A 72,089-nucleotide genomic window follows, 5' to 3' on the forward strand; every position below is an offset into this window, starting at 1 on the left:
ATTTAATGGCAAGGAATGAGAATGCGTCTATGCAGCAGCATTCCCATCTGTCAGCCCAAGAAAGGAATTTTACAATTGGGGAATAATGATGCATCACTGGCGGAGCAAAAAGTGATTTCACAGCAATTGGCCAATTTGAATGCCAAGCTGGACAAGATGCAGCTCTCAACATCCAAGGTTGATATATTTAACTGTGAGTATTGTAAGGAGCCGCATGATACTAATGAGTGCCCTACACTCAATAGAGCTGAACCATTCCAGGTCAATGGAATTTGGTATGATCCAAGGCCTCCACAGAATATTCAAGGTTACCAAAGGAATCAGAATGGCGGCCAAGGAAATAACTTTCAAAGGAGGGATCAAGGGAGCGGCTTGGATTATAAATCCAACAACTATCTGCAACCTCCTCCTCTGCCACAAAAAGAGCCATCTGAATTGGAGAAAGCGATGATACAACTTTCCAAAACCACTAATGATCACATAAATGAGACAAGAGCCTACCACAAGAACCAAGACGCTTCAATCAGAAACTTGGAAACTCAAATTGGCCAACTTTCAAGACAACTAGCTGAGAGGAGTCAAGAAAAGAGCGATAAGATGAAGAAGAAGCAAAGGAACAACCTCCTGCAGTTCAAAAGAAGTAATGGGATTTCTCACGTTTTGAGAAACTCCCATATCCAATGAGGCCAAAGCAAAATGAGCAAAGGAAGCAATTGTCTAAATTTTTAGATATTTTTAAGAAATTGCAGATTAATATTCCTTTTGCAGACACTCTGGAGCAAATGCCCTCATATGCCAAATTCTTGAAGGAAACATTATCTAAGAAGAGGAAGCTCACAGAGGATGAACCTGTCACATTAACAGAGGAGTGCAGTGTAATCCTACAGAAAAACATGCCTCCAAAGTTGAAGGATCCAGGAAGCTTCAGTATTTCATGCATCATTGGCAAGACAACTATAGAGAGAGTCTTATGTGATCTTGGTGCCAGCGTTAATGTGATGCCATTAACCCTGATGAAGAAGCTGGGAATTGATGAAGTCAAGCCAACTAGGATGAATGTTCAACTGGCCGACCGCTCAACAAAGCAAGCACATGGTATTGTGGAAGATGTGCTAGTCAAGGTAGACAAAATTCTAATTCCTGCTGATTTTGTTATCCTTGACATTGATGAAGATGCCAGTGTGCCTATGATCTTCGGGAGGCCATTCTTAGCAACCTCAGGAGCATTAATCGATGTACCTAAGGGTGAGTTGATAATGCGCGTGGATGGAGAGCAAGCAATATTCAAAGTACTTATAAATGAAGCTCATCCATTGCCTGCTCCTCAACCTAAGAATCAAGTCAATTACATTGCGGAGAAAAAGGTTGAGGAAAGGAATAAGAAGGAAATTCATCAGTGGCATGAAGGAAGCAAGCCAAAGGTTAAGATGGAAAAGCCCAAGGGTAAGGAAAAGCATGTGAGAACTAAGTTTAAAGTTTCTGAGAACCCTCATCCTTATCCACATGCATATGAGTATAACCATGGCGGGACACAAATTATGAGCAAGGGTATAGTGTCATCACTGAGCCCGAGTTACCAGCCACCATGATCACAAGGGGTACGTCAGGCTCGTGACGTTAAACAAGCGCTACTTGGGAGGCAACCCAATGAGTTTTTATTATTATTTTTTTATTTCCTTCCCCTTATCTGACTTTAATTTTTATTTTGATGTTTTATTTTCGTTGTCTTTGTTTGACCATCTAGGTTTATGTTAGGGTAATTTGAACCTCTTTGGTATTTTGAGTTATAATTCTCCAGTACATTGGTTATGTTATTTTCTGCCTGATATTTCACATGTGTGATGTTTATACTTGTGCAGCAATATTTTCTCCGACTACTTTAGTTATTGCTGAGGACAGCAATATTCTAAATCTGGGAATTGGGGCCGCATACACGGCAATCGAGGTATCACACACAGAAAAAGGTTCAGCAGATTCATAGCTACTTCAGGGGAGTTATTTTAACCTTTCTAGTTATTTTCATTTTTATTTTTTCATTTTGGTAGAAATTTTGTGTTTTTAGTTTCATTTCCTGCTATGTGAAAGCACAGTCCTGATTTAGATGTGCTACTCAGTCAATTCCTTGGTTGAATATGAGGAAGCATTGCATGATATGCAAGATTGTCATGACATTGCATAGAACATGAATAGAGATTATGATTGCTCGTTTGTTTGATTTCTATGATAATGATGCTTGAAATGAAATTAAGAAGAGTCTAGTTTGATACCACAGCTTGTGAGGTTTGTGCCTATACAGTTAATTTTTTTTTAGAGTCCTCACTGCAGTGGTACTCTAGAACTTGATCTAATTCTCTCCAATGCATGTGTTGATTGAAGTGATAGAGGCATTTTGTTCTATTAAGCTTATGGCCAAATAGCTACCTGAGAAATCATCCATTGTTAGCCATGTTGAGCCTGAGACCAATTTTTTTAATTACCTTATTAAACTGTTTAGACCACTTCCATCAGAACTTACCTTGATTGAGATTGAAATGTCAATAATCAAAAAGTTAGAAGAAATTGAGGTAAGCTCCACTAGAAGTTAAGCAGTTGAAAAGGAAAAGAAAAGAATAGTTCTCACATGAATATAAAGAGAAAGAAAAATAAATTGCAAAAATTGACAAGCAATGATGAAGGAAAAAGTGAGAAAAAGGAAGGAATCATGAATTCGAATAAAAAGTGGTGTTGAAACTTGAATTGAGAGATGATTGAGTATTAATGAAAATGGTGTTTCAATCTCAATAATTATTCAGCTACTTTCCAAAAGATTCTAACCTTAAGCCAAGCCAAGTTATAACCTTAAGAAGCCCTTTTGATCAATCAGGCATGTGTTGATGTTCCTCATCTTTAGGAACTTGAGAAAAAGATCAAGCTTATGGTAGTACAACAGCTGTGATGAAATGAGTGATGATGAATGACCCCAAACACTGAGTGATGAGTGAATATCATGTCTTGTGAGGGGTAATCAAGTTAGACTCTGACGTTTGAATGTAGTGTTAAGCATCATCTTAAGTTTGACTTGGAAATCATTCATGCTTAGTATAGTAATCTCTATGATTGTCTGTGCAATGTTATGCCTGATTAATTGAACCTTGCTTCCCATGCTTAAATTCAATTTATTGCTGAGAACAACAACATCTAAATCTGGGAATTGTTTGATGTGAGTCTAGCAGATGATGTTTTCTAACTTAAAAGAAGCAAGGAATTAATCATGAATGTGTGAAAATAGTCATTAAATGCAAGAAATATTGATTATTCCTTCTCAATCATGCTCTCACTCAAGTTATATGTTAAATAGCACGAAACGCCGCAAAAAGGAGCAAAAACGGAGAAACCAAATTTCCCGCTGGCGCACGACGCGCGGAGGTTGGCGCACAACGCGCCAAACTGGCGCACGGGGCTCGGTACTTGGCGCACGGGGCGCTTTATCGACGATTTGCTTCTATTTCGTCCGCGCACGGAGCGCTGGAGGTGGCGCACGACACTCCAACCTGGCGCCCAGCGCGCGAGAGTTGGCGCACGGCGCGCAGGACTGGCGCACGGCACTCCATAGTTGGCGCCCGGGGCGCCGTTGACAGATTCAGCTTCTGTTTCTCCCAAGTTTGGGGCGCCAGGCTTGGCGCCCCGTGCGAGGGCGATATATTTTTAAGTGCGAATCAGCTAAAATAAAGCCCAATGGGAGTGCAAAGGAAAATAGGTTTTCCCAAAACCTAATAAAAGGATCAGAAACATAAGGGAGAGAGACTTTTTGACAACAAGGGGAGTGGAATTTCTTGGAGCTTCGAGGAGATTCAAGGATTCGATCATCAAGACGGAAGAGCTTCATCTTCATTTTCTCTTCTAGGTTTTAAATGTTATTTTCTTTTATTGTTATTTTGTCAGACATGAATATGTCTGGCTAGTTTTATCATTGTGGTAAGGGTCACAACCCTTGATGTGAACCCCTTGTACCTTGGTTGAATTTTATGTTTATCTATTGTAATTGCATTTATCTTTTCTTGTTTTTCATTCTATAATTCTATTGGAACTGATCAATCTAGTAGGATTGCGAGGGTTAGGGTTTACAATAGGGATGTTGGAATTCTAATTCCTGACAAAGAATAAGATAACTGTTCATGTACGCACTAGGGATAGGCTATATGAACCGTGAACGTTAAAGATTCATTGATTTTAAGGGTTAACTCGAAAAGGGATTTCTAAGGGATTAGGATTCTAATAGAATTGACAAGGTTAAGGTCACTAAGGGATTAGGGCTTAACTAATCATATAAAAGATGATGAATTGTTTGATCAATTGAATAGGTAAATGTAAACGTAATCCAAGTTGCAAGGTGGGGATCAGAAAGGTGTTTGTTTCTCTTACCTCAATATTTTCTCAAATATTTTCCCAATCCTTAATCTTTTGTTCTTGCATTCTGAAAACACTTTTGGAAATCATTTACATTTTTACTTTAATTAGTTTAGTTTGTTTCATGAACTACAATCATTCTCAACCTATTTTGATTAATCCAACAAGAGAGGAATAATTATAACAACTTGGGTGCCTCAATCCTCGTGGAGACGATACTCTACTCACTCTTTATTACTTGGTACGATCGGTGCACTTGCCGATTATACGCATCATGTATGCAACCTAGCTAATAACACTTTCCAGCTGCTGCTGCTTCTTTTTTTCTTAGTTTCTCTTTGTTTTTTTTCCTACATTCTCTATATATATATATATATATATATATATGTATATAATAAAGGCATGATTAATTTATACTGATGTAGAAATAATAAATCTTACATCAAATTTTAATTATTGATTTATGTGCATTTAACAATTGTAATTTATTAAAAATTAAAAATTAATTAATTAGTATAACCTAATAAATTAGGTTGTTAGATACATAGAGATCAATTACTAAAACCGGAAATAAAACTTATTATTTTTACACAAATATAAGTTAATTTTGTTCAGATATATATATGGAGAAAATGTTTATGTTGAGTTAATGCAGATAATTTATCTGCATTTATTCCCAAAAAGACGTCGTTTTGATATTGGAATCTTGAAAAATTATAAATATAAAGACTATTATAACCCTGAAATAAATTAAAATTACAAAAATATCATGATTTTCGCCCCAAAACGACGTCGTATTGGCTTACTGCAGATAAGTTATCTGCCGTAACTGCAGAAAAAGCGAACCCTATATATATATATATATATATGGGTTTTATAAGAGTTATGTTGTAGAAAAAATGATTGTGTTATGTTATAGAGATTCGTTTTGCGTGCCGAATTTTTTTTTTTTTTTTGCTGCGGGCCCCACAAGTTTTTGTGTGTGTAGGAAACTTTTTGTGGTCATGTTAAATGATAGATAATAAACCCTATATATATATATATATATATATATATATATATATATATATAGGATTTTATAAGAGTTATGTTGTAGGAAAAGTGATTGTGTAATGTTATAGAGATTCGTTTTGCGTGCCTTAATTTTTTATTTATTTTTTTGTTTTAAAAAGTGTGGGCCCTACAAAATGTTGTGAGTGTAGGAAAGTTTGTTGTGTTATGTTAAAGGATAAAACAAAAACCGATATATATATATATTACATTTTCGTCATTTTTTTTAAGACTATTTTCGTCATTTTCTAAAACTCAAACCTCCCTCTAAAAAAATTAAGACCCAAGCCTATTAGAGTTTGGCCCGCTAACGTTATTCGCCCAGAGCAATGAAATATCCCTTGCATTAGCTCATAAAAAATAAGATAAGTTTAGCCCAGATTTAACAAGATAACAACAGCCCAATCAAAATTATCTGGGTCGAAGTTAATTTATTAATTCTCAATAAACTATAATTGTTAAATTGATAAAAATTAATGATAAAGATTTGAGGTCAAATTAAAATATTTGACAGGATGTCTAAGAATCCTGTCCCTATATAATGATTAAGATAAAAAAAAATAAAGAATGAGTAAGGAAGCCAGTTGACTTGGGTAATTCTGTTGGCTGAACGGTGAGTCAAAAACTTGTAAATTAAAGGTGTTTGCTTGGTTTAAAAAATGATGAGGCAGAAGTGGTTACTTGTTTGAGAATGAGGTTGGGTTGTTTGCGCATGTTGGAGTTTGGAGCTTAATGGTGATATATAGCTTCAGATAAATACTCTCTGCATATAGTTTCAGTGATTTTGGTAGAAGGTATGGTGTGATTTGTTCATGATGATTGATTAGAATGCTAAATATATAACTGCGAATACTCCTATATATTGTGATATAACATTGGTGGGTTTTTATTGAAAGTCTTTCTGAGGGATGGAAAAATATGATATAAAATTATTAACGTGTATTCATCTAATTAACAGCTTAAACTTTTATATTGAATTGGTTCTTTATATGATATTAGAGTTTACACCTGTGATAAAGTAGTTATGAGTTCTATTCTTACTGCGTTCGTTCTATTAATAAAATAATTAAATATTATACAACGGGTTGGCGGAACCTGTACATTGTCACCATTCAAGTCCAATAGACTCTTGTACAAGTGATGTATTAAAGAATTATATTAAAAAATTATTAATATGACATTCACTTAAATATATTAACTTTTTAAGTTGAATTGATTTTTTATACTTTAGAAGAGGGTGCTCGTGATGAGAAAAAAGTGAGTGATTTTAATCACTAAATCACTTGATTTTTATCTTTAGTTTTAGTTGCACTGGTAATTTGTTACTTACTGTCAAATTACCTAACAAAATGTGATGTTAGCCTAATTACTTTATTTGGGTAAGAACTGAATTTGATCATAATCTCTATAATTATTACAAGAGGCTTTTATTGGAATTATTTGATAAATTAGTGGTCTAGTTCTTTCATATCATCACACGAACATAACTAGAAGATTCAGGCACACCTGGAAAATTAAATTGAGTTGTTTTGAGTTATAGAATAATTTTGAAGCATTAATTGACTTTGAACTTTGAAGAGAGCTGATTTTATAACAATTTGAATTTTCTTATTCGGATAAAATCGTTAATTAAGTTCATATACTTTTTGAAATGCCAACTTACCAGAAGTATAAATGTAAAATAGATTATATTTCACAAATAAAAACACGTAGGTAGGTTTATTTTTCTCCCTTGGGAATGAATACGTGAAAATTAGATTTTTTTTTTTGAATATTACAGGAATCGAACTTGCAACCTAATACACACTACACATACCCAACACCACTAGCCTAATCCTAGTGGTGCGTAAAAATTAGATTCTGAAAGCCCATGTTTTGCCCCAAAATTATATCGATAGGTTTATCCAATTACGCAAAAATCTATTGACTTTTCCATTAAGTAAAACAAATAGAAAAACCCAAATAAACAGATATGGCACAGAAAATGAACAATGATTGGAAATATACAATTTGTATGTACCATTTCATTAAATTCAATAGAAATGAGAGCATTTAGTACCATAACCACCTATAGCTTTCAATGAAAACATACATAGCTATCTTTTACAACAATGTAAAACTAAGCCGGCACAAAAAGGTATAAACTTTAAGCCACTAGGATTGATGTAGTAGTGAGGGGCTTGTGTAGTTTATATTAGGTTATGTATTCAATTCTCTCATTTGTATTTAAAAAAAAAAAGGTACAAACTTCCTAACATAATTACTATGAATAATGTGAGAAGCTAAACATCTTGGGAACCTAGTTTTCCACTTCTACTTTTCTTTCTTTCTTTCTTTTTTTGGTAGCCATGCACAATAACTAGCGTCATTACTAATTTGAAATTACACTTTGAGGCTCATTCGAAACCTGTACCACACTCTTTTGCAAGCACCCACGAACCTCCATCCACCCCTTATCACGATAAATCTAGTACTTTCAAACCTTCTCATCTTTTGTAGCTCCCTCTTATGATCTTCTGGCCTTGAATCAACTAAAAGAACTTTCGACATTTCTAGCCAAAAAAAAATTTAGTAGTGAGGTAAATTAGGTGAAACACAAGTGACAAGAGAGGTCTTAATTATATGAAATAAAGTAATATAGGGACAATGCCTTCTGATCAATTACACCTTGTTCTTTAATTTCCTCTTTACCTTGTGAGGTCTTTTATAGCACACTTTGAGGTTGTTTATAAGGACTACATCCAAGGTAACAGATAATGTCTTCGATTGATGCTTGTTCGTAGGTTTGAAGTTTGTTTTAACCGTGGGAGTTTTAAATATGGAAGCCTTAATTTGTTGGAATATTATGTACTGTATTTAGTGTATTATAGTTTCCATTTTGTGTAGTTTAGTTTATCGGCCAGTTTCTCTATTTTTGGCCAAGAAGAGTATAGAACGTGTTCATGTGGTGTGCTATGTTGAATGTTGGTCGATAATATTGTTAGCTTCTAGATCTCTCTTAACATTTTGATGAAAAGGAGAAGAATTAATGGGCATATCTCAAAGTTTATGGCCCATTTCTATTTCTAAATACAGTTTTATAGTTTTTAGAATTAAAAATTAAAAAATTTGTTTAAAATTGTTGTGTGGTAAAAATAATTCCCAAAATAGTAACTCTTTTTTAGTTTTCAAAACTAAAATTGGAGAACAATTTAGAGATGTTCTCAAAAAAAAAATTATTATTTTTATGGTAACAATTTTATAGTTACAAACTTTTATTAATAATATATTTTTGTAAATAATTAAATAATTTTTTTTTCAATTTTAAATTATTTTAATATAGCAGTCTTATAATTATGAAAGTTTGTTAATAATATTTTTTAAATAAATCGAACTTATTTATAATTTTAGATTTCAATTACATTCAAATAAGTTTCCTTTTTAAAAAAAAATTTATTTACAAAACAATTTTAAAGAACTAAAAAACAAAATTAAATTCAAATAGATGTCCGTATTGTCTCGTTTCTCCTCTTGCTTTTGAGTACTATATTTGTCGTTCCCACGGTATATACTACATAACTTTATAAAATCATTTCATCTTAATTTTCATGAATTTGATTTTTATTATATACAAACTTTCATTAATTTCTTTTTTGAAAATTCAAAAACCCTATTCGGAATTGGGAATGTTTGTTGATAAGTGTCAAAGACACTATACTTTTAATGTCAAAAATAGTTCAAATAATAATTAATAAGATTAAAAATATGGTGTTAATTAATAAAAACTTAAAGAATATTAAAATGTCAACAAATAGATAAGATTCTAATCTTTATTGTTGTTTCAGGTTGTTTCACACTAGAAAAACAAACCACTGATATGATCAGATTTGATGAGAAGGCAGTTGACACCGGTTGAAGATAAATCAAAAATCAAGAAATTAAAGAACTAATAAAAATTAATTTTTCCTCGCTCTTCAGCTCGCAACAGCGAAGAAGTGAGCGAGAAGGCTGCTATTCAGCTCGCAGCAGTGAGCAAAACAACGAGGAGCTCGCTCTTCAGCTCGCAATAGCGAGCACAACGGCGAGGAGAAGAGCTCGCTGAGCAGCTCGCTTTAGCGAGCTCCACGGCGAGTTGGCCCAAAAATTCAAAGCCCAATTCTGAGCCTTTAAATACAGACGCGACGAAGCCTTCAAAACACATTCAGAAGACGAAAGAAAAGCGAACGCGGAGACAAACTCAGAGGCAGAAGGCAGAAGGCAGAAGCAGAGGAGAAAGTCTGGAGCGAGATTCCAGATGAGGAGAAGGAGATCAAAGCTTCACCAGTGATCATCTTTAATCAAGTTTTATCATGAACTCTGTTTATCTTTCAGCATATTTTTATTCTGAATTTATGAACATGTTACGCTAAGTTTATTTATGTAGTTAGGATTATGGATCCGATGTGAATCTTAGTTATGGTTTAATTTAGTTTCTTTGATAAATTATTTAGTATTTGTGTTTTACCTTGCATGAAATTTTATATCCTTGTATGAATTGATCACTCTTATAGGGATTTGAGGGTTAGGGCTCGCAATAGACATATTGGGATTTTAGTTCTGACATAGGCAAAATACCAATTCTTGTATGACCTAGACATAGGCCGAATTCGAGTATCGCGAGACCAACAATCGCGGCTAACAACTTTGAAATTAAGCCGACGTTTAGTCACATTAATTAAGCGATCTCAATTCGCGGGAGAGGACACAGAAGATCCTCATGAATTTCTTGACAGATTTCTTATGATCTATGACACAGTCAAGAAAAATGGGTATCAGATTATGCGTTGCGACTACGATTGTTCCCGTTTGCTGTAACAGACGAAGCACTCAGGTGGCTGGAACGACAACCAGCAAATACCATCAGCACTTGGGAAGATCTAGTTGCAAAATTCTTAGCCTAATTCTTCCCGATGACAAAGTATAATCGGCTGGTTAATAAAATAACCAATTTCATTCAATTTGATGGAGAAACTCTATGTGCAGCCTGGAAACGATTCAAGGAGCTTATGAGAAAGTGTCCTCAGTATGAGTTGCAACCCGGATAAAAGTTCGAATATTCTTCAACGGGATGACACCAGCTTCAAGGATGGTTGTCAATGGTGCAGCTGGAGGATCTATCAAATAAAGACACCCACTCAGACTCTAGAATTGATCGAGTCCATGGAAAAGATGGAGAATGAGAGTATAGCAGCTCAGCCAAAGAGAGGAGTTCTCCAATTAGAAGGTAATGATGACATGTTAGCTGAACAAAAGCTTCTCTCACAACAGGTTGCTATTTTGAATAAAAAGTTCGAAAAGCTTCACCCATCTTCAGATCAGGCAAAGTCTATCTCCTGTGAATACTATAAAGGAAAACATGAGACTAATGAGTGCAACGTACTCATAGGAGCATATCCGATCCAAGTCAATGGGATCTGGTACGTTCAGAGGACTCAGCAAAGAACAATACTGCGACTGGGGGGAACACTATCAAAGATGGAAGAATCAAGGGGGCCTCGATTACAATTCAAATCAATATTTATAGCCTTCTCCAATTCCACAAACTCAACCATATGAATTAGAGAGAGCATTACTGCAGTTAACAAAGACAACTAACACCTTCATGAATGAAACAAGATACCATCATAAAAATCAAGATGCATCTCTTAGAAACTTGGAAAATCAAATCAATCAATTATCGTGACAATTAGCTGAAAGGACTCAAGGCCAGTTTCCAAGTGACACCATAGTCAATCCGCGAGAGCATTGCAAGTCAATCGTCACAAGGAGCGAAAATGTGATTACACCTCAAGAAAAGCCGAAAGCAGTCTAGAAAAATGTTGAGCTCAATGAAGAAGAGGAGCAAGAAAAAGAAGTGGAAACACCTACAAGCAAGGAAGAGTCAGTTCAAAAAGACAAAGGAAAGGCAAAGGAGCAAACTTCTGAAGCTCCAAAGAAACAATGGGATTTTTCTCGCTTTGAGAAACCACCATATCCCATGAAGCTAAAGCAACAAGCACAAAAGCAACAATATGCCAGGTTTTTAGATATGTTTAAGAAGTTGCAAATTAATATTTCATTTGTTGAAGATTTAGTTAACATGCCGAATTATGCTAAGTTTATGAAAGATCTCTTGTCTAGAAAGCATAAATTGCAAGAATGTGGGACAGTAGCTCTCACAGAGGAGTGCAGTGCTATTATTCAGAAGAAGTTTCTGCCAAAACTTCGAGATCCAGGGAGTTTTAACATCCCAAGTGCGATAGACAACATTAATGTTGGCTGGGCATTGTGTGATCTTGGAGCAGGCATCAACCTGATGCCATTGTCAGTAATGAAGTCTCTTGGAATCTCAGAGCTGAAGCCCACTATGGTATCTCTATAACTTGCTGATAGATCTCTAAGAAGACCAAACGGAGTAATTGAGTCTATTTTGGAGAACAACACGATGCAATTATTAAGAAAGTTGGTAATTTTAGAGATTAATTTATGAAAATAAAAATTTAATAGATAAAAATTTAGATTAAAAACATGCTTTCATGTAAGTGTACGGAAGACCGAAAATTAAGCCACTACCTTTCATTTAGTAACCAGGGATTTGGGTATGGTATATTAAATTATGTATTTAATTTTTACTTATATAAAAAAAACTGAAAAATTTATTGAAAAGTTATGGTGGAAATATATATTATTTAAAGAAAAATATACAGTGTAACCTAATATATTTCCAAGAATATATAGTATAATATATAAGAGTTTATAAATAAAAAATTTATAAATATAATCAATTTCTCGTTTAAAAAGTAAAAATAAAAAATATAAGGATTCAAATTCCAAAGTGAATATGTGAGAACAAAGTTGAATAAATATCGTGCAATTTGTATAGACCCACATGTATTTTTTTTTATAGGGAAAGTTATATTTATAAATTTTGTTTATAAATTCTTACAAACTATATTAAATATGATCGGTCATATTTTAATCAAGAGTGTATAATTGATCATATTTAGTATAATTTGTAAAAAAAATTATAAACAGATATTCTTTATTATGGGTTCGCTTTTTCTAGAGCAATGTAGATAACTTATCTACATTGAGCCAAAAAGACGTCGTTTTGAGACGGAAATCAAGGTATTTTTGTAATTATAATTTATTTCAGAGTTATAATAGTTTTTTTCATCATAATTTTTTAATTTTTCAACCTAAAATGTCATCGTTTTAGGAGCGAATGTAGATAACTTATCTACATTTAAATTTTGAGTTATCTACATTTAATTTTTAAACCTCAAAACTTTTTTTATATATATGCATATTTGTGATGAAGTTTAATTTTACATACTCTCCAACCCGACAAATAACTGTCACTCACTCAGTCAGTTCCTAACTACCATTCTCCCGAAGAAGAAGAAGACCCGTAGTTGGCGACCTTTAATGGAACTTCTTCACATCACAGGTTCTCTCTCTCTCTCTTTCCTCAGCGTTGGGGTTCTCTTTCTCTCTCTAACTTCCTCTGTTTCTCTCTCTCTCTAGAATGGCTGAGCCGCATTCCCCGGCCGCCACTCCTCCTTCTTCCTCAGCTAACCGCGAAGAAGCTGGCGGAGCTGGACCGTCGGAGGAAATTGCAGCGAATAACTCTCGAACTGGATTCCAGTTACCGGACCTCAGTGATGACTTTGGAAGAGCCATATGGGGCATTGGTCATGACTCCCCCATTGTTAGGGATGATACCTGGTCCTGCTTCGTTGTCATCTTCACCTTTTGGTTCTTCGGTACGCAATAAAATCATCCCTTTATTTTGAATGTTCAAAATTCGAGTGTAAGCAATAAAATCATATTATGCTCAAAAAATAACAAACTAAGACCTGAATAGAGATTGTGGGGTGAGTATTATTCTTATACATTGCCGTTATACTTGCATATATGCAAAGGAATGTTGTTTATGAGATTTGAATTTTTGTTAGAGAAATATTCACAGTTTGACCTTTTAGATGAGATGGTTCTTTATTGTTAGAGATATACACCCAACACTTGACCTTTTCGATTGAATTGGTTATTTACATGATATTAGAGCTCCAGTATCACAAGTTCGGCCATCGCTGCCTCTCATTCTCTTTGTAGAATTTCTTAACACAATTAGGTTAGGCCTGATTCATTATCTATCTTTCAAGTCCAATGAACTCTCTTATGAGAGAGCATACTAGAGATATATAAAATCATTAATGTAACCTTATACAACAGCTTAAATCTTTTGTTGGATTGGTTCTTTACATTTATTATAGTATATCACTAGTTGCCTCACTTTTTTTAGAATTAAGTTAACATATTTACCGGGTTGATATATTATCCACCCTTTGGAAAGGGGCAATATTACCACCGTGGAGGCTTGCCCTCTCAATTTTGCTCTAATGTTTTGTTTTTAAATTTGAAATTACTTTTGCAATGTTTTGGTGATGTTTGAATGTGTTTTTTATGCTATATTTTCTGTGTCTGTGTGTTTCTTTTTTTTGGAATTATGAAATTACATTGCAATGTTACAGTGTCGGTGACTATGATACTGGGGGTTTATGGGTCGATGACCATCGTGCTTGGTCCAGAGTCTTCAATTGTTTTGCAACCTAGTGCTCTTTTCGTGCAATATGTGAAGGTCAGTTTCAGTTACAGGCTTCCTGCTTTTAATTGCAATTTTCTTTATCTGTTTTTGATTTGTAGTTAGTGAGTGTCTTTGTAATCTGTGTTTGTTTGTATTAGGTAGAAAACTTAGAGGCAAAGCCAGGACCCATTCTTTATGGTACATATCGATATCCACCTCTTGATGTTGTTTCCAATTGGGTACAAACTCGTAATGTATCTCTTCCCTCTGACTCACATAAGGCAAGTTTATGTACTTTCCCCTTTACCTTTTGATCCTCACATGATACTAAATACTGATATTGCAAAACAGAAAGCAATTTGTACTGAATCATGTTATTGAAGCCTCACATTCCTGTGGTTGAATTAATGCCCTTTTCTTATGTCTTCCTTAGGAATGGAAATATTATCTGAATAGAGGGTCTGAAGTAAATATTTCATATCGCTTGAGCTCTGGGAGCTCCTCTATTTTCCTTGTAATTGCAGAAGGTAGGATTGTTACTTGAGATTTCAGTTGTTTCTCTTTCCATTTTTTTTTATGAATCTCTTTATCATGGAACTACCACTCAATCATCACTTTTGTCAACTGCTGGGTAAGTGCTGCACAGTTTGTACCCTTCTGAAACACTGGTTTGCTCCAATAAAACTTCAACCAAAACCTCTTGGTGATTGTTAATTGTTGAATGTAAAATATAACAGACAAATCGGGTGAAATCTGAAGCTTGGGTTCATAAACTACCACTAACAATAAGACACAAATGCACTGAACCAAGTAACCTACCTCGAGACCAAATCAGTAAACCACTGATACAAGAATTGTTAGGTATGGCCCATACTTTGCATATTGATGAGGGCCTTTGTTGGCGGGGTCAGCAAAAGCCAATTAGTCCTATAGTAGGTTCCCTGTTTATAGGATTTCTTAATATTTGCTATCCGTCCAAAAAATACTTCCAGCAGAGAATTTTCATTTCAAGTTTTTTTTTTTCATTTCATTTCCTTCTTGTTTGGCTTTGCTGGCAAGATTTACAGAGAGGTTTTCCCTTTGAACATTGTTGGCTGAAATTTTTCTATTTTGCTGGGTTTCACTTCTTGCCATGACATGTTCTTTTTGTTACAATCCTGCTGTGTCTCTTTTAGAAAATTCTCTTATCTTCTAGAGGCTCTCTCTTATGGAACAAAAACAAACCTGAGGGAGTTTTATTGGCAGGACATGTTTTCTATTTCTTCCAACATGTAAGCTGTGACAGCCTCTTAACATCCATAATGAGGCAGCTCTAAATTTACTTATAGAAAATTTCTCTACTACGTACTTCTATTTATCTCTCAGTGAATGAAGGCCATGGAAGCAATCCCTCTAATTTATTATTAGAATCAGTTTTGTGGAAAATCAATTGCCTAAACTTTAAGATGGAAGATAATGAAAATATTCCATATAGAAATAATATTTGTAAAAGACAATGTATCACGAAGCCCAAAAATTGACTGAACAGTTATGGAAGAGAGGAGATAGTTCGTTCGAGTTTATCCATAAGACCTAAAATATGTGGCTGTGTTACATCAATCGTTTGCATTAGATTCAGATGTGTAAAAATTTTGGATGTAACTTTGCAATGTACTCCCTGGTTTTAGTTATCATGAAGCTCAAACCCATTGTAATCAATGCATATTTACATGTGTAAAATAGGTCATACCAAATTTGCATGCATATTTAGTAAACATGTTATTCTGATGCCCTTACTTGCAGGGGCTGAAGGCCTCTCTGAGTGGCTGCAAGACCCAACATATCCTAATACAACTCTGTCGTGGAATGTGATCCATGGTAAGTGGTAAGACAGTGGTAAAAAAGAATATTTGCATTCATATTAATCCTATATTGATGTTGGTTAGTTTCTTTACAGGAACTGGTATGATTACACAGGAAATATTCAAGTCGTCCAGCTATTATGTGGCATTGGGTAATTTGGATGAGGAGGTGGAGGTATTTCTGTAATCCTATACCATATTTGCTCCTGTTGTTGGTATAATTAATTAGAATCTCTAGAATAATTGAAACCAAAATCTTTCATTGATAATGAGGCCATGACGTGTAATTTTTTCTATCAGGATCTACAAACAAAAATTTCTGTTAAAATGTCCCTTTAAAAGGTAAAACTTGTATTAAAGTAACATAACTCATTCAGAGATTATAAAATATGAACTGAACCTTAAGTTCTGATGGCGTCGTTTGCTTGATTACTATGATTCATTCTGTGGACAATTTCATCGTCTTTTCCACATTCACATGGACTAGCATGCTTGGAAACCTTTGAATATTCAGTTGTTAAACTTGAACATCTGAACATGGACAGAGTTTTCCTTCATACTTATTCTTGCATTTTTAAACATATGTAACTACATTCACACATGAAAAGCTGGTGCATGAGAACTAAATTTCAAATAGACGTAGTTTTAAAGCTAATATGCATGGAGATTTTCTGATAGCTAGTATGTAAAAGTAAGCTAACTACAACAGATTTATGGACTGAACTATTATGAACTGCAAAGCAGACAAATATGAATCTATATGTATCTTGAACCTAACCTGGTCATTAGTAGAAATGCCTTCAGATCAGATCCCATTTTTTCCCCTACTGGTTCTTCTTGATCCTACCACCACTATCTCTTCCTTGTTCTCTCAAACACGTGCAAGAATCTAATCCCATCAGTTTGCATCCTGCGTCCTTTGTTTGATTGACCAGAAAAGAAACAAAAGATCTTGCAAAACTCAGAACAGATAAGCAAAACTTAGAACAGATTATGTTAGTGTTTCACAAATCGTATCATAATAAAATCCACCATTCAGACTTATTCTTTCTTTTACTTCATTTTCCTATAATTTCAACACATTCACTTTAGCTCAATCGAAGAAAACCTCAGATCTTTAATATTGTACTGTATATGGGAACTGTAACTGCATCAGAAAAGGCTTTGCATTCAATTAAAATGGTGTTAGAGTAGCGATAATTCTGGAACCGATTGTTCTGAGCATGGGAAATGTGGTTTTTGATGTAAGTGCTATTATCAGATTTTGTTAACCATATTTCTCATAAATCAGAGTAAGTCTTTTTCCTTTTTTCCTTTTTATTATTTTAATGGACTTATATATTGTTAAGGCAGTTGTGGTTATTTTTTCGTCACCACTGATCGTTGTTAGTCACTTTCCTTGGTCTCTTCTCATTGAGTAGGTGGAATTAAACCTCAGAGTAAGGGCATTATTGCATAATACGACGAATGCTTACTACAAATGTGCTTTGACTAGTAGTCCATGCAGTTTGAGTATTTTCTTTCCTGAGGGAAATGCAGCTGTCTTGGTTTCTCCTGGCCCACAACAGGCAAGATTATTATCGTACACTTGCTTTAAAGAGAAAAAGTAAATAGTCATCCTTATAAATCATAAATGGAACATCAAATTTTCAATGCTCCAACCTGGAACTCTGGTATATTTTTGAAGTTGGAATCTTGAAAATGAAATAAAAATAAAAAAATTGCCTAGGCCCAAGTGAAATGGATATTCTTTATATTCCTTAATTGAGGATATGAATGTATTTCAGTTCCTTTGCTTTTACTGTTTATTTATGCTTTCTTTTCTTTGGCTCAGAACACATCCGATAATGAGTGGTGTGTCAAACTGTCCTATGGACCAAGATGGGTGACATATATTTTTGGCATAGGTATACTCTTCATATAATCAGTCTCTTACTCACTGTATCAATCTTAAATGGTTTTATATGTTACTATTTATGCTACATCTCCCCACAGGTGGATTGACTTTGCTTATGTTTTGGGCCTTCAACTTCTTGAACAAGCTTCAGTGTGGTCGGGAAGATAGAGCAGGAGTTAGATCTGATGGGACAGCACCTCAGAGAGCCCCTTTACTTTCTTGCAAAGATGATGATTGGGGATCATCATATGATTCCTTACCACAGGATGAGGAGGACCTTGACTTTCTCACAGGAGGTTCCTTGGACGTGAAGCTTTTAGGTGATGGGGAAACCAGTAATAATACCCGGCGTCTTTGTGCCATTTGCTTTGATGCTCCAAGGGACTGCTTCTTCCTTCCATGCGGGCACTGTGTGGCTTGTTTTGCATGTGGAAATAGGTAACTCATTGTTATCACAACTTTAACGGTTCCAAATTCCTAGAGCAGTTTTGCTTGAAAATAGCTTCCTCTATACCTCTTGGCAATGAAAGGGAAGTTGAGGAGTGAGGAGGACTATTCAAATATATACTCCTCGCTTCATTTTTCCGCTTGGTATTTTCTTATAGTATTTTACAACAATATAGCAACTAGCACATGTTCAAGAATTCCCATTTTATAAGAAAGATTAAACAAGTATAATTTCTCAAAATGATTTTTGACATGCATATAAAAATGGGTTGATCCACTTTGCATGTCCATGTATGTATTAACAATATTTATTCCATAGATCACATTTTCTAGTGGTTTGTATCTTAATGCATTAGCTGATGCTTATTCTTTCTTGTGTGGTGATGTAAGTCCAATATTATCTATGCAGGATAGCCGAGGCAGATGGAACTTGCCCTGTTTGTCGGAGGAACATGAAGAAGGTGAGGAAGATTTTTACTGTTTGATCAGTGCACTGTCTCTAGTGTCACAGAGTAAATGAATAGCCACAGAACCATACATTGCCTTTTATGTACTCATTATTTTTCCTAGGAATCATTAACAATGATCTAGTTAATGGTACCTGCTGGTGAGGTAGAGGGTAGGGTTGTATTGGCTATTGCAGCAAAAACCGAGAGGGGTGGGGGTGAGTTGGTATACTTCAAATTGGAATGACCTTGGTGATTTTACCTTGACAAACAATTTAATTGATGTATGAATGAATGTCTGAATAAGCATACAGCACAGGATTTTGTATTGCTAATGTTTTTCATGCACTTCTTGGTTTCATTTTTCTTATGGGAAATCACAAAATCCAAAAAGATTGGTGTAATTATTGCAATAGGATAATCATAAGCAGCAAAAGATAAACCCCTATGCTTGTCTCCCCGTGAATTGTTTGTCTTATTTCCAGCTTCCATTATCGAATGAGAATTGGATGCAACCCTTTGGAATGTAGTATGATTGACTGTGAGCTTGATCAGAGCCAATGTGGTTTGAAGAAGATCAAGTTAATTTGACTTGAGTCATTCTTCCTTCCTATAACCTAACAATCATCGCAGAGCTAACTAGGCAGTTTTTCTGCACAATTTTAGAAATGATAATTTTCTCATGGGGCAGGTTATATTTACAAATTTTTTTGTTTACAAACTCTTCCAAATTACATTATGTAGGACCGGTCCTACATTAATCACACAGTGTACGACCGGTCCTACATTAGTGTAATTGCAAAAAAAATTTGTAAACGGATCATGTCCTTTTTCTCATTGGAATTGAAATATATTGTACATAATGCAGTGACCATTAAGCGGCAAAGTGAAGTTTAAATACTCAAATCTGTGTGTTACTAAGCTAAGCTAAATGCTTCTCTTGAGGAAAATCAACCTGGTATTGGAATATCCGAGTCTGAGCATAGGGGATTGATCTAGTCATCCAAATTTGTTGAAGCAAGTTTATAAAAACAGTAATATTAAATATAGGGTTTAATTATCTACCAAAAAAATTATAGAGTTTAATTTCATGCATGTGTGAAAATTTGATCTGCCAAAGGCTAGTTGGTTTGAATACAGAGAGTCGCAATTTTTGAGAGGGTGGAATGGCATAAATCCAAAACGGATCGGGATCCATTAAGACTTAGGATACCGATTGGTATTTACAAAAAATAAAGGGGAAAAAGTTAATAAACCCCATGTTATTTATTCTTTTATCACTACACCCTATTCTTCTTCTTTTTATCAATTATTGTAGGAAATCTTAGATTTATGCGGAAGCAGTTTAGGACCTAGTACATTGGTATGCTTACCGAATCATCCTTGTTTCACAATTACCTCTCGGTGCGCAGGTCTCGTGTAGAATCTTCCCCTGTAGGATTCCTCTTTACGAACAGCTCACCTCAGCGCCGCAGCACGAACAACCTCCTTGAAGCTGGACTGTGACAGATCTTCCAAACTATCTCTCGAGGAGGAAGGAGAAGTGTGTGGGCACTGATTAGATTCTGAGCTTGCCTCTTTCTCACAAAAAAGACCTCCGCGGCTGATGACTTAAGAGGTACTATATGGGTTCCAAGAAACTCTAGCTCATTGGGCTCTAGGTTCCTTGGGCTCTTCTCATACTAATAACCCATTTGGGCTTTAGTAAAAGAGCAAACCCAACAATCTCTCACTTGCTCTTTTGGATACAAACTTGAGTCGTAAAACCCAAGATCATGTAACCCATAAGTCATCATCTATCCGAAAAATACCCCATCCCTTGTCTCAAGCTAGCTTGGGGATCTACCATCTGTTATTAATCAAGGCTCCTGATAATCAACGAATGATTATCTAATTCGGTGCTACTCCACTAAAAGCCCGAACTTGAACTCCAAGATTAACAACACTTATAACAAGAATATGCATTGCCCCTTTGTAGAATGTCTATAATTGATTGACAAGTTTTCTGTAACTCAATCAATTATTTATTCCCTTGACTATGATAGTTTCTCTAATGGATTACATGCACTGCCCAGTGTCTTTAATATCCAAATACCGAAACATATCAAGGGGACATATCCTACAAATTCCATGTTGTTTATCTCATAAATACCGATAATCAAATAATCTCACTCCCAAAATACCGAGTTATTGGCCGTCAATAGATCGAACCTCACCCGTTGGTAAATCAAAGAATGAAAACTATTTGATTACCTATTTATAATAAACTCAGGATTAAGAGCAATCACATAACTATAGTTAACTGGAGATTTGATACCTTATGACAGAAAAACAACCTTAATCAAATCTCTCCTTGATCCTTTCAATGTGAATGTTAATTCACACCAATATTTTACAATGATTCGGACAAAATCATTTCATAAAATATTGCAGCCTGAATAAAGTGCCCAACTTTATTTAACGGCTGTGACTCCATTCATCAATTGTGAGATCCTATGATCATGTCCTCCATGAACGTATCCATATGATCATATACTCCACAATTTGATCCGGAACTTTATGTTTGAATAAGTGCGCAAAATAAATAAATAAAACCTTATTTATGAAATTCAGAAAATGATTTTATTGTTTCATCGTCTTATTCCAAGAGCACAATAAAACCAATAACTCCCACTTGCTTAATGCAAGTCTGAGATCCTCCTAAGACCCAAAGAAGTAACATGCCTCTCGAACACAAGTTCAGGCAAACTCTTAGTAACTGGGTCTGTAAGATCCACCTCTAATGCTATCTGAGTTTAGTGAAAAACTCATAGCTCGAGGTTGATTTTCTTGAGTCAATATCCACTTGAAATAACTGAATTTTTGAAAACTCAGCCTTTCAAGACTCCCACTAGAATATACCATCATATAATCTCTCGTTCTCCAAAGATACTTGAGTACATGCTTAACAATAATCTAGTATTCCTCTAGGTTCAAAATGGTACTATCTCACTACTCCCACTACGTGACAGATGTCTGGTTTAACGCCCAACATGATATGCGTGAGTCTACCTTTGCCAAAGCATAAGATATCTTGCTCATGCATTCTTCCTTCTTAGAAGTCTTTGGTCACTCCTTAGGAGGATGAATTCCACATCTGAAAATTATAATTCTTCTCTTAGAATTCTCATGTTGAATTTTGGGTTTTGTCAATGTAAATAGCCTGAGGTGATGCCAACAACTTATTCTTCCGGCCTCATAAGAGTTTTATACCAAGAATATAATTGGCTTCCCCAGTACTTACATACCAAAACACTAACTTAGCCAACTCTTTATGCTTGATATTACCTCCACATTGTTTCTAATAAGGAGCATATCATCTACATAAAGTACCAGAAAAGCTACTGTCTTCCGTTGTATCCTTTACATACAAATACACATCATTCATCAAGGTTCTCTCAAAATTAAAATTTTGATAACCTGATCAAAAACTGATGTTTCAAGACCTGGATGCTTGCTTAAGTCTATGAAATAGACTTTCACAACCTGCATATCGTGTGTTCCTACTCATTTTCTATAAACCCTTTTGGTTGTTGTATGTAGATATCCTGACATCCAACTCCCAAAATGAAATCTCATAATTGAGACTTATAGCAACTAAGAGAATCTGGATAGACTCAAGCATGGCGTCTGGCAAAAAATGCCTCCAAGCTAGCTTTGAAGGTTTTCATCTTTCTGTCCATCCTTTCTTTACCTTTTATGTCCACATGCACCTTGTGGGTTTCACCCCTCTTGGTGTCTTTACTAGGACCGAACGAAGTTGAAATACAAGTATTTCATCTCATTGTTCATAGCCTGAGCAACACTTGATCAACAACATCTTCTAGTGCATTATCGTAACTAGTAGGATCAATGTCACTCAACAAGAAACAACTTGAGAGTTAACAAGGTTCTCTCCCACTACGAATGTACTGCACTAGACCTTGTGTATTTATAGGTAAAACAAAGAGTGGGTCAAATGATGGATCTTCAATTTCTTGAGGATCCGCTTATCCTTGATATTGTTCCTTGATATTGTTCCTTTACATGTGATACTAATACCTCTCGGTGCGCAGGTCTCATGTAGAATCTTCCCTTGTAGGATTCCTCTTTACGAACAGTTTACCTCAGTCCCATGTGATTTTTTTTCCATCTAAGTCCACCTTTAACACAGTTAGTAATTGAGTTAATTTGCCCATTTTATGTTTTGAAGTTTGTCTATCAAAAATAAAATCTGACCCTAAAAATTTATATAACTAAATAAAATTATGGGGAGATTATACTTATTATTTTTTTTCTTACTACCTCTTATTACTAATTTTTAACTGTTGATTTCTGTCAATCTAATGAATATAATTTATTAGGTCACATTTATTAATTAATTATTAAATTCTAATAAATTATAACGGTTTGATTGATAAAAATTAACGTTAAAATTTGATAGTAAGAAAATAAAAGTAGTAAACATAACCTTTTCCATAAAATTAATTCTTCTAAATTATTTTTCTAAATATTATTTGTAAATACAAATGAATTCTTTTGAAATGAGTTCTTTTAAAAGTAACTTCACTAAAATCTAAACCAAATGCAGCATTAATTATAGAACTTGGATAAACTACGTCCAGGCTAGAATTTTCCAGTGATCCAAATACCTTGTCGGTTTTAATCGGTATAAGACTTAATATCTTCAGACTGATTTTTATTAATTATCTTATTATTCTTAGGGTCATATTTTATTTTTTTTAGTAAAGATTATTTTGGGTTCTTAATAAAAAATACGGTCCCACTTTTGTCGCTTACAAAAAAAACTCATAGTAGTCTTTTTATAGAGACTAAATTGTAGAGGGACTAAAAGTTGATTTTTTTTTAAGGGACGAAAGTAGGGACCATATTTTTCATTAGAGATCCAAAAGAGACTTTACTCTTATTTTTAATAGATAAAACTCAAACATAAAATAAGGATAAAATGAGCAAGTTAGTTTAATTACATATAATGTTAAAGGTGGAGTTGGATAAAAAATCACAGAGGCTAATTGATAAAAAAAAAAAAAAAAAAGCATAGGTATGTAGGTGATAAAAGAGTAAACCACAAGTGAGTTTATGAATTTTTCCATTTTTTTTTTTTTACAGTATGATCTAATCTCATTTTAATTTATTATTTAATGACTTTGACTGTATGTGATGTTATACTTATCAAACAATGTAACAACACATTACGGAATAAATTGAAAATTATCCTGACAATATATCAAAATTCTTTCATAATTTTAATGTTTGGACTAGTAAACGTGGCTGTTACATTGTCTATCTATTTAATTTTTCTATCTCAATTTTTTATCCTCGTTACCAAACACCTCGAAATTAAACAAAATGTAAAGTTACTAACACTTCTATCTTTTTGTCTTTGTTCTTACTTTGCTTTTCTCATTGCCATTGATATTGGAATTGTTGGAGATGACTAACCTTTCTTTCGGACGAATTTTTGCCTGTGTCCTTATCGTTGTAGATTTATTAATTTCATAATTTCTAATTTTTTTAATATCTATCTATGCATGATGCAAAACTTTTCGATGTTAAATTGTGTGTTCTACTTTGCTTTTGTATTTTTCAGTGATTTTAATGAGAAGCGAAGTAGTAAGAATGTGTTGAAGTCGATTTCATGCGGCGTTGCAAAATGTAATATAGAAACTTCCTAAAGAGAGAAAATCAAGGAAGAGAGACGAAATAAATATAACTTAGAGTGAAACAAAGAGGTGTAATTTAATTTGTGGAGAAACGTAAGGGTAAAAGAGAACGAAAGAAAGATAAAAGCAAAATGTAGGGAAAGAATAAAGAGATAGAGGTGAGTATTTTTTTTTTAATAAAAAACTATTGTATCTGGGAGCATTTATTTTAAATTCAATCTAACGGTGATAAAAGATAATAATGGTGAGAGGAAATAGATAGCCAATATTATGGCTCCAATTGGTTTCTGCGAGGTGTACTTTGTGTGCTTTTTAGTTCCAATATGCAATTATACAAAGGGAAAAATGATTCTGCAGTTAATGCAGATAACTTATCTGCATTTATTCTCAAAACGACGTCGTTTTGGTATTAAAATCTTAAAAAATTATAAATATAAAAATTATTATAACTCTGAAATAAATTAAAATTACAAATACACCATGATTTTCGCTCCAAAACGACGTCGTATTGGGCTTACTGCAGATAACTTATCTGCAGTAACTGCAGAAAAAGCGAACCCTTATACAAAATATTTTCCAAATTTTTAAAACTAGTAACAAGTTAATTCTTTCCTTTAAAAATTCCAGAAAATTTTAAGTGCACATTTGTCTCGTATGTTTGCACTTCTAGTTGAGCTTTTGAAGACCAACTAATGAAAGGACTAATAACTTGTTAGCAGTTTTGAAATTAAATTCAAAGATTATTTTGTACACAACAAACTTTTAGAGATTAAAAATGCACAAAATATATTTTTCATGGATCAAATTATATATATTACTCCAAATTTATGATTCAAGGTAGAGTTTAGTAGTTGTCTCTCGTTTATGTTCTAGTCTCTATAATCTGAGCGGTTGAGAAATTAGAACTCGGTTTATATCTCTCAAGGGATAGAGTATATCTTATTGTATAGGGTTTCAAATTAAGTAGTAGTAGTATGAACTAAAGCATAAAAAGAATCATGGTAAGTGTAATTTCAGGTAGGGCTAAGAGAGGGAAAATGTGTAATAGCACGATACCTCTTGAATTCAGTATAATAATAGATCATGAAAGTAATGGATGCAAGATGTTCTTTCAAGGGGAGAAGATGAGTTTATATAGGTGAGAGATATTCCCTAACGATATGAGAATGAGAGAGCCTAATTATTTTACTCATTACCTCACTGTTGTGAGTGAAGATACGCATCACTACATATATGTGGTGAGTTGTACAAGAAGTGATAAATCCTCTATATTGAGGTCCATATGCTCACTATGAAAAGGCAATCATGTGACCCTTTAACGGGCCTTTGTAGGCCCGCCCAATTTGTTGAGTTGTGAAGGTCGATCCAGAATGAAAGTTTTTTTAACTTGGTAGTATGCAGGGGTGATAAACGAGTCAGAGACCTTTGGCTCGGCTCGTGAAGGCCTAAGCTTACATGCCTAATATTAGTTGTTGAAACCAGGCTTGGACTTGTATAAAAGCTCGTTTAGTAAAAAGGTCTCAGGCTCCAATTCAAAAGCTCGACTTTGGAGCTTCTCAGACTGACCTAGCTAGTATATTAATTTTTATTTTTTATACTATTTGTAATAGCTCTCTCTCTCCTCTCAATCCACTTCACCCCCTATTTTACTAGTTAAACAGACTTTTAGAATGATTTTGTTCTATATTATGCTGTTTGGATATACATTGAATTTATGAATATTTATAAAATTGCTAGTGTTGTTAATTGTATATTCTATTTGGATAAATTTCTGTTGTCTTATTTTTTTAACAGGCTAACAGACTAAATTAGACTTTTTTTATAAATAAGACAGGCAACATGCCGATAATTATATTCATAACAGGTAACAGACTTAGTAAGACCGACATATTTAAACACAGACTTAGTCTTTTAAGATCAAACTCGGCTCAGCTCGGTACGTTAACACCTTGTAGTATGCGAAGTCAATATGAATGAAAACTCCGTCCAATTGTCCATAATGTGTAGTGTTTAGGGTTGGATACAATAATCTGACCAACCAATATTGAATATTTATGTCGGTCTTCCTGTCTTGCTTACTTGAGTAGTGGTGGCGTTCGTTATATTCGTCGACAAGACTAAGGATTTGTAGCGTGCCTTGTTATTCATGGTATGCAAGTGATTTTTTTTTTTTTTTTTTGTAAATTGGTATGCAAGTGAATTGATGCTTTATCTGATCGTTAATTCTTTATTAGTGGGACTCCTCCTGTGATGGATTTATATGTGTGTATACTGATCGGTTCATGACTTGTGTTGTTTACGACTAGGGTTTGTCTGACTTCTTTTCATGACATAGTGATTAATTGTCGTCACGTGTCGTTTTGAGGAACAATTTACAATTATTGATATGGTTCTTTTGAAAACCTTTGGCTATTAAGATTGGTATTCTAATCATCTATGAATAACTTTGAACGAAATAAAAAGTTTAATTTTGACGTACTTTCAATATAAAATAATTTTACATTGTCATTCGAAATTTGATAACACACGAAACATCAATTAGGGTAAAACTTTCATAATACTCTTTATATTTAATAATATAAAGAGTATTGAATGAAAAGATTATGGGAAAAATGTTTGTTATTTTAAATGACATAAAGTTATGTCATTTTAAGAGAGATAGACATAGAATAAATTTTTTATTTAAATTTTAAATTAAAAAAATCATCCACTTTATCTTTTCCATGATTTTCATTTTCTTTATCTATCTCTCTTCTAAAATGACATAATTATGTCATTTAAAATGACAAACACCAAGTCCAAAGATTATATCTATAAATTTTTTATTTACAAACTGTATTATATTTTACTAGTAAGATATTTTGGAATGAAATTGTTATTTTAAATGACATAAAGTTATGTCATTTTAAGAGAGATAGACATAGAATAAATTTTTTATTTAAATTTTAAATTAAAAAAATCATCCACTTTATCTTTTCCATGATTTTCATTTTCTTTATCTATCTCTCTTCTAAAATGACATAATTATGTCATTTAAAATGACAAACACCAAGTCCAAAGATTATATCTATAAATTTTTTATTTACAAACTGTATTATATTTTGCTAGTAAGATATTTTGGAATGAAATTGTTATTTTAAATGACATAAAGTTATGTCATTTTAAGAGAGATAGACATAGAATAAATTTTTTATTTAAATTTTAAATTAAAAAAATCATCCACTTTCTCTTTTCCATGATTTTCATTTTCTTTATCTATCTCTCTTCTAAAATGACATAATTATGTCATTTAAAATGACAAACACCAAGTCCAAAGATTATATCTATAAATTTTTTATTTACAAACTGTATTATATTTTACTAGTAAGATATTTTGGAATGAAATTGTTATTTTAAATGACATAAAGTTATGTCATTTTAAGAGAGATAGACATAGAATAAATTTTTTATTTAAATTTTAAATTAAAAAAATCATCCACTTTCTCTTTTCCATGATTTTCATTTTCTTTATCTATCTCTCTTCTAAAATGACATAATTATGTCATTTAAAATGACAAACACCAAGTCCAAAGATTATATCTATAAATTTTTTATTTACAAACTGTATTATATTTTACTAGTAAGATATTTTGGAATGAAATTGTTATTTTAAATGACATAAAGTTATGTCATTTTAAGAGAGATAGACATAGAATAAATTTTTTATTTAAATTTTAAATTAAAAAAATCATCTACTTTCTCTTTTCCATGATTTTCATTTTCTTTATCTATCTCTCTTCTAAAATGAGATAACTTATGTCATTTAAAATGACAAACACCAAGTCCAAAGATTATATCTATAAATTTTTTATTTACAAACTGTATTATATTTTACTAGTAAGATATTTTGGAATGAAATCTTACATGTAAAAAGTTTATTAATATAACTCTCATTATAATTAATATTGCTATTCATTAATCTGGTTAAATTGTCAATTAAAAAATATGCAAATAACGCAAACTGGTCCATTTTACCACACTAGTCCAATATATCTCATTTACTAAGAAAGGGAAATAATAATATCATGTTACATAAAAGAATTATCTTATGTCATATTTTTATAGAATTTCGTGCCAATTCTTTCTTTTCTTTTTTCCTTTTTACATTTGGAACCTCATATATTTGGGTTACCCACATAAAAATACTATCCCATGTAATATAATATTACTAAACCCCATTAATAGATGGCTTTAGTTTTAGGGGATTGTAGGAGAAAAGTTTTGTTCCTGTAAACACATATTTTTATGGGACTCATTATTTTATTTTTAAAAAAAAAAAATTATTCTTATGTCATATGAGGTAAGTTTTTTACCTACACATCCTTCGATAATCGTGCAACATTTTTCTTTTCTTTCTTTATTATTTTTTAAATAGTGAGTCCTACTATTATGTGTCTATAACATAAGATTTCTTCTCTTATACAACATGAGACTAGATAAGCCCTTAAAAAAAAAAAATCAAAAATTGATACATATGCAGGTAATTATTTTTTCATATAACATTAGAGTTACATTTTCCTTAATTTTATGTATGTAATATGCTATATTGTAAGATGAGCCTTTCTATACACATAACCACACACAAGTTAATAGAGATTACAATTGACTTATTGAATTAATGTCTTGATTTAACGACTAGTTTCATTTTTCAAAATATTTTAAAAAAATACAATTTTTTAACCACAGTGACAGATCCTATAGATTATATAATATAAATAATAACATTGTTGGGCCGAGCAAGAGCATAAACATCTATTCCTCCTTGTACTTGTATTGTACTAGAAGGAACATGGTATCATGATGTTTTTTATCTAATTGTGAGGAACCGACGAATGCAAGAAATGAGATAGATAATCCATAAACTGTTTTGTTTTGTTATTGTGACCACCAGTGAACAATTATCAGAGAAGAGAAGGCATGGGAGTGGACTACTACAAGATTCTTCAGGTAGATAGAAGCGTCAAAGATGATGATCTCAAGAAAGCATATCGAAAGCTTGCAATGAAGTGGCATCCTGATAAGAACCCTAACAACAAAAAAGAGGCTGAAGCTAAATTCAAGCAAATCTCCGAAGCATATGATGTATGACGACCGTACACCCTTTCTCTCTATTCTTTCAAAATAAAAAAGATGACTAATTTTTAATGCAATTTGAAATTTGTTTTTTTATTTTTCTCCCTTCAAAGTTGTAATTTTTATCAAGGGATTCAATTAGATAGTTGGTTTGAATTTGTGGGGTTTGAATCTTAAAACATGTGAGTATTTTAACACAATTCAAACTTGATTTTACATTCTTTTTTTATTCAAAAGTTGCAATTTTCCTGAAGGGTTTTCAATTTTGAGTTCGTGGGGTTTCCTAATTTGAATCTGAAAATGTTGGGTTTTTTTTAATTTAACACAGTTAGAAGATTTGATCTTTTCGTTAGTTTTTTAAAAAAATTTCTCTTATAAGGGTTGAATTGTGAACAGGTTTTGAGTGATCCACAGAAGCGAGCAGTGTATGATCAGTATGGTGAGGAGGGGTTGAATGGACAGGTGCCGCCGCCGGATGCCGGCGGTTTCCCTGGCAGCAGTGACGGCGGGCCAACAACGTTCCGGTTTAACCCAAGAAGTGCTGATGATATATTTTCTGAGATTTTTGGGTATTCAAGCCCCTTTGGTGGAATGGGGGACATGGGTGGTCGTGTTGGTGCCTCTGGATTTCCCATGGGTGGCATGTTTAGTGAAGATATTTTTGCTCAACTTAGGAGTGGAGCTGGAGAGGGTTCTGGCCATGTGCCAAGGAAAGGTGCAGCCATTGAGAGAACATTGCATTGTAGTTTGGAGGATTTGTATAATGGGACTGCCAAAAAAATGAAGATTTCTAGGGGTGTTAGTGATGCCAGTGGGTGAGCTATCTACTCTTACTTACTAGCATGTGTTACTCTCTAATTTCTTGAAGGAAACCTTAGTTTGCTTAAGTTAATGCGCGATTGGCTGGGGTTAAATTTTTGAATTTGAAGCCAAGTTTGATGCTTTGTTTCAATCTGATAACTTGGCTTGATTCGAAGGGGAGCCTTGGCATGGCGATTGGTATTGTCGGGTTTGAATAATGTAATCAGCCTCTTGCAAGTGCAATGTGAGGTTGCCTACTAATAGACCCATCATATGATGGTTCTGAGCCTTCCCTAAATCTTGTGCATAGCAGGTACTTTATATCACCAGCTGGCTCGATCACTTTGATAGATTTGAAATTGGAGGACACATTTGCAACCTCTTATGGTTAGAGCATATATATGATGTTTTGATACTCCCTAGTCCCTAAGGGACTCCGCACATTAACTTGCTTTATGCTGTTTCCATGAACTATTTCGTTAATTTGCTAATGTTATTGAGCAGGTATTTTGCTAGTACTTGTAGACCTTTGTTGTTCATCGTGTTTATAATTTCATTCTAGAAATTAATAAAAAAAAGAGTGTTCCTCACTGGGTAATGTGATTAACTCTAGGCCATATATTCGCTAATGTTTCTTTCACTTCCATTTTTCTTGCTGAACCTAGGATTTTTGGGAATCCTGACAGATGTAGATAAATTTTCTTTGATATTTTCTGTTTGATTAGCAGGAATTCTGACTAAATATTGATTTCTTTTTATTGCTTGGTCATGTGCATCCAGTTAGTGAACCTCACTTTCCATCATTGTTTTCACAAAACTTTTGGCACATTTATCAGCACAAAGTTAAAGCCATTTGTATTCCATGAATGCAAAATTTTCTGGAGGAAAGGCTGCCTAAAATAGGAGACCTATATTTGTGCTGTTATGAATGACTAATAGGCAACCAGGCCATGGAATTTCAAAGAAGGCATTACTGGCTATCACTTTTATGTATTCAGCTTCTTCGTGCTTCATGAAAATTTTATACTTACTTACTTACTGACTCTGGGATTTATGCATAATGCATGAGTTGGTTTACCCTAATATCATTTATCTTGATATTCCAACATAAATCACCTTGTTTATTACTATATGAGTTTGTGTTTTTAAATTGGTCATACTTGAGTGTTGAAATTGGAATAGGTTGTCTTTTCTTGAACTGATGTTGGATAAGCAAATAGAATATTGAGGGAAATGAACGTATACCTACTCACACCAGTGTTATTGCATTGGAAGGGGTTTACAACCTAGCAGCTACTCATGGGGGTAGGTGAATGATGAATCTTCTTAATAAACAGATTCTGAGAATTCCTTTTGCTGTTTCCACTGTAGGCTTTGGTTTAGGTTTAGGAAGATTGTGATTTAAGGGTATGTGACTGTGCCAGAATGTGTTTAAATTTGAAATCTTCGATATTACTCGTGGTTATTACTTAATCTACTATATGTTTTCTTCTTGTGAAGGAGGCCCACCACAGTAGAGGAGATCCTAACTATTGAGATCAAGCCAGGTTGGAAGAAAGGAACAAAAATAACTTTTCCTGAAAAGGGAAATGAACAGAGAGGAGTTATCCCAGCAGACCTTGTCTTTGTTATTGATGAGAAGCCTCATAGTGTCTTCAAGAGGGATGGCAATGATCTTGTTGTCACTCAAAAGATATCTCTTGTAGAAGCCCTGACAGGTTACACAGCGCAGCTGACAACGCTCGATGGGCGTAATCTTACAATCCCCATTAACTCCGTCGTTAGTCCAACATATGAAGAAGTTGTTAAAGGAGAGGGTATGCCTATTCCCAAAGAACCTTCAAAGAAGGGAAACTTGAGAATCAAGTTCAATATTAAGTTTCCCTCCAGGCTTACATCAGAACAGAAAAGTGGCATTAAGCGATTATTGACATCTCCATAAGGGTGGTATGGCTTTTACTACGATTTTCCTAAGTGTAAGATTCCAGAATGTTTTATTCTTGTCTTTTTTTTCTGAATTTTTACATTTTCAAATTGAAATTCTTGCTTGTGAATTGGATTTCAATTATAACAGTTAACTAGAGTTTGATATTTATTAATTGTTTCATGTCTTCATTAGTTTTTGGTAGTGACAATGTTTTTCTTAACGGATTGCCCACTTGTTTATGTTATAAGTGCTGGACGAATTTGTATTTCTTTTGTACTTGCACATTAGGACGGTTCTTATTGTGTGGTCTCACTTTTCTTTGACGATTTCATCTAATGTGAAATACTGTTGTATTGCTGAGTTAATCATTTCAGCAATATGTAAAGAACCTTGAGCTCATCACCCCAAAAGCTAGCTCAAGGGGTGGGAGTGCTCAAAGCCTTATAAAGGCCATATTAGTTGTCCATCCAATCAATGTGGGACTATATATCTCAACACGCCCCCTCACGCAAGAGTCCTTTAGGCTAGAAGCGTGGAAATTGCACAGGCCCATTTTTGGTTTACCTTTTTGTGCTTTTTTATTTTATTTTTATTCCACTTTTTAAAGCGGGGGACAGTTAGGCTCTGATACCATGTAAAGAACCTTGAGGTCATCACCCCAAAAGCTAGCTCAAGGGGTGAGAGTGCGCAAAGCCTTATAAAGGCCATATTAGTTGCCTATCCAATCAATGTGGAACTATATATCTCAACACATGTGCACATAAAAGCTAACTTGGAAACCATTTTATGACTTGACTATCATTTGCATTTTTCATGTAAAGCTCAAATCCTAAGGGAGAGCTTTGGATCAATGTTAAGGATGATTCTGGGTTTATGTTTATGAAACCACCTCTTTTTAAAAAAATGAAGGTATGAATGCATACAACCTATACTTAATTTTCCCTCTTCCCTTTTGAAGAAAAACAAATTATCTATCGTTTGATCCATCGCCACTACATGACATAACTAAAGAGGTTTTGGAGGCTTTGATGGCGCCATATTCTAAGAACTTTTTCCTTTTGCTATGCAATTTCACTTGCCCTTGTTCGTTTAAAATTATTAATTTAATGCAAATAATTGATAATAAGGTGGAAAAAAAATGAGAAGTAAAAGTTTCAAATAAACCTTATATTCAAGGCAACACTTTCTTCATTGTTAATCGAGAAGTTATGTCATTATGCATCCCCATGTTCTTGAGGAAGCGGACTTTAGATTGGTACGTATGCATATCCTTGGCGGCTAACTTAGTGGATAGTTGGACAGATTTATCCAATCGTTTCCTCTAACAATTTGTCAACTTTAGGCCGCAGCCTAAATCTACACAAGCTTTATGCAAAGTTAGGTAGAGAACTAGAAAGTCTTTCTATTGCGATCATGATAAGTATACCGGTTGTGGTCGTACAAGTAATAAAAAAGTGAGTAATGTATAGTTCTCACGAGGATTAGTGTTTCAAGCATTAGTTTATTATTTTTATTTAAGTTGGACAATTCGAATAAGAGATTTGATTTAAAATTAATTAATAATTAAATTAAAAATAAGAACAAAATGCAAAAGCAAAGATCCAAGCAATCAAGAAAAACTTAGTTAGAGATTCAATTTCTCTCAATCTCCTCTTTCCATCCTGAATTAAAACCTAAATAAATCGCCCTTTTTATATTGTTAATCAATTCATCTAATTTAGTTAAAGGGAAAACATTTTCTCGTGTTGTATAAGAATTTAATTCTCATGTTGTGACCCTTCGATTTACGTGTAAAACTTTTCTTTTCTTTTTTCTCTTTTTAATAAATGTGGAGCCCACCATTAGTAGAGTCACAACATGAGAATTCAATTCTCATGCAACATGAGAAAATCAAACCCCTTAGTTAAAACACAATATGTTGGTATTTTAACACTTTACTCCCTTAAGAGAATCCTAACTTCTTGTTGTTTTTCATAAGGATTTAAGCATTAAAATCAAGAATCATAAAAATGGTATAAGGATTGCACGATGCAGATGTTTATCTCTAGATTCATACAAATCAATGATAAATTTACCAACCTCGATTCATATACCAAATCTCTATTGTCATACCTAAACCTTATATCAGTCTACAAGAAGATTGACTCATAAAAGTATGAAGAACAGGAAAATCCATTCAATATGAAAAGGAAAAAGTGCATTAAAGATTAATTTAGAAACATAAAGATCAAATGAGTTCTATTTAACCCTAACTACAAAGAAAACTAGCCTAAAATAGTAGAATTAAGAAATCAAGAAAACAAGAAAGCTTTCCCAAACTACATTGGTGTGATGGCGCGGTGAATCTTCAAGGTTTCCAGCGTAATCTTGCCTCTATCTTGTCTTCGTCTCTCGAAAGCATGAAGAACGCGCTTCCCCGATGAAAACTATGCCTATGGTGTCAAGTCCTTGTCAAGCCTCATAAAAAATTACTTAAATAGGTGTAGGAATCATTATTTTAAATGAAAACCATATAATGTAAAATTAATTACAAAAGAAATCAACATCTCGGCTCTTTATCTATCAGCTTGACTATATCATCCAAAGTTAGAGGATGTGGAGGCATCATGCCTTAAATCGGATGGGGATGGACAAACACCTACTCCCTGCTCTCGCTTGTTGTAAAAAGATCCCCACCTTTGAGAAAATGAAAAACATCTACCTTATCTAAGCCGACCAGAGAAACAACCAGGTTATTAACGTGAACTTGATCTAAGGTTCGGACTTTGGCGACCCACATGTAGTTATCAACCATGTCATCTGCCTTGGTGAGATTAGAGTTCAATTTTTGGATATCAAAGTGTTTTTTGGCAAGCTGTAACTCTAATTCTGAACAATGTCTGGACCGTATGAATAGTACATTATCAAATAATTTTGCTGTTAAGAATTACTAATAATTAATCTCTAATCCCTATTTACCAATCATTTATTATTCATCATTTCTTACACTACTTAAGGCATGTTAAACATCATTTAAAAATATTAGACACAATTTTCAACACCCATTACACATGATGGTTGAAAATGGTCTTGGATGGTTCACAAGAATTTTCAAACATTTAACAACACTTACATTGTTCAATCAACTCCAAAATCATTAAAAGACATATCCCAACATCAAAACACATCATATATTCATGCTTCAATACATGTAAGCGCAGCCCCAAAAATCACAGAATGTTCATGAAACCTAACTTCAAAACACCAGGGTTCAACCATTAGAAATGGAGTTTCTACCTTAAACAAGTCCTATACCATGAGAAGACCAATCTTCAAGCTTTAAATCAACCAAAAATCACCACTTTTGCCACGACCATGAACAGTGTTCGAACCAAAGAGAAGGAAAAATCTCACTCTCAAGGGCTTCCCAATGTAAAATGGCTTATGAGTTTTACTCACAAGGACCTAGGCCACAACTTTCATGTTAGTCATTTGGCTTGAAAGTGAGCAAAGCAAAAACGAAAATTGGAGGAAGAGAGGAGAGGGGTGTCGCAGGTTTGCAGGGAAATGAGAGAAGGAAGAGAGTGAATAGTGACTCACTTAAGTCACTTAAGTGTTTTAAACACATGATGTTGACTTTGACTTGTATACTTGTTTAATTTCTTGTTTTCATGACTTGTTACTACATGACTTGATAGTGCAAATTATTATATGTCAACTATTAGTGATAGAAAAAATATTGTTGAGAAACAATGGTTAATTTTATATTTCTGTTAAGCTAGAATTGTTGAAAATGCAACCACTTATGTAACACCTCGTTCTAGAACCAGTTTATTAACATCATTTATGATATTAAGCGTATTAAAAGTAGAGCAATTAACGTTATAATCAAATAATATAGAAATACAATCAAACTTTTTCTTTCTTTCCATAAACTAGACTTACATAAAATCATTTAATTAGTGCCTAAACACTTCTATATTATCATATAACAAGTCCCTTTTTCATTAAATTATTATATATCAACGTTCCTCAGTTTTACGCTGCTCGCTATAGCGAGTTTGAATCCGCGAGAAATACCCTTCCTCGCTGGTATGCTTACTACAACGAGGGAATCAGCGAGCAGGCTGTATTTTGCAAAATAATCCCTTTGCTTTTCCTACACATCTAGGGATACATTACCTATTTCTTTATTCTTAAATTTACCTAATTGACTAATATATTAATTCCATGATAAACATATAATGGCATACATCAACCCAATAGATTACAAACTATCATTGACCTTTCTTTCTACATTAAAATTACACATTCATCAGCATGCCATAACCATTCCCCAAAGATACAATTGGACCTTAATTACACTAATATCCAGTTCACAAATGACAATTGGCAATGGAATTTCACAAGTTATTTACATAAACCTTTGTAAAAGGTAAATCAAGGATTTTACCAAAATAAGTTAACATCATGATTCAATGTTTACAAAATACATTAATCCTTCCAAAATCTTGATTAACACATATACCAATAATCCCAACATAACCATCCAAGCTTAGTAGCTCTTCTCCTTGACATAATTACATATATAACCAAAATATGCAATCTTACAACTCCAAAATATGACATAAGCATGCCACTATGTCAAGGGGTACACAATTAAAACATAAATGCCAACATTACCTACTCGGGGGGAAATATCATTTGTGCTACTCGGGGTACCTAAAAAATAATCTACATGGGGTGAGATATAATCTCTTTGAACTCAAGGTCCCCAAAGACTCCTCTAACCCTGAGCTTACTTCCATGATATGCAGGCATTAAAATGGCATATTGCAACAAAGCTCATAATTATTAGCATATAACCACACAAGGTGTATCAACACCAACCAAGCCGTTCCTTAGGTCCATCAGCCATCCCTGGAATGCTGGTATCAATCAATTCTATTGACCAGAGAATCTATCCAATCGTGCAGACATACATAGTACATTTTATTCTTAATCTTAAACAATAACACTCAATTTCAATACCAATACACAATATGCCATACAAACCATAACTCCTCATGGAGTGTTGTGGAACATCAAGGGGAAAAACCCTCAAGGTCCAAAAGTTTACCTTTCACGGTGTTATCCTCTTGCTCATATTGTTCCCCAAAACAGTCCCAACACCAAAAATAACCTACAATACATATTCAAAGTGTGTTGTATCATCAATAACAACACAAACACAATCATCACAACCCAAAACTCATAATCATCAAAGACATGGGTTTAAAACTTACCCATTTGCTGAAAAATCACTAGAGCCTAGCTCAAAGAAGGTTCCATTCCAAGATCATCACCACCGACATCAACCCTATCCATAACAATATACAACCAAGCATCAAACACCAAATCTAAGTGCCATTTTTGTTTTCCCCAGATTCCACCATAAACCTTAACCCCAAGCTCATTAAATCCCTCATTAACCGAGAAGACAAGGTTCCTTTACCTCACAATCACCAAAATACTTGTCAAAGGGAGGTTCCTAAGCTTCCAAGAGACTCAAGATTCGATTTCTTGGCCACACATAAGTGGAGTCCGCAAATGGGTCCTTTGGAGAGTGAGAAAATGGTTTTCTTGTTGTTCGAAGGTCACTCGCTCAAGGAAGACAAAGGGAATAAGTTGATGGCTTTGTTTAACCAATCCTGGTTACTGTTTAGTTTATTTAAATTAGAGTTCAAACTTTATGTTCTAAAAGCTAATAGAAATCATTCTAAAAAGTTCTCATTAATTAATTTTTAGTGAGTTCGTTTGTTGTATCAAGTGAATCTTCGTTTTAACAGAAAATTTGTTACATTTGGTATCAGAGCCTGGCCCTGGACCGGTGTGTACAGCGGGGACGCTGTATTCCTAGTGGGGGAGGATGTAATGTCCCACATCAGTTGGAGAGGGGAACGAAGCATGCCTTAAATAAGGGTGTGGATACCTTTCCTTGTAGGAGGCCTTTTGGAGTAACCCAAAACGTAAAACCGTGAGCTCGACGGTGCTTGTGCGCGGGGCAAAGCAGACAATATCCTGCTACAGGGTTTGGGACTGTTACATGTGGTATCAGAGCCCGGTTACTTTACCATAGACGGGTGATGGTACCTTGTTTGTGATCATATTTTTCACGGTTGAAATTTCTTTAAAGAGTCAAAGATTTGATTTTTACGTATGGATTTTAATTTACAATACTTTAAACGGTTAAAGTTTTTGTTTTTATGAACATGTTATTTCGAATGCTATGTTCATGAATCCATATGTATACATGGTTGTTTTTACTTTGTGAAAGTTTTAAAAAGGAAACACCTTTTTGAAAGGTGTAGTTCGACCATGAAAGGTGTTTTGAACACCTTGATTATTTTCTTATTTTTCTTCATGAATTGTTTCAGAAACATGGCATGAAATTATTTTGAAAATTTGAATCATATACTCTTGTATATGGTTCGGCCATATTGAGATTTATGGCTACATGTATGGTTTAATTTTATGTTCTTTGAGAAAGAATCAATAAAATTTGAATTAAATAAATTGTTGTTTAATTATGCCAATTGAAGAATTAAGGAAAATTTAGAATTTTAATTATGTTTTAATATTTAATTGTTAAATATCAAGACATACGTGAAAAATATATTATATGATAATATTTTTGTACTTGTGAGTTATCTAACATTTCAGGTGCAAAAGAGGAAGGGGATGGTCATGGTGCCCGGAATTTGAAATTTGAAATTTGAAATTTGAAATTAATTTGTAATTTTGGGCTCTTTTACAAGAGATGTAATTTAAATTTCAAATTTTGTAATTTAAATTTTGTCCCTCCAAGATGTTTTGGAGTTTCTTTAATTGTAATTAGAGAAATTAGGCTAGTGGCGTATAGACGACAAGAAGCCGAGGCTTGAGAAGCAAGATGGACAAAAGAGCGAGCACCATGACTATCTCAAAATAAAACTGTTTTATTTGCATGTATGTTATTATACGACTAGTATGCATGAGATAGAGTATCGCGATATGTATGCTTTATGGCTTATGACGTCTAGTATGCATGAGTTGGACTAAATCGCGTTTGTATGATTATTATGCAAGTCCAATTGCGACTAGTTTAAATCGTTAGATGTATGACATAGGTTACGACTAGCATAATAATATATTAATGCGTTTGATGAGACTTAATAAACCCTTAATAAAATGAACCTTTAAAAGGAATAAAATTATTAAGCGCATGATTACCTCCCACCACCAATATTACTCAAACCTCCTCTAAATAGTGGTGCTCTACAACCCAGTTGGGACCCACTGTTTCGTTGAGTAAGAGTAGTATTAGAAGTGTAAGACGCTTGGGGTGCTGGTTAGTGCTTAACTGAGACATAAGCTGCAGGCCCAATCGGGCTTATGTGCTTAGGGTAATAGTGCTAGGTTGGTTGCATGAGATGCACCACTAAGTGACAAGGAGTTGTCAACCTAATGTTAAGAAAGGGTATGAGATACCATTGATAAAGATCAATCCATTATTTAAATTAATCTTGCGGTCTCAGACGGGGGTTAAAATAAATAATCGCATTCTTAATTCCACTAATGTAAATTCTAAAAGTAGAATAATCCTAAGTCAAAAGGAAGGGTCATTGACTTAGATAAAATAGTGGGAGGGGCAAATTAATAAAAGTCTTTAATAATTTGTTTTTACTACATGTCCAAATATTAATTAATTTTTATCTTTACATTTTCAGTTAATTAGTATGACTAATACACTGTCACTGCGCTCCATACATGATACGAACAAACTGACCGGTCCAAATTTTATGGACTGGTATCGGAACCTAAGAATTGTTCTAAGGGCTGAAAAGATTGCTTACGTCCTAGATGCTGCATTACCCGTAGCTCCTAAGGAAGGGGAAGATGGGTTCGCGGAATATGATTTCGAGGCCCACAAACAGCACATGGATGACAATGTGTTGGCTGTCTGCATCATGTTGGCATCCATGTCGCCTGAACTGCAAAAGCAGCATGAGCATATGGATGCTCCCTCTATTGTCTTACATCTAAAAGAGTTGTATGACATTAAAGGCAGGCATGAGAGGTATGAGGCCTCAAGAGAATTGTTCTCTTGCAGGATGTCTAAGAGCATGTCTGTTGGCAGTCATGTTCTTAAGATGATCGGTCTGATTGAGAAGCTAGGAAATCTAGGCTTCGCCATGGATGCCGAACTAAGTAATGACTTAGTCCTCACCTCATTTCCACCTTCTTTTAGTCAATTCATCATGAATTATCACATGCATGGGATGCAAGTGAGCTTGCCTGAGTTGTTAAGTATGTTAACAACTGCTGAAGTGTCTATCAAGAAGGATAAGACACAATCTCTTCTGATTGGTGGGCATAGCAAGGCCAAGGGAAAGGGTAAGGAGCCTGCTAAAGGTGACTCCCTTAAACCCAAAGGAAAACCCAAGAAGAAGAAGGGCAAATGAAAGGGTAAGAAGGCTTCGAATGACAAGAGCAAAGCTGAGTGCTTCCACTGTGGCAAGAATGGCCATTTGAAGAGGAATTGTCCAGACTACCTGAAGAGTGTGAAGGAGCATGGTGATGCTTCTACCTCAGGTATTCAAATGATTGAGATAAATTATTCTTGTGCTAATCCGACTTCATGGGTATTGGATACCGGTTGTGGTTCTTATAATCTGCAATGTGTTACAGGTGCTTAGGAGCCCTAGAAGATTGGAGAAGAACGAGGTGGACCTCTGCGTTGGTGATGGAGCAAGAGTTGCTGCTCATGCTGGTGGAGATACCGACCTCATTAGCCTACGGGTCTTTTTTATTGCATTTGAATAATTGTCTTTATGTTCCCGGCATTTCTAGAAACATTATTTCTATTTCTTGTTTAGAACAAGATGGTTTTGCTTTCACTATTAGGGACGGTACATTTTCTATCATTTTGAATGATATTGTTTTTTGTACTGCTTCTTTAATAAATGGCTTGTATGTTTTGGAAATGGGAACTGAAGTGCTCAATGTAGATGTAAAACGACCTAGGATAGATAATCAATCCTATCTTTGACACTATAGACTAGGGCACATAAATGAAACAAGATTGTCTAGGATGCATAGAGATGGATACCTAGATTCCAAGGATTTGGAATCCTATGGACAATGTGAAATATTGTCTAGCTGGGAAAATGATTCGTCAAAAGCCCAATGGGCTTGAGATTCATAGGGCTAGTGAGTTATTAGAACTCATTCACTCTGATTTATGTGGCCCAATGTCTATTGAGGCTAGAGGAGGATACTCCTATTTCATTACCTTTACTGATGAAGTAGAGAAACAGCGTGGCAAGATGATTAAGTCATTGCGATCAGATCATGGTGGTGAATATCTGAGCCATGAGTTTCAGGATTATCTAAGAGAAAATGGAATTCTCTCGCAGTTTACTGCACTTTACACACCACCCCAAAATGGTGTCTCCGAAAGGAGAAACAGGACCTTGTTAGACATGGTTAGGTCTATGATGAGTAAGACTCAACTTCCAAAATAGTTTTGGGGATATGCCTTAGACACAGCGACATACCTTCTAAATAGGGTACCGTCTAAATCTGTTCAGACCACACCATATAAGATATGGTATGGTAAGAGACCCAACCTGAGTTACCTCAGGGTATGAGGATCGTTGGCTTATGTCAAAGCGTTGGCATCAGACAAGCTTAGTGCTGAGAGTACTAAATGTCTATTTGTAGGGTATCCCAAGGTTCTAAGGGATACTGCTTTTACTCAAGAATGAACACAAGGTGTTAGTGTCCAGGAATGCTGAGTTCCTTGAGAAGGATTTGATCTCTCAAGGAGCCAGTGGGAGTAAGATTGATCTTGAAGAAGTACAAGAACCACATGAACAGATTGAGGAACCCGAGTCTGCTCCGCAAGCGACGTTCTCCAAAGGAGAAGTAAACACACAACTTCGTAGAAGTACGAGGGTCATCCATCCACCTGAGAGGTATGGGTTTGTGATTGAGAATCAGCAAACCGTCGAGGATGATGAACCAAGTAACTACGAAGAGGCAGTCAAGGATGTTGACTCTTCTAGATGGCTCGAAGCCATGGAATCTAAAATGGATTCGATGTATCAAAGCAAGGTATGGACCTTGGTTCCTAAACCGCAAGGAATAGTTCCTATCAGAACAAATGGGTCTTTAAAAGAAAGACTGATGCAAATGGCAACATTCAGACCTACAAAGCTAGGTAGGTGGCGAAAGGGTATCGTCAAAGACAAGGAGTTGAATATGATGAGACTTTCTCACCGGTTGCCATGATCAAATCTATTGGGATCATGCTTGCAATAGTAGCAGGCATCAAGGAGTTGGAATATGCGTTTTGATGAAATCGTTAAGAGTAACGGTTTTATCAAGAACGAGGATGAACCTTGTGTTTACAAGAAGGTTAGTGGGAGTAATGTCGTCTTCCTGGTACTTTATGTAGATGACATATTGTTAATAGGAAATGACATCCCCACATTACAAATAACGAAAGAGTGGCTTTCAAAAGGCCTCACCATGAAGGATTTGGGAGAAGCGGCCTTTATACTTGGTATAAAGATCTATATAGATAGATCCAATAGGCTGCTGGGTTTATCTCAATCCATGTATGTTGACAAGATGCTAAAGAGGTTTAGCATGGAAGGGTCAAGAAGGGGTTTTCTTTCCGTCAGTCATGGGGTACATCTTTCAATGGCTATGTGTCCTAAGTCACAGCCTGAGAAGGATCGCATGAGTGGAATTCCATACGCTTCGGCTATTGGATCCATCATGTATGCCATGATATGTACGAGACCAGATGTCTCATATGCTTTAAGCATTACGAGCAGATACCAGTCTGACCCTGGAGAGGGTCACTGGACAACAATTAAGACCATCCTTAAAGTACTTAAGAAGAACTAAGTGTTAGTATTTGGGTGTCCTAGAGACAATCTTATGATTAAATAAGGACATAGATGTAGACCTTTTTAATATTGTCGCAAATAAATAAAAGCACTCTTTATCTTGTTTCATAATTCTGTCTCGATATTAATGTTAATATATTATGAATAACTTGATAAACCCCGTGGAATAAAATAGGTATCTCTTGAATATCTGTGATGAGATCACGATCATGAGGATTCAAGAATACCAGATGCTTATTCCTAATATTATGTTCCTAGTCTAGAGATACTGAGAATGGGGTCAGTAATCTCGGGTAAGACTAGCATGACTTATCTACTTGTATATGGATACAAGGTAAAGACCTCATGTGCTACAGATATGGAGATGTCTTAGCTAAAGTCGTGGGTGGACCTATAAGAGTATAGCTCGCACTGAACGGACCCACAAAGAGACTCTATGAGGAAATCTCACAGATAGTATCATTAGAGTAGTCTCTTTATATTTGGGTATGTCTTTCCTTAGATCAGAAGTTATCACCTAGACTGTGTTCTAGAAGGCATGCTTTGACTGTATACCTCGTCTGCCTGAAACATGGAGATTCATAGGTATGCTCTTGGGCTTGTCCTGATAGGGCACAGGGCTAGCGTGATAAGTTGAAGGAATTCGTCAAATCTCTGTGAGAGATTAGGTTATCCTTAAACCGGAGAAATCGGGATGACATTTACAGTGACTCGGGAATCTATGCATAGTAAAAGAGATCATAAGATGATCTGCCTTTAGAGTCAGTAAATTGAAGACTCCCTGTTTCATAAAAAGCTAACCCTAAACCGCAAGGGATGATACGTTTCTTTACCCTAGGTTTTATGGGAAGGTAACCGAGACGAAGGGACAAACATACGGCAACCAAATATGTTTAATAGGATGATCAAATCATTAATCTAACTAGTTCTGGGGCAACAAAACATTGCTAGTGCTCTGTGTTGTCATTAGATGGGTTGTGGGCTTATTGGGCCCAAGCCCATTTATGTCAGTAGCTATGTTGGACCTAATGGGTCACACACAAACACCTAATTGTCTAGATGCTCTAGCATTAAAAGTATTAGGCCTTATAATAGTTATTAGCCCAAGAAGTAGTTTGGAACTCCACCTAAAGGGGTGGAGGGCGCATGGTTAATGTAATGAGCTTGGATAGTCCAAGTCATTACTAATTAATTTAATTAGTTAAATTAATTAATTATCAAACATTTAAATTTTGAATTTTGGAATTTAAAATTTGAATTTTGAAATTTAAATTTTGAATTTGAATTTTGAAATTCGAATTTTGAATTTGAAATTTGAAATTTGAAATTTGAATTTTGAATTCGAAATTTTGAATTTTGAATTTTGAATTTTGAATTTGAATGTTTGAAAGTTTAAATTTGAATATTTTAATATTTGAATTTAATAATTAAATTAGAATTGGCTATGAAAATTGTTTATTACGAAAAAGGATAAGATAAGATCTTGTTTGAAAAAGACAAGATAAGATCTTGTTGGAACATATCAAGAGAAAATCTCTTGGACATAATCCAAGGAGATATGGGGCGTTAATATGGCTGATGATTAGTCATCAGTATCAGCTCCAGAAGATACAATCTGTTGAGAGAATATTTGACTGATTTGATTACTCAAATGTATCTGGTCATTATTTAGGCTATATGGGGCGCACCATATAACTGATTATATGATGATTTATGATCAGATATTTGATTAGGTTTTGAACCTAATATATCATAAAGATATGATAGGATGTTGTTGGCAAGATTTGATGAGATTTGATTTGCAACAAATCCTATTCTCTCTCTCTCTTTGATGGAACGCCCTTTTGGAAGGGATTTTTATTGATTAAAAATCTGATTTGTTTTTAACAAATAGGCTCCTCTTGTGCGCCTCTTTATATATGTTCTTTCTAGGGTTTTTAGAAAACCAACCAAGCCATTCTCTCCTAATTTCCTGCGCCACTTTTGTGAGGTTTTCTCTCAGAAAACTTCACTCTTCCAAGCACTTTTACATAGCCTCCTCTCATCACACATTGAGCGAATAGCAAGCCTCTTTGTGGTGATCAATTGGCGGCTTTACTGGAAGGAGTTCCTGTATCTAGACGCAGGTGGTGTGGATCAACGTTAGAGGGTCTGAACCCTTCAGACCTACCTTTGATCGTCTTGAGTTTTTCACGAACAAGGTATGACATACTTCTTAAAGTATGTATCTTGATATGCATGTGTATTCCGCTTGCCGAAAATTTTGTTTTTCCCCTCTCACATGCTACGGCCTTCAAGGCCCTCTTTTTACTTTCAGTAGTATGGGATGAAAATGAAATGTTGAGATTCCAAGGTCGGTTAGTAGTACCAAATGATGAACTGAAGCAGGAAGTTTTGCAAGAGGCCCATAAGGATAATTATACCGTTCATCCTGGATCCACAAAAATGTATCATGACTTGAATACTTCGTTCTGGTGGCCGGGTATGAAACGTGATATTGCAGAGTATGTAGCGCGGTGTCTAACATGTCAGAAGGTGAAGTATGAACATCAAAAACCTTCGGGACTTCTTCAACCTCTGGAGATTCCCGAATGGAAATGGGACAGTAAATCCATGGATTTTGTAGTCGGACTTCCTCGGACGCGAGAAGGATTTGATGCCATCTGGGTAATTGTTGATCGGTTGACAAAATCAGCCTATTTCTTGAGCGTCCGAACGACGTATAATACAGAGTAGCTTGCCAGGATTTATCTTCGGGAGATTGTGAAGCTGCATGGAGTTCCCACCAGTATTGTTAGTGATCATGATCCCAAATTCACCTCTAAGTTCTGGGAGTCTTTTCAGCGAGCTCTCGGAACCCATTTGAGGTTGAGCACTGCTTATCATCCGCAAACCAATGGTCAGACTGAGCGCACTATTCAGGTTTTAGAGGATATGTTACGGGCCTGTATCTTAGATCAAGGAGGCAGTTGGGACAAGTATCTTCCTTTGGTAGATTTTGCATACAATAACAGTTATCATTCCAGCATCCGAATGGCACCGTATGAGGCATTGTACGGGAGGAAATGCAGATCCCCGTTATGTTGGGTAGAAGTTGGTGAGCGGAGTATTTTGGGGCCCGATATGATTCAAGAAACTTCAGAGCAGGTGCAGAGGATCAAAGAAAATATGTAGAGGGCCCAGGCGAGACAGAAAAGTTACTATGACAATCGTCATAAGCCCTTATCTTTTGAAGTGGGAGACCACGTGTTTTTGAGAATCACACCCACATCTAGACTCGGCAGGAGAATGAGAGTGAAGAAGTTGAGTCCGCGGTACTTGGGACCATACCTTATCTTGGACAGGATTGGAGAATCAGCTTATCGGTTGGCGTTACCGCCTAATTTGTCAGGGATTCACAACGTATTTCATGTATCACAGTTGAGAAGATATCTCTCCGATCCATCCCATGTGTTACAGCCAGAAGAAGTGGAGTTAGGGGAAAACCTGACGTATCATGTTTAACCATTCCAAATTCTCGAGAGGTCAGTTAAATGACTCCGTTCCAAGGAGATACTGTTGGTGAAAGTATTGTGGAACAATAAATCGGCATATGAAGCCACGTGGGAGCGTGAAGATGACATCCGGAATCGATACCCAGAACTTTTTAATCAGTAAGTAAGTCTAATTTTGCGGACAAAATTCCATTTTGGTGGGGAGAGTGTAACATCCCACATAATTAGGAAAAATATATAAATTGCTATGAGGAATATGGAAACATGTGTGAAATTCGAATTATATGTTAATGCATGTCTTGTCTTCGAATTATATAGCTATTTTCCCTAGAGTGGAATTAATTTAAGTTAGGGAATTATTTGAATTACAATGATAGGTGAGTATCTATTTAGACATTGAAACTCTTGTTAAAAATATAGGAACAATTTAAATGTAACATCTAGGAAGTCTAAGGATAACTAGATGATATGGGAACAAATAATTGAGTGGGCTAGTGAATGAATTAGGAGAGTCTTTGGACTTGTAATTTTGGACCCAAACCATGGGTTGGTCGACGGCCCATGAGCCTTAGGAGGGACTTAGAATCAGCCCTAAACTCTTGTTATCCTAACCTCATCTTAAGAATCTCACAAGGCAGCCCTTGATTGGCAAAGGATCAACACATGGCAAAGTCCCACCCTTGTTCCCCCATCACATGTGCGCATAGGGTAGATAAAATTCTGATGACTTGTTGAGCTCATTCAGCTTTATTACATGCAACCAATGGGAGAGAGGTGAGCAGTTTGCATGTCATACCACTGGGTAGAAATCCCTCACCCATTTACATCCCTCTTGTACGCTGAAGAGAGAGAGGGTCTAGTTACTTTTCTGATTTTTGCTAGCTTTTAAATCAGCTTTATAATCTCCATTCCTTCCCTCTCAAGCGCAGAATGTGTAGAGTAATAGGTTAAAGAACTATTTTGTTAAAACAAAACCAAGCTTAGCCACATAATCTCCTCCCACCTCTATTGGCCGTGAATACCAATAGGAAGAAACATAAGAATTTAACTCTACTTTCATCCCTTCTTTTGATAAGAAACCGTGAACCCCACTAGAGAAGAACCCCAAGAAAAATTATGTACCTCCTTCCACTCATTTTCCCCACAAAGCGTGAGCTCCATGAGCAGGAAGCAAGGATAGTTCAGCGTTTTCTTCTTCCTTTTTTGTTCGGCTGTGCACAAGTGTTCTAAGAGGTAATGTATTGCCTCTATTCCTCTGTTCACTCATGTCTCCTTTCAGTTATTACAAGAGTCCCCTCCTTACTTGCAGCTAAAATTTTGAAGTCTTAGAGAGTGGAAGTTTGAGGTTCTAGCTCGGTTTTGGTGGTTGTTCTCTTCATTTACTTTGAGAGAGCTTGTGCGTGTTCGAAGAGATAGGATTCGAATTACAAGCTTCCCTTTTCTTTTTCTTTTTCGGCCTTAGCATGACTCAATGGAGAATTGTTAGTTGTTATTCTTCTCTCTGTTTCTGCCTAGTAGAGAACACCCAACCCGTTGATGCATGCAAGCTTAGGACCCGATTTTAGAACTTGGAAATTGCTCCCTTTTTATAATTTGTTGGACTATTTTGGTTGGACCTTAGTGTATCTCAAGCTTTACCTGAATTAAAATAAATAGACAGTATGCTTTGGGTCCTTATTTTGCGCACCATAAAGGGTAATATTAAAATTGTAAATAAAAACCTTGGGACCGTTTTCGCCGTACATATTGATAAGTTTAGATGAAGTGAGAAAATTTATTCCCTTATGAGAACCTTGAAAAACCGAACCTGTACATGTTGTGAACCTTGGAAAAATTGTAATTACTAGCAATGGATGGAATAATCTTAAGGGCAGAAAATAATTAGCACTAGAAACCTAATAATTCGATGAAAGCACTAGAATTAGAAGCATGAAAATGTGTTGTGAATTATAGGAGAAGTTTTATAAAATTCTGACTTGGTACAATGGTATATTAGGTGCGCTAAACTCTTAGACCGTGGACTGTTTTGCTGCTGTTTGGTAATATTTGTGGCACGCGAGGTAAGTTTTAGGTGGCATTACCTTTTGTGTCTACTAGCTAGTTTATGGGATTGTGAATTGTTGCTCTCATATGCTTGAATTCAATTACTGTTTTATGTTCGTTGTGTTCTGCCCTTGGACATAATATGCTGGACATTCTGTTTTTGAAAATAATTGTTATTCAGCATCTTGATATTGGAAATCCATGGTATATATACTATCTTGATTATTATCTAGTCATGCATACACATATCATAATTTTAGCTGTTTGTTTTGTGCGGACCATATCATAGCATACATGCATAAATTTCATGCTGAATTCTGAAAATAATTATGAAAAGTAAGCATACGTTTGAGCACGCATCATATAGGCATCCCTCTGGTACCAGGGTATGGGACACTTGGCTTCAGTCCGCATAGGTCGCAGTTGGAATCCTCTTGATGAGCCACTATGGAATCTCCATTGTGCTTGTTAGTACGTGCACAATAGTGCTATGAACGTACACCTTTGGCGTTATATACGCACCCTTTGGCGTTATATACGCACTATGATTATTATTAGTATCTGTAGGATTAAATTGATGATGCGACTGTTTTGTAATTCTTTATCTAGTTAGTACTGTTGCATTACTGGTTTTGCGATCACACTACTGGGATTTTTCTCACCCCTTTTGGGGCTCAATTTTTATAAAATTGCAGGAGGACAAAAAAGCATATGATGACGTTATTATTTTAAGTTGTTGATTGTTGCTGATTGGAATTCCTGTTGTTGTCTGTTTTATTAGTTGGAAGCTAGCTGACTTCGTTATATTGATGTAATATTTTGGGGAACATGGACTACTGTTGGAACATGCTTTAATCTGATGTTTCAAGGTTTTATGGTCAGTTTGAATTTTGGAAGATTCTGATTACGTTTTGCGAAAAACAATTTCTTAATGTTTTAAATGTTGTTTTCAAAACTGTTTTGCGAGCACTTTGCGAGTTATGTTTCGTGGGGCTACAGACCTCCGGTTTGCTTATAATTTATATGCACATGAAGCCCCACATGTCTAGTTTCAGATTATATAAAACTTACAATGAAATTCTGAAAGCTCAATTTATTATGATTTTTATAAGACAGACAGGTTTTCTGGTAAATCCTTATTTCAGCAAACAACGTATTTTGTAAAGTTCCACTTTGAATTTTCGTAAGCAACCAGATTTCAAATTAAGAGTTTAATTAGCTGCTTTAAATGCGTTTTCAGTATTTAAGCAATGATGTTAGAACTCTAATCCGCTCTCCCTTGGATGCATACAGGGGAGGGTGTCACAATTTGTGAATTATAGGAAAAATTATATAAATTTCTGATTGGGTGTAATGGTATATTAGGTGCGCAAAACCCATAAGAACGTGGACTATTCTGATGCTATTTGATTAATACTTGGGCTCAAAAGGTAAGTGTTTGGTGGTGAGACTTATTGTGACTATTAACTAGTGTATGGAATTGTGAATTGTTGCTCACATGTGCCTTGGACTCGTACTCTGTTATATGTTATATGTATTCTGCCTTGAACTTGACATGATGGAAATTCTGCCTTGGGAAGCATTTGTTATTCGGAAGCTTGGTATTAAAAATACATGAAATATATGCTATTATGATGATGATCTAGTCATGCATATGTACATCATAATTCATCTGTTTCTTCTTGTGTGTGCGAAGCATATCATGGCATAGAACATTGTGCATCCATCTTGGAAACCGAAGTATATAATACCAGTAAGCATATGATTGAGCATGCATCATATAGGCATCCCTCCGGTACCGAGGTATGGGACACTTGGCTTCAGTCCGCATAGGTCACAGTTGGAATTAACCTTGATGGGAGCCAATATGGAATCTCCACTTGTTAGATAGTAGTACGTGCACTGCAGTGCTATGAACGTACATTACCATGGCGTTATATATGCACTCTGATTAGCATTATGGCGTTATATACGCATCATGATTAGTACTTTGGCGTTATATACGCACTATGATTATATATTAGCATCTGTCCAGAAAATTATATGTTGATGCGACTGTTTTGGAATTTTGTACCTAGTCTAATATTGTTGCTTTACTGGTTTTACTATCACACTACTGGGATTTTTCTTACCCCTTCGGGGGCTCAATATTTATAAATTGCAGGAGCACGAAAAAGCATTTGATGATGTACTTGTATTGAAGATATTCTGTTTACATGCTGCTGTTGGAATTTCCGCTGTCTGTTTGCTGATTCTGTTGAATGCGCATGAAATATTTGACGCTGGTGTAATATTTTGGGAGATTGGAAAAATGTTGGGACATATCTGATCTTGCTGTATTTTTGGGATTTTATGTACTGCTGTAAATTGCGTAATTTTGAACTCGTTTGCGAAAACAATTCTGTCTGTTTCTAAATTCAGATTTTCTTTAAACTGATTTAGCGAGCAACTTACGAGTTCTGTATCTGGGGCTACAGACCTCTGATTTACATATAATTTATATGCACGCGAAGCCCCAGATGTCTAGTTTCATATTATATAAAGTTTACGTCCACTAAATGTAAGCACAGATTTATATGATTTTTGCAAGTTAAGTAGTTTTGGAACATTTGCACTGACTTATCTCGTGCCTTACGAGTTCTGTTTTGGGAGCTATACACCTCCGAATGGAATAATTTTTATATGCACGTAAAGCCCCGAATGTCTAGTTTCCTTGCGTCAAAGAAGATTTTTTTAACTTGTTATATTCGAATTGATATGATTTTTACAAGACAACAAGGTTTTCTGGAAAACTGTCATTTTCGCAAGCTATGTATTTTAACAAGTTCCACTCTGATTTTTTTGTACAACCAGATTTCAAAAAGTTAATGTATTGTGATTTAAAAGTGCAGTTTAATTATTCAATTCTATTCCATTACGACTCTAATCCGCTTAGCAGACAACTCCCTTGGACGCGTACAGGGGAGGGTGTCACACTAAATGTTATCAGAGCAGTTTTGATTCAAGGTCTGTATTTGATGAAATGTTTGCTGTCTGCACTTGGTTGTTGGATTGTTGTCGTTTAAATATATTGGATGTTGATATATTTTCGCTGAATTATTGCTGTTTGGATATAACTGTGAATTGGTTGCTTTGTTGTATGTTAGAACTACACTGTTCAACTGCCGATGTTTGAATATTATTATTGAATTGCTTGCTAGCTATTTTTGCATTATTCTTTGTCCGTAATAGTACTTGTGGTGTCCGGTGTTAAGCATGGCTATGCACACTTCAATGCTAGGTGGTGAGCCTGATCAACTCACTGCTACGTGTGATGTGTGTGCACAATCATGGTTATCACGGGGTATACTTGTGCTTGAGCACTATGTGTGAAATATTAAATGACTACTTACATTAAGAGTTAATTATCAATTTGTTTCTCTGTGGATTATAAAAAAGGTTATATATGTAGATACTTGATGTGATTTTTTATTTTGTGATACTCTGAACCGTAAATGATAATAGGTAACGCTTAATGAGTGATGCCTTGAGCCGTAGATAATATTTGCTGATGCATAATTGTTTTTTTCATGACATTTTCTTGTGTGTTATGATTGTATTGCTGGAATAGAACCAGTTGTTCTTCTTTCACTAATTCCATCAGGTTTCATAATTGAGTAAGAGTAGCAGTGATATAATCATGATAATTGAGGTAGTTGACTAGCATTAAGAAGGACTCGTTATTTGTCCTTAAAACTGTACGAAGACAAATTTATGTAGGGATAAATCACTTATCTAAGTAGATCCAGTTAATGCCCTTAGAAAGTAGAATTGGAGTTAATTAAGACTTAAACATGTGGGTCCGCTGTCTTTACAAATTTTCTAATGGTGAATTGGCACTAGACGTTATTCTTGAGAAAGAAGCTGTGAAACATAGTGGTGATGTGTGGAGGAGGGTACTTGACTCCTACCTCCCTGTCCTTCATGTGAGTGATACTTGTCGTTCTAGTTCATATGTATTGGATTGCTTTGTATGATGTTGGCCACTTTTAGACTTGCATATAGTTTATTGTCTCTGATTAGAGTAAAGGATTTTATTTGGTGATTGTTTGAATTTGTCAATTTAGATTTTTAACATTATATTGGAACTGAATGCACAATTAAAGAAAGGTAATCTGGATTGAATTTAGAATATAGTGGACTGAACAGGTAAATTGTGATTACATGGAGCTACACCTTATTTGGCTTGTCTTATTATGTTGGCTAATTGACACTTTGCTAAAATTATTACCCGAGTAAGCGTCAGAAGGTTCTAACTGGTTCACTATAGAATTTTGGGTACAGGTATTGATACCCTGCGTTGATGATATAATTGGACTGTATAGGGAAATTGAAAGTTGATTGTTATAAGCTTTGACTGTTATAAGTTCATACCTGTTAGTTTCTTTTAATTGTGGGCACGGAGAAATTTGATATCTACAGATACATAAGACCTTAGGTTTGGTTTACTTTATGAACATTATCATATTAATTGGTCAACTTAGTTTCACTACTTCTGATCAGTAATTCACATTTAAATTGTCACACACTTGGTCACTTGTAATGTTTTTTTTTTTAGACTGCATGATTTGGTTTCTTGCAGAGTAACTTAAAACTGAAATTGTGGAGCTAGTTAACTGACTATAGACGCAAACCAACACCTGTTTCATATAACATACTATGTGTAACCTTTTTAACCATTTTAACCGAGCTTTACTAATTTGTCCAAGTCTACAACATTTAAGTGTCACATACTCTTACATATAATATACATCTTATAAACGTTCCCGATGTATAAACATGCAATTTTCATGCCTAGTAGTTCAAGTGGTCGAAGCAATCATAAGTTGGCACATTGGGTGCTTAAGCATGCAATTTTACATATGCACCATTGTCCGTATGTGGGTCTGCACACTGCTTTTATATGTTGAAGTACTTACTTTTCTGTCCACTTTAAGAGTTTGAACTTTTCTCTATCATAATATTTTGGAGTAGTAGTCCCTTACACTAGTAACATTGGTAAAATTTGGCATTGTCTTAGGGGTATATTTTAAATTGCAACGCAGTACATGTTGGATCTCGAAATATGAATTGTATGTATAGGTGAATCGGTATTAACTTACTGTGTGTAAGGAGGAAGACTAATATAGCTGCATTGTGTGATAACTTCAACTATTCTCTCGATTTAATTGCATATGTGCTTTAACTGGTAAACAGGAATTAATATGAATCTCCTTCACCGTCTGCTCATGTTTGTTGGGAGTTGTTAATGATTTATGGATATGTCCCTAGAGTCAGTTACTGGATTGAACTCTACTGTTGTACTTGCATAGTTCCTTGGACGTCTAACCTAAAAGCTGAGTATGTGAAATAAGAGTTGGATTTAACGTGTGCACCCTGATGTTGTTTAATTGCTGTTTGGTCAGTGTAATATTTACTCTGTGACTTAAATACGCTGCTGTAAATTCCATGCTTAAAAATTTGATATTTGTTTTGTTTACATCATGATATATTATTATTATTCTTGAAATGTTCTTATCGAATAGATGTAATGCTGCTTGTATGGATGAGATTAGCCATTTGTTTAAGGGACTTTGGATTTGGTGTTTTTCATGCATGAGGTCTCATACCGTAAAGTTTATTTGTCCCTTGAATGCAAATTTAACTACAGCTAGGAACTTTGAATGCGATTATTGTGAACTTGATCTATGAAAGCTTGGTCTATTTTGATGGGTTGTGTTTGATAGCTGTTTCAAGATTGTAATATGTGTCAATGATTGGAAAGTTCATATCATGGTTAATGGATCCTCTGATCAGTGGAGTCAATTACATCTGAGGTACCTAGGACAACGGAAAGCTCGAGGAAGTTTCCTCATATGGGTGTTTTGACGAACTGTATGAGGGATACCACTTAACGTGATATGTCAGAAAAGCAGGATAGAGGTTTTGTGATTTTATGAAGATTCCTCTCGTTTGAAATTTAGAATGTAATGTGCTCTGTTTTACTTGCTTGATTTCCTGAATGCTAATAAGTATAGAATTATGTCTGTGATTTTATTTAGTGAAGTAACTAATGTAGAAGTCTGAATATAATGTGAGGGTGTGATGTGTCTAGTGAGCGAACTGAATCGTTGTCATTGATAAGAATTAAGCTAGGAAGTAATGGCACTTTTAAATTGTAGCATGTACATTGCGAAGACGAAAAATTGTAATTAGAGATCCTAGTTAAGTAGCCTTATATTTGCGCAGGTAATAGGAGGTAATATTACTTCATTGTTAAATGGATCCCTACATTCTTAGGAACTTTTGACTTAGGCCACTGACTTGTTAATTGCATTTTTATATGGAAACCTTTAAATTTATGATCAGTTGAGTAGCTGTATGGTGTGACATCAAGGGTGAGTGATGATATAGGGATTTTGAGGAGCCATCTGTCTATTGTTATGTTCTATTTCATGTATTCCTTATGCTCACACTAGTATCATTTATTAAAGTTTATATAATGAAGAAGTATTTTGTGAATGGATTTGTTTAGTTTGCCAACCAAATGTGTGCTAGAGTCATTAGCCTCATTACAAATGTTGATAGCTGGAGTTCTTTGTTAGTAAGCTCATACGTCGATTTTACTTCATTTGTAGTAGTATGATTATTGATAAAAAGAGAACCAAACAATTGTTGTGTTAGGAGTAAGTTAGAAATTTTTTTTTACTTCTTTTCAGTTGAGTGAGACTTGGTTACATATATATATATATATCTGGTGAACAGGTAAGGTGCGATCTGTTTGCATTACCCGGTTTAATGTCCGCTGGTGTTATAGATACTTATCTGGGTGTAACTCAACGTAGTGTACGAATGAAACTGTGTTAAACACTTGAATTAAGTAGCTTTTGTGATGATAGGGCGAAGTTTGGGGACAAACTTCAAAATAAGGTGGGGAGAGTGTAACATCCCGTAAAAATTAGGAACTTACATAAATTGCCATTAGTATTGTGAATACATGCTTTAAATTCGGATTTCGTACATGTAACTAGAGTAGGATAAAATTTAATAGTTTTAATTACACTATGTGTAGAAACCTTAGCTATTACCTAGTAAACACATTAAATAATAATTGTTAGGAAAGTATGAAATTGTAATTGGGAGTGTGGAGCCATGTCATGAAATCAAACTTCATGTAAGTGTAGGAGAGGTTAATTTTTAAGTTATATCCTATAATAAAATCCTAAATAATACATAGAAAGGTATATGAAAATATGATCCCTTAGGGAATGAGATTTAGGTCCCAATGCCTTAGGGGCCACGGCCCAAGTCCTTGGTAAGGGATTTGTTTCAGCCCAAAGCCTTCCTTAAGTTCACTCATTAGCTTATCTTAGAAAACCTGAATGCTTGATACTCATTGGCCAAAAATCTGCATGCTTACCCACTCATTGGATAACAAACCACACAGCATTCTCTCTCACCACTCCTCTTCTCTTGTGCGAATAGTGGGGCAAGTAATATTACTTGTTGGCCTTTGATTCAGCTTAGTGTGAAGTAGCATCATCTTTCTTCTCCCCATGTCTCGGCCAAACACCATTGTTGGAACAAATATCCACTTCTCCAAAATCGTAAAATTGATCTCTGTCCCTATTCTCGTCAAGCATGAAGAAAAACTAAGCTAAGCTTTATCACCTAGGCGCACAAAAAAAGCAAAACAGAAACTAATTGTGCACCCTTGGTTCAAGTCTGAAAACGCAGCCTACTTCATTTTTTTTACAGAAAACCGTGAGCTTGCCTAGGAGAGGAACTCAACATCCAAGCTTCTTTCTTCTTTCCCTCTATCATTCGATCGAATTGCAACTTGAGGAGGTATTGTGCCCATGTCCTTGTTCACTAGTACTCTATGCAATTTGATGGAGACCTTTCTCTGCATGCAGAGTAACATTCAAGTATTTCCCTTTAGTTTGCTGCTCCCTTATGTTCGGCTGAGAACCTCACTCAAGGAGGTGATGTATTCTATTTATCCCTTGTTCAAAGCTACTTGAATCGGTTGTTGGTTGAATGTCCCTTGCATGCGTCTGAGTCGGTACTGAATTAGCTCTTCCTTTCACCCTGCGTGCAACTTAAAATTCGAACCTTGAAGAGTTGGAGAGGGAACTGTTGTTCTTTAATTGGGTTGCTAGTGTTGTGTACTTCTAGAAGGTAAAAGTTGAACCTAAAATTTCTACCTCACCTCATTGTGTCGGTTGGTAATTGTATGTTAAGAGGATAGCTTGATTTTATGATTCCTTCTCCTTTGCCCTCCCTATTCGGCTTTCGATTTCATGTTGGAGAACATCTTATTATGGTCAATTACTTCCCTTGGATTCTGTCCCTTTAGAACAGCTCTAGGATGCAAGGAATGTAAGCCTTAAACTGAATTTTGTGAACAACCATGAATTTAGCATATGAAAATTGAAATTGATCTCTTTATGAGCTTGGAAATAACCCCTTGTTTTACCTTGTTGAACTGTCCCTTGAGTTAGAAAATTAATTATGTCTCCCATGTGCTTGAAGGGACGAAATCTGCATGCTAAAGGCTTAATTGTTCTAGCCTAAGTAAAATGGGTAGTGCTTTGTTGAAGTAAAATTTTGTGCACCTAAATTCTGGCTTAAAACAAATCTGAATATATTGGAAGCTTCAAATTATTTTGCTGTAACGAGTTGTTAAATGAAATTGAAGTCAGAAATTTGTTTAGGGAAAAAGCATGGTCAAACCGAATCTGTGTATGTGTGTGGTGAACCCTGGAAAATCCTTATTTGTTAGAAATTAGTGGAATGAGTTATGTAAGTAAAATCCTGAATATTTTTGTTATGCTAAAAGCATAACCTATGCATGTATGAGACCTTGGGAAATTATTTGCTGGCAATGGGCGGAATAACATTAAGAGCAGAACAGAAATGGCATTAGTAGCCTAATAACTCGATTAAGGTACTAGGATTAGAAGCATAGAAACCATTTGTGAATTATAGGAAAAATCATATAAATTTTTGATTGGGTGTAATGGTATATTAGGTGCGCAAAACCCATAAGAACGTGGACTATTCTGATGCTGTTTGATTAATACTTGGGCTCAAAAGGTAAGTGTTTGGTGGTGAGACCTATTGTGACTATTAGCTAGTGTATGGAATTGTGAATTGTTGCTCACATGTGCCTTGGACTCGTACTCTGTTATATGTTATATGTATTCTGCCTTGAACTTGACATAATGGAAATTTTGCCTTGGGAAGCATTTGTTGTTCGGCAGCTTGGTATTAAAAATAGATGAAATATATGCTATTATGATGATGATCTAGTCATGCATATGTACATCATAATTCATCTGTTTCTTCTTGTGTGTGCGAAGCATATCATGGCATACAGCGTTGTGCATCCAGCTTGGAAACCGAAGAATATAATACCATTAAGCATATGATTGAGCACGCATCATATAGGCATTCCTCCGGTACCAGGGTATGGGACACTTGGCTTCAGTCCGCATAGGTCACAGTTGAAATTCACCTTGATGGGAGCCAATATGGAATCTCCACTGTGTTAGTTAGTAGTATGTGCACTGCAGTGTTATGAACGTACATTACCATGGCGTTATATACGCACTCTGATTAGCATTATGGCGTTATATACGCATCATGATTAGTACTTTGGCGTTATATACGCACTAGGATTATATGTTAGCATCTGTCCGGAAAATTATATGTTGATGCGACTGTTTTGGAATTTTGTACCTAGTCTAATATTGTTGCTTTACTGGTTTTACTATCACACTACTGGGATTTTTCTCACCCCTTCGGGGGCTCTATTTTTATAAATTGCAGGAGCACAAAAAAGCATTTGATGATGTACTTGTATTGGAGATATTCTGTTTGCATGCTGCTGTTGGAATTTTTGCTGTCTGTTTGCTGATTCTGTTGAATGCACATGAAATATTTGACGTTGGTGTAATATTTTGGGAGATTGGAAAAATGTTGGGACATATCTGATCTTGCTATATTTTTGGGATTTTATGTACTGCTGTAAATTGCGTAATTTTGAACTCGTTTCCGAAAACAATTCTGTCTGTTTCTAAATTCAGATTTTCTTTAAACTGATTTAGCGAGCATCTTACGAGTTCTGTATCTGGGGCTACAAACCTCCGATTTACATACAATTTATATGCACGCGAAGCCCTAGATGTCTAGTTTCATATTATATAAAGTGTACGTCCACTTCATGTAAGCACAGATTTATATGATTTTTGCAAGTTAGGTAGTTTTGGAACATTTGCACTGACTTATCTCGTGCCTTACGAGTTCTGTTTCGGGAGCTATACACCTCTGAATGGAATAATTTTTTTATGCACGTAAAGCCCCGAATGTCTAGTTTCCTTGCGTCAAAGAATATTTTTTAACTTGTTATATTCGAATTGATATGATTTTTACAAGACAACAAGGTTTTCTGGAAAACTGTCGTTTCCGCAAGCTATGTATTTTAACAAGTTCCACTCTGATTTTTTTGTACAACCAGATTTCAAATAAAGTTAATGTATTGTGATTTAAAAGTGCAGTTTAATTATTCAATTCTATTCCGTTACGACTCTAATCCGCTTAGCAGACAACTCCCTTGGACGCGCACAGGGGAGAGTGTCACACCCTGTCTTCCCTCATCTCATTCATGAAGGCATGCATCATATCCTGATTATTTTTCATCAGGGTCTCGGTCATATTTCTATTTACAGCAGTCTCTTCCTGCAGAGCATTTAGAACTGCAGTAATAGGATCTGGTGCGGCTAGACAGCCTGCACCTCGAGTTCCACGTCGACCTCGTGCCTTACTCATGATATCTGTACATGTAACACAAAGGAATGAGCTGATGAGACCCACACTGAGGAATCACATATACATTAATCATAAACAGTTCACAGATAGCTATGCAACACAAAATACAATTATGCATTATCAGAGTTCCCTAACAAAATTGCTCTGATACCATAAAATGTAACAACCCGTTGTACACCGGTATTGTTAACATTAATTATGATATTAAGCGCATTTACAATCACAACAATTCATTTATAAAAATGCGAGTAAACTTTTTTCGTTTATTACGCGATCATTTAAAACCGTAAAAAGCGTAATAAATAAAAGCTGTGACCATAACTGTAACTTTTGCGGAATACTTGTTTAAACTATTTTTATATCTTATTTTTCTCAATACAATACACTAAGGGGTTCCCATAAACCCACTTAGCCAATTTCTCAATCTTACGTTTTCTACCTATCCGAACATGGTTTGGTAATTATTTTTCTGCGGACTCACCGCACAAAACCAGACCTTCCTTTCTAGCTATCTTTTTTCTTACTTAATTACCTTTCTAGGAAGCTATCGCACACTTTATTTGTAGCTCGTTTGCTCCCGTTATCTCTGTTTGAAGTTGGACAAGCAAAACTGCCAACCAACCCCAAAACAGCTCTAAATATCCCTCACTCCATGAATTACTGCAAAAACTCCACTCATCCAATTTCTCTCAAATTTTTACACCACAAACTAGACACCTCAACCTTCAATTTGATATATCATACGCTTAATTTGACTGAGAAACAAAGCGGGAATAAAATTCCCAAAAAAAGCCAGAAACAGCCCCTGCATAGGAGCGTTCTGGACAGTCTGTGTTCACAGGCTTCTACAGGGCTGAGTTCAACCCATAATATTCTAATATTTTGTGATAATGTAGGGGGCAGCTCAAGCTTCAAAATGACATATGGCACGTCCCTATCGGATCTCTGTGGAGGGAGATATGCTCTCCCGAAGTTCACATAAATTCTGCCAATTCTACAGAAAATTCGCCAGAGTTTCCTTTGTTTTTCCTAAAATCCCCAAATTTGCAAATGCTTCTAACACCTCAAATGTACCTAATAACCAATGGGTGGCACACATAAGGACCAACAACGCCTTGGGGCACTTACAACCCAACACAGTTTATAGTTATTACACAATACATATTATATGGCTCACTTTATAATTCCTTAACTTATTCCAATCACCAAAGTCCATTTACATGCAATTTCTCAACATAAGCATATAATCATAATCCTAAAATAGGCCTAAAGTCCTTCCATCATATTACATCAATATCAATGTATACTTGCAACATCTCATACAAATATTACAACTTTAACTTACAAATTGAAATATAAGCTTAAATGACATAAACTACTAGACTTAGGCAAAATGACATGAACAAATATGACTATGAAACTCATCCTGCATACATATAAGATGTTCATGCCCTAAGTCTAGCCTAGGCCAAGTGGCCATCAAAATGATAAAAGGTGTTAATCCTCCAATGACTCAACCTACGGGCTTCTTGCCAGCCGCTCCGGTGCCACTGCTACCTCCTAAAATAAAGCCCCCAAGACGGGGTGAGATATATGAATATATATCAGTAACCCAGAGGTTCTGGAGAAAACTCCGCCCAATGGCTCACTTCGATGCATATAAATAATATAAAATAACCACTTTTCAAAACGGGATAAAGCAAGGGATTTAGAGAAACTAGGGAATATAGGAATACAAAATACGACGAAGAGGGAATGGTAGCTACCAATACCACGCAACGTCCTCAGCATATAAGCCTATGGGTCTCATCCAAGGCGTGTTCCTAAAACATCAACCCAGGTACCCCTCCCATCCGCATACACTCGAGACTTCCTAGTGTGCTCCTATCCGGATCACACACCACGACCCTAGGTCAACTGGAACTCCCTCTCGGAGACCTATCCAGTGGAATTCTGAACTGCCCGAAGGCTACACTGGCTACTGGCCAGAGACTCGGTACATAAGTACCCTCATAAATACTACATGCATGCTCATGTTATTCTACACTACTCATATACACTTCCTACCATCACCCTCAACGGGTATGGCGGAACACACAAGGGGAACAAGCCCCAATACCAAGAGGTTACCTCAATATGTTCCTCCACTTAGCTCCACAACAGCTTATTTTCCAAACTTTTTATTCAACAGAATGCCTACACAGAGGACATTCCCAATTACTCAAAAACTCATACAACACATGCCAATTTACAATTATACATGCATTGATCCAACCACTTACCTCAATCCACTTGGTCCAGGACCAAGGGCAATCCACCGACTCACAGTTCGGGGTTCAAATCGACGTACGGCAACCTACATATCCATGTACGAATCGTTAGTACACGGCAATTCTATCAAAACGCGAAAAACGTCAAATTCCTACACCCACACTAGGTAGGTTCGGGCAAACAAGGCTTAATCCAAAATTTATTTTTCTAAATTTTCTTTCTCATTTTATTATACATCCTTAGGTTTCCCAAAGGCTAAATCAAGTGCCGCTTTTCCATTTTACGTCTTTTAAGCATCGTTTTTCTTAATAATTCACTCTAGGATCCTTTATGACCCTTAACACCATTTATCATTTTTCATTGATTCACCCACTTTCCAATTACCACACAACCCATCCAAATACCATATAACACTTGAAACTTCATCCAAGCAATGCAAACAACATCCAATTCCTAAAACTCTCTAAATGGCCGAATTGTGACCTATGTAATACCAAGGGATTTCATTCAATTTTCAACCCTTCCTCACTTCACACAATACCATTATACCAACATATAATCATCCAACAACTCACCAATAACATCTTAACACATTTTCCAAAATTCAAGTCATGACACGTCAAAATATTCCAAGTTACAAAATCATATTTTTCACCTAAAATTTTCATTGCATTTATAGCTAATACACATTATTCTAAGACACATTCATGTACAAACTTTTTCCAATTGAGCTCTCTAAACACATCAATCACAAAATCACCCTCTAGGGTTCAATAATTCAATCACCACATTCAACCGTTTAAAATACAAGGAAACTCACCCAATTGCAAGACACAAGGCTCCTCCTAACTATACTCCACCATTGGAGCACCTAGAAGCTCCATGAACACAAATCTACAAGCTTGAGCCGCGACTTGAGGAGGGGATTTCGCAAAATGTAGCTAGATTCAAGGCTTGCCACTAGTGCCAATGTGTTTAGAAGGCTATTTACAACAAATTTCAACACAAATTTTGTTGGATTTGGTGGAGAAATGAGTGGTTTAGAAGGAAAAGAAAAAGCTTGGGTTTATGTCAATGAGGAGGAGGGTGCCGCGGCCTTGGAGAGAGAGGGAGGGAAAATGGTGAATTGAGCTCCAAGTAGCTTCCTTGGTGAGGAAATGACTCATCTTGTTGGTCCATTTTCGTGTACCTGTAGAAACAGTACTTGGAAGGGTTGTTGGTGAGCTCTTTGGGTCATTCTTGCTGAGTTTAAGCTTGTGGTATGATCTTCAACCTTTAATCATGAGTTTAATGCTTAAAAATGAAAGCTTGATGCATGTTAAGGTTATAAGATGATAACTTGTTGTTGGGTAAGGCTTAACACATTTAGAAATGCATGATTAGGTGTTTAAAATCGGTAAAAAGGGAACCTTTTTGGGATATCTTCACTAAAATGCACAAATTGCATTCTGTCGTGAGATATCCGGATATTTGTCGAACTGATATCCGGATATTGGATATCCGGATACGTAGTTTTGGGATATCCGGATATTGGATATCCGGATATGTGAATCTGTATATCCGGATATTGCATATCCGGATATGGACAGTGAGATATCCGGATATTCTGGGATTTCGCAGAACAGCAGTTGTGCTGTGTGTACAGTAGGCTATTGGGGGTTTGTGGACCCTAGTTTGATGAAGTTGAACTTCTGTATTTAATGGATTAAGCCAGAATCATGGGATTAAGGGCTTGTGGCTTTGTTAGAAGCTTTAAGACTTGAAAACGTAATGAAAAGGCGTTGTCTTAATATTGTATGCTTGTGGTGCATGTTGTTGATGTATTGTTGGTCCATAACAGATTGTGAATCTGCTGTGTTTGGACTTTGAGCTGTGGACTCTTGGCTTTTGGAGTTAGCTTGCAAGGTAAGCTTTCGTGTCCTCGGTTTAGCCATGTTGTGGTTCCACCATGTCCCATGGGGGTATGGTTTATGCATGCTGTGTACATGCTTTTGGATATTTGATATGTTGATTGAACTTTACATGTAATGGCTTTTAATATGCATGTGTTGTTTCATCTTGACGGGAAGCCTGAGTATGTAGCGCCATACAAGATGGTGTACCGGGGTGAATGCAAGTGGTACTTGCACGGTGTGTAGGTGATAGACGTATACCTGCACTGTCTCTGGCCAGTAGATTAGTATTGACACACATGTCATGATTATCTGCTGCATTGCATTGTTTTAGAAATAATAAATGATAAATTGCTTTTGAACTTATATTGCACATGTAAGTGAGCTTGGGGTGGAAGATCCTTGAGGACTCACTGACTTACTGAGATTTCTAGATTAGAGATCTTACCCCACGTTTGGGGAATGCTTATTTCAGGATCAGGTAGTATGGGTACTGATGCCTCAGGCGGCGGGAGGCCGGAGCTTAGCTTATTATGTTGTTTCTGCTTATATGTTAGCATGACTGGATTTAGATGTTGTTTATGTTTTCCGCTATTTATGATATGTTGTTGTTGAGACTGATGTTAGGCATGTTGCCTTATTTGAGTGAGCATGGGGATTGTCCATGACACTTTCTGTTAGTACTTTTAGATTGGAGTTGTATAACTGTTAGATGGTCCGGTCTGCATTGTTGTAGTTCTGTGACTAGAGCCACACTTATATTATCTATTCTATGAGGTATTTCAGTTAGCTGTTTTATTGCAATTGCATACAGGCGATGTTTTATTAATTGATTATTAAGCAAGTTGGTAATGTTAATGGCATCATAATTGAAAAGAAAAAGTAATTCCGCATTTTTAATTAAGCGCAGCTTAATACGATATTATGATAACATTACCGGATATATACGGGGTGTTACACAAGTGCACGTGTCACAAGTAATAAAGGGATGTGTGAGTCCAAGTATCGTTCCCACGGAGATAAGTGTCAAGTAATGATTTTTTAGGTGAAGAAAGTGAGTAAAGTGATTGATTATGATTGTTGGTTTTGTAAAATAAAAGACAACTAATAATAAGAAACTAAAATAATAAGTATTAAGATGATGGATGAGATATAGGTCAGGATCAATTTCCCTGATACAACAATACTGAAACGATGCTTTAACAATGCTATATCAATGTTTAACTAGTAACCGAACACTAAGGTATGATGGAGCTTTTGGCCGACCTAACATATATACCCAACAACTAATTCCCACATCTCTATGGCCAAACTAATCACTGAATTTATTCAAGTTCAAGTTCTAGGTTATGTGGTGTGAATGATCTCTCTACCCACAACTTAATCAAGTTAAATTAACCTAATTAATCCACACAATTCAACAAGGGTCTGGATTTGGAAACCTCTCGGCCCCAACCTCCTCAATATCACATATGTATCTCTCGACATGCACACATGAATAAGATTTAAGCAAACTCGTTCAATAACTAATTAAACATTAACATAAACAAAGTTTAGGCATACATCTCAATGTTACAGCATAGGTACTTTATCACCTATCCTATGGAGCAATTTAGCTCATAATGGAATTTAATAAAACAGAGAAAAGAAAGAAATAATTCATTGGAAAACAGAAAAGAAGTTGAAAACAATTGCCGTAGGAAGACGTCGTCACTGTCTTGCTTCAACACTGCTCCAGCGCTGCTCTTCCTCTTCCAAGAACCTCACTATCTCCCTCTAAAACTCTCCTCCTTGCTTCTGACCTTCTGAACCTTCAACCTCTCTAACTGTGTTTCGAACTGTGTTTCTCTCGTGGAGGAGCTCTTCTTAAATAGGAAAAATAGTTGGGCTTTGGGCTTTAGGAGTTAAGAGTGGAGATTGTTGAATCCGGTTGCTGCAGCCTTATCTTACCCCTAAATTCTTGGGCTGTTGACACTTGATTGGATAAGATCTTTATCTTCTTGATTATCTTGTGCCAATATTGTTGTTGACCGAACAAGAGTTTTGTTGTCATTGTTCTTTGGGATTTTGGGATAAGACTCCATCCTTGAAATCGTCCTTGATCCTTGGGATTTTCGGAATTGTTGGCACTTAATTGGATAAGATCTTTATCTTCTTGGTTTTCTTGTGCCAATGTTGTTGACCGAATCAAGGTTGTTGTCCTTGTTCTTTGGGGATTGGATAAGATTCAATCTTTGAATTTGTCTTTTGACCCTTGTGATTTCTGAACTAAATCTCCAGAAACTTCCTTTGCTTACTGGTGTATTGTTGAAGAATAACTAACTTTTGAAATTCAAAAGTTAGGTTGTCCCTTTTGTCCACGCTGTCATGTTGTAGCGCTTGCTATATCATTACTTCGTCAGCTTCTCTGCTACAGCATTCCTACGTCAATTTTCCCTGCGAAGACAAACATTCAACAAGTCATCTTTTCTTATGCAAAATCAAGGGATATTGTCTTATTTTCCATACTTAGTCATCTCAAAGCACTTAATCATAAATATACAATAATTAACTCAAATATCATGCAAAGTGGCTAACTTATATGGAATTTATGCAACAAATTCATCATAAAAATAACAAATTAACTCTCATATGGGAGAGTTATCAAACCACATCGTACTGGAAGAGAGGCCCTGATCTGATTATATTTAAAATACGATTATAACACCTCGTAATTCCAAATCATATGATTATATTTAAAATATGAATTAAAGGATATGATTAGTGAAAATCAGGAATTCGGAGTCAGAATACGTAAAAATGGTAAAATGGTAATTTGCCAAACAATTAATCCTAGAAAATGAAATGTGAGTAGCAGGTCTCAAATGGAAAAACTAACCCTAGAAATGGATTCATAACGAAAAAATGAGTGGTTAGGCAAGTTTCTGGAAATTTGATGAATACTGTTTTTGCCAGGTAAAAATATCGTGGTAAAGTTGCACCGTAAAGTGTGCCGAATCAATTTTGAGCTCCAGGTTTGGAAATTAGTCATAAATGGTATATAGGACTAGGAATTATGATTTCTGGTGAAAATTGATCGAAATTAGAGTTTTTGGGGAAGCATGCCCACAGCGCATATAACAACTTAAAACTGTGATTTCACCGAATGATCGGAAAACTCTGGATTCATCTGACCAAGAAAAAATAAAGACAATGGTTAATGTTAAAAATTGGAATTTCTAAATAGTCTAGAAATTAATGGATGTTTAGTGATTTAAGCGGGAGATTTGAATTAGTTTTAATCGCGTGAGGTGGCGGTGGGACCCACCCCACTTAAGTGACTTAAGCCACATGTGTTTGTCACTATTCATGTTTCACTTTCCTCCCTCCTTCCTCTCCAAACCCGCAGCCCCTTTGTCAGTGTGCAAAATTTGCTTTGAAAACTTCATTTCACCAAAACTACATCAAATCTCCACCAAAATTAATGTTTTATACATGAACTTTGAAGTAAAACATCATCCAAACCCAACTATGCTACTCCCAACCCTTGAAACTCGCTAAATTGTGAGAAAAGGGGACCCAAGGCTGCGGTTTTGAAGAAGATTTTGATGTTCTTGGAGTTGATTGATCCTCCATTGCTTGGGTATTGTGTGGAGGAGTCCTAGGCCTTGATTGTGGGTAAGTGTCCACACTTTTAATTGGTTGATTCATTGGATTTAACTTCATGAACCATAGAGCTTGCATGTGTGATTGATGGGGTTGGGGACCTCAAATTGAAAATGTGTATTAGATAAAAGTGTCTTAGAATGATGTTTTATAGTGATTGAACTCATAAAATTTATTGATAAAAAAGTTGATAACTTACGAAAATTTTGAGTTGGGAATTCAAGACTTTGTAAAATGGATATGTTGTGGTATTGTGTAATTGAGTTGTGGAGTATTTGTGTAAGTTAATCATAGGATTGTGTGATGTATGGAAGTGTTGAAATGAATTAGAAATCCTTTGGTATGCATGCTTGTTGATTTTGGCCATTGAAGGGAAGTAAGGATTTGATGATGTAAAGATCATGTAATTGGTGTTGTGTTTGTGAATTGTGTTTAAATGGGTTGTATGTTTGTTTGATGCATGTGAATTAGGAGTGGAATCATTGGATATGTACAAGTGTAGGAATTGGCCTAACGGAGAATAATTGGGGAAAATGGTGTTGAGGGGTAATTGAATGAAATTAAGGACTTAAAACGATGTTATGGTAAGCTTAGGAAGCTATTGGAAGCTTGAAATAAAATTAAGAACATGGCTAGGTATTTTGGGCCATTTGGCCGAACCTATGTATGTGTAGGTGGGAGTGTGGTGCTTTGTGTTTTGACTTGTTTGCACCATGGTGTTGATGATCCTTGTGTGATCATTGTAGGTTGCCTCTCACTGACGTAAACTTGGGGTATTGAGCTTGGTGGGTTGCCTTTGGTCCTTGCACAAAAGGATTGTGGTAAGTGATTATGTAAATATGCATGTGTAATTGAATAATCATGTATATGTATTGGTTGATTATAATTGAAATGGCAATGACCTATGTGTAGGCATTTCTTGTTGTACCAAGCTCGGTGACATATTAAATTAGAGCTATCAAGTGAGGGAGCTTTCATCAGGTAATCCCTTGGTGTTTAGTCCTCGTGTGTGCTCCATCATGTCTCTTGGAGGTAGTGGTTGGAGGTGTACGTTGGTAGTATATTATAACATGTTCATGCATATTTGTATGTATAGTGGTACATAGGATGTACCGTATCTCTGGCCAGTAGATTGTTGCCTTCTGGCATTACAGACTTTCACTGGATAGGTCTCCGTGAGGGAGTTCTAGTTGACCTGGGGTCATAGAGTTGTTATCCGTTGAGGAGCACTCTAGGAATGTCTCGGGTGTATATGGATGGACGGTGCCTTGGTTGATGTTCTGGGAACACTTCCTTGGATGAAAACCTGTAGGCTATATGCCGAGGCCAATAGGTCGGATGTTGCGTGGCTTTGGCATTGACCATTCTAGTTTCATCGTATTTTTACTCCTTATGCTTCCCTACTTCATTAAATCTCTTGCTTTATCCCTTTTTGGTTGTTGTGATATATTGTTGACGTACATCTGAGTGAGCCATTGGACGAAGTAATCTCCAGAACATCTGGGTTACTGAGATATATTCGTATCTCTCATCCCGTTTTGGGGACTTTATTTCAGGTAGTAGCAGTGGGGCAGGAGCCATGGGCAAGAGGCCCGTAGGATGAGCTTATGGACATAGAGCTATTTTACATTTTGTGGCCACTTGGCCTAGGCTAGACTTAGGACATGAACATTGTATGTGGATTTAGGATTATGCATATTGTCATCTTTGTTCATGTCATATTTTGTCTAAGTTTAGTTGATGGATTATCATGTTTATTTTGGGGATTTATTTTGTTGTACATTGGAGGATTTACTTGTATTATGTTCCATTGGAGAAATGTAAATTGTAATATTTGGACCTTGTGTAATATTGGATTATACCATATGATGGAAGGGCCTTAGGCCTATTTTAGTTGATGAATTATGTGTATATTAAAGAATGCATATAATTGGATTAAAGTGATTGAAATGATTTAAGTTTTATAATTTAAGAAATGAATTGTAAAGTGAGCAAATGGATATAAATTGTGATGGGTTGTAAGAGTACCAAGGCATTGTTGGTCCTTGAGTGCCACCCGTGTTTATTGGGTACCCTTGATGATAGATAACACACTTTTACAAAAGTGGGATATGTTAGAAAAACAAAGGAGATGCTGCCAAAATTCTATAAAATGACATATTTTAGGTGAACTTTGGGGGAGCATATCTCCCTCCTCAAAGGTCCAATAGGGACGTGCCATACACCATTTTGAAGATTGACATGTCAAATACATTGTATCAAAATTTTAGAACCATAGGAGTAGTGCGCTGACCTGTAGAGGCCATTGAACCCTGAATGTCCAGAAATCCCCTGCACTTGGAGCAGTCGCGACCTATTTTTGGGAAATTTATTCCTGTCTCAATTCTTGGTCAAATTAGGCCCATGATATGTCAAATTGAAGCTTGTATGTCTAGTTTACTATATAAAAATTTGAGAGAAATTGGCGGAGTAGTTTGTCCAGAATCGTTAAAAAGGTAGAGGTTGTTTGGAGCCCTGTTTGAGGTTGGCTGACAGTTTTACTTGTCCAACTTCAAACGGTGATAACCGGAGCAAACGAGAACTTTATGGAGCGTGTGATAGCTTGTTTGAAAGATAATTAAGTCTAGAATAACATACTAAAATATGGGAGGTTCGTAGGATGCGGATCTCTCGCAATGTTCAGATTGCTGAACCATGTTCAATTATGTAAAAACCGTAAAAGTGAGAATTATACTAAGTGGGTTTATGGGAACCCTTTAGTGACTTAAGATAAGCAATTTATGATATTTAGGCAATCATTTTAATTATTCTGCGCTTGATTTCAGTTATGGACCTTATGTTCACAACTCTTACTCATTACGTTTTATTATTGTTTTAAATGCTTACGTTGCCCTTGAGCAGATGAATCCGGAGTTTTTTGGTCATTGGTGAAATCACAGTTTTAAGCTGATATGTACATTGTGGGAACGTTTCCCAAAAACCCCTAATTTTTAATAAAATTTTGTCAATAATCATAAATCTTAGTCCTCTGTATCTTTTCCAACTTATTTTCAAACCTAGGGCTAAAATTTCACTCAGCACGCTTTTCGGTACAATTATACTGCTGTATTTTTACTCGATAAAAATACTATTCATCAATTGCTTAAGCGAGCAGTCCAACGGGCAACTAAAATTGGAGATAGTGGCCTCGGTCTGGACTGGGCACTCCTCGCTGAAGTGAGCAGTTGCTTGGGGAGGAAGGAACTGCTCACTGGCTTGCTTGCTTAAGCGAGAAGACTAGCGAGCTACTTCCCCTGATGGTAGTAGCTACTGCCTTGGATGTATGTTCCTCGCTGAGTCGCTCACTTCAGCGAGTAGTCTCAGCGAGCAAATACGTTTCCTCGCTAAGAATACTCGCGAAAGCGAGCTGATTAGCGAGCAGGTTCGTTTGGAGTCCCTGTTGTTATGCTTCTCGCGGACCTCAACTCGCTTAAGTGAGGGTCCGGGCGAGTAGTGTGGAATTGAGAAACTATGTTATAACGTTATGATAGTTTATGGGGACTACATAGTGACAAGGTAAAATGATTGTATGATACAATTGAATAGGATTTAAGTCTTCCACTTAATGTTAAAGTTATAATTACAATTTTGAATTGTTTAAATACGGAAATGGTTTTTAATGTGAAATAACAATTGTTAAATGAGAAAAGGAAAAAGTTAGCCATATTTTAAATCAATTGTTGTTATTGTAACTATGCTTAATACCATATACAATGATAACAACCAATATGTAACGGGTTGTTACACCAACATGGTGTAAAACTTACTTTGAATAGTTCATACAACTACTTAACCCTTCCAATCCTCAAAACTTAAAGCTTATTAATTCATAGATAATGGATATTCACATTATAACTCTAGATTATGATGGGAGAGATTATCTATCTACCTCAGGGTTTCATACCCTTGAAACCTCAATTACTAGCACCGTAGAGTCTGTAACTCCTTCCATTGAAGAACAATCCAAAGGAACAGACTCCATTGACATGCTCGACACTAAATCATCCTCACCATTTGTGCAGAGTGGCTAGTGTTGGAGTTGGAATAGACGTTTCGTTATATGCTGATATGTGTGTATTATTTTTGAGGCATGAGTAGTATCCATGATGTTTATATGTGATATCTATTTTGAGAGGCATGTGTAGCCTTTGTTCTGTATATTCGTACATGTTGTTATAAATTTCAGTATGTATGTGTTGGCTCTAAGCCATAGGTTCAGTACAAGAGGTTTTTCAAATATTTGTATTAATCTGTTGTAAGTTTAAAGTTAACAAGTTTATTTGTGTTTAGGACTGACACTGAGCCAAATTCTGTGTGAATTCATTGATGAATTCTAAGTCTGATAATGTAGATTTATGTTTTGTTTGGATTTTTCTGTATTACAGGAATTTGAATTGTCCAAATTACAATCATTATGATGTCCGTAGGTTTCTGTCCAGAATGGTCCATGTGATCATAATTGGATGGAATATATTGGTCAAGTACATATATGAATAGAATAGACATAGGTAGACTATTTAAAAAAATTGTATTGGAATTAGGAATGTTTGCGTGGAAATGCGGGGAGTGATAGTAAATACGTTAATTCATTAAGATAACGTAAGAAAAGTAGTATTTCAATAAAAGAGAAAAGTTTATCCACCTTTTTACATAAATTAAAGGTAATACTTATATTAAGTATCTCACTTAATTAATAGTTTCATGACACGCTATTGTACCATATGCATGATAACTAATCAGCT

The 72,089-nt window shown here is 35.5% G+C and overlaps 3 protein-coding genes and 1 non-coding gene across 7 annotated transcripts; 3 read left to right on the plus strand and 1 right to left on the minus strand.

Annotated features, from left to right (window-relative positions):
• Positions 1–10,380: 10,380 nt before the first annotated feature.
• On the minus strand, positions 10,381–10,486 carry LOC133289152 (small nucleolar RNA R71). The gene has a single exon (XR_009748461.1). It is a non-coding gene; the product is annotated as a small nucleolar RNA R71 (small nucleolar RNA).
• Positions 10,487–10,614: 128 nt separating this feature from the next.
• LOC133289151 (uncharacterized) lies at positions 10,615–11,815 on the plus strand. Its single transcript, XM_061487022.1, has 2 exons — positions 10,615–10,830; positions 11,267–11,815. Exons 1-2 carry the CDS (start codon positions 10,615–10,617, stop codon positions 11,813–11,815), a joined length of 765 nt encoding a protein of 254 aa, XP_061343006.1.
• A 1,099-nt stretch (positions 11,816–12,914) lies between these two features.
• Positions 12,915–18,919, plus strand: LOC133289150 (E3 ubiquitin-protein ligase APD2). The gene is made up of 10 exons (XM_061487021.1): positions 12,915–13,199; positions 13,968–14,074; positions 14,179–14,301; positions 14,454–14,547; positions 15,803–15,877; positions 15,957–16,036; positions 17,283–17,429; positions 17,696–17,768; positions 17,857–18,196; positions 18,615–18,919. Exons 1-10 carry the CDS (start codon positions 12,962–12,964, stop codon positions 18,688–18,690), a joined length of 1,353 nt encoding a protein of 450 aa, XP_061343005.1. The 5' UTR covers positions 12,915–12,961; the 3' UTR covers positions 18,691–18,919.
• A 10,245-nt stretch (positions 18,920–29,164) lies between these two features.
• On the plus strand, positions 29,165–32,409 carry LOC133289149 (protein psi1-like). Of its 4 annotated transcripts, XM_061487020.1 has the most exons (4): positions 29,165–29,474; positions 29,862–30,095; positions 31,765–31,869; positions 31,960–32,409. In XM_061487020.1, exons 1-4 carry the CDS (start codon positions 29,310–29,312, stop codon positions 32,206–32,208), a joined length of 753 nt encoding a protein of 250 aa, XP_061343004.1. In that variant the 5' UTR covers positions 29,165–29,309; the 3' UTR covers positions 32,209–32,409. The 4 variants fall into 4 exon arrangements, with proteins under 4 accessions (XP_061343004.1, XP_061343002.1, XP_061343003.1 ...); XM_061487018.1 differs by having other exon boundaries at positions 29,862–30,162; positions 31,781–32,398; XM_061487019.1 differs by having other exon boundaries at positions 31,765–32,396.
• The last annotated feature ends 39,680 nt before the right edge of the window (positions 32,410–72,089 follow it).

Source organism: Gastrolobium bilobum, unplaced genomic scaffold, assembly GCF_033153095.1.
Source record: "Gastrolobium bilobum isolate Gb01-03AN ecotype WA unplaced genomic scaffold, APGP_CSIRO_Gbil_v1 utg3990, whole genome shotgun sequence".
Taxonomy (NCBI): Eukaryota; Viridiplantae; Streptophyta; class Magnoliopsida; order Fabales; family Fabaceae; genus Gastrolobium; species Gastrolobium bilobum.

Excerpts from the sequence above, each read along its gene's own strand:
- LOC133289149 (XM_061487017.1), top strand. The coding sequence starts at position 29,310 with ATGGGAGTGGACTACTACAAGATTCTTCAGGTAGATAGAAGCGTCAAA. Across the intron at positions 29,475-29,861 it reads AAATCTCCGAAGCATATGAT|GTTTTGAGTGATCCACAGAA; the intron begins GTATGACGACCG and ends AATTGTGAACAG. Across the intron at positions 30,281-31,766 it reads GGTGTTAGTGATGCCAGTGG|GAGGCCCACCACAGTAGAGG; the intron begins GTGAGCTATCTA and ends CTTCTTGTGAAG.
- LOC133289151 (XM_061487022.1), top strand. The coding sequence starts at position 10,615 with ATGGAAAAGATGGAGAATGAGAGTATAGCAGCTCAGCCAAAGAGAGGA. Across the intron at positions 10,831-11,266 it reads ATGAGACTAATGAGTGCAAC|AAAAATGTTGAGCTCAATGA; the intron begins GTACTCATAGGA and ends AAAGCAGTCTAG.
- LOC133289150 (XM_061487021.1), top strand. The coding sequence starts at position 12,962 with ATGGCTGAGCCGCATTCCCCGGCCGCCACTCCTCCTTCTTCCTCAGCT. Across the intron at positions 13,200-13,967 it reads CTTCACCTTTTGGTTCTTCG|TGTCGGTGACTATGATACTG; the intron begins GTACGCAATAAA and ends GCAATGTTACAG. Across the intron at positions 14,302-14,453 it reads TTCCCTCTGACTCACATAAG|GAATGGAAATATTATCTGAA; the intron begins GCAAGTTTATGT and ends TGTCTTCCTTAG.